General features: G+C 48.5%; 8 non-coding genes and 1 pseudogene across 8 annotated transcripts; 6 read left to right on the forward strand and 3 right to left on the reverse strand.

Moving 5' to 3' along the window:
• Positions 1 to 8,351: 8,351 nt before the first annotated feature.
• On the forward strand, positions 8,352 to 9,320 carry LOC102955749 (annotated as a pseudogene).
• Positions 9,321 to 17,388: 8,068 nt separating this feature from the next.
• On the reverse strand, positions 17,389 to 17,482 carry TRNAI-UAU. The gene is made up of 2 exons: positions 17,445 to 17,482; positions 17,389 to 17,424 (listed from the first exon to the last, which is right to left on the reverse strand). It is a non-coding gene; the product is annotated as a tRNA-Ile (tRNA).
• A 9,240-nt stretch (positions 17,483 to 26,722) lies between these two features.
• TRNAR-ACG lies at positions 26,723 to 26,795 on the forward strand. Its single transcript has one exon. It is a non-coding gene; the product is annotated as a tRNA-Arg (tRNA).
• Positions 26,796 to 31,441: 4,646 nt separating this feature from the next.
• TRNAV-CAC lies at positions 31,442 to 31,514 on the forward strand. Its single transcript has one exon. It is a non-coding gene; the product is annotated as a tRNA-Val (tRNA).
• Positions 31,515 to 31,900: 386 nt separating this feature from the next.
• Positions 31,901 to 31,973, forward strand: TRNAA-AGC. Its single transcript has one exon. It is a non-coding gene; the product is annotated as a tRNA-Ala (tRNA).
• Positions 31,974 to 34,589: 2,616 nt separating this feature from the next.
• TRNAM-CAU lies at positions 34,590 to 34,662 on the forward strand. Its single transcript has one exon. It is a non-coding gene; the product is annotated as a tRNA-Met (tRNA).
• Positions 34,663 to 38,174: 3,512 nt separating this feature from the next.
• TRNAV-AAC lies at positions 38,175 to 38,247 on the forward strand. Its single transcript has one exon. It is a non-coding gene; the product is annotated as a tRNA-Val (tRNA).
• A 4,822-nt stretch (positions 38,248 to 43,069) lies between these two features.
• Positions 43,070 to 43,143, reverse strand: TRNAI-AAU. Its single transcript has one exon. It is a non-coding gene; the product is annotated as a tRNA-Ile (tRNA).
• Positions 43,144 to 66,890: 23,747 nt separating this feature from the next.
• On the reverse strand, positions 66,891 to 66,963 carry TRNAM-CAU. Its single transcript has one exon. It is a non-coding gene; the product is annotated as a tRNA-Met (tRNA).
• Between the last annotated feature and the right edge of the window lie 3,487 nt (positions 66,964 to 70,450).

Here is a 70,450-nt window from a genome sequence, read left to right on the forward strand (position 1 = left end):
TCTCTCTCTCCTTCTCTCTCTTCCCCTCCCTCACACGCACACACACTCTCTGTCAAAATGAATAAAATTTTTTAAAATAATAAAAAATAAAAATTAGTGTTATTTGTATGCATTATAGACGCAGACAAATAAGGTTCACATCAATCAAAATTTCCTTACATACGGTATATCCTACCATTTTTCTTTTATTATCTTTTTTTATGCTGGCACAAGAAAAAAAATTCCTTTAACATAAATTTAGCACAAAATGAAGGATGAAAAGACCACATGTCCCTCTCAATTCACACAGAAAAGACATTTGACAAAATTCAATACTCTAGAATGATAAAAAAAAAAAAACACCACCTTAACAAACTAGAAATAGGAGGAAACTACTTTAGCATAATAAAGGTCATATATGAAAAACTCACAACAAACAACATACTCGATGGTGAAAGACTGAAAGCTTAACCTATGAGATTAGGAACCAGATAAACATGTCTGCTTTCATCACTTCTATTCAACACAGTACTGGAAGTACTAGTTAGGCAACAAAAAGAAATAAAAAGCATCTAAATTGCAAAGGAAGAAATAAAAGTATCCCTGTGAACAGACTATAAAGTTTTGTTTGTGAAAAACTCTAAAGACCCCACAAATAATCCTGTTAGAACTAATGGGTATAGCAAAGTTGCAAGACACAAAATCAACACACCAAAATCAGTTATTTCTATATACCAACAATGAATAATACAAAAAAAAAAAAGAATTTAAAAACACAATTCCATTTCAAAGACGATCAAAAAGAACAAAAATACTTAAGAATAATCTTAACCAAAGAGGCAAAAAGTTCATACACTGAACATACAAACAATGCTGAAAGAAATTAAGGAGACATAAATAAGTGGAAAGACATCCCATGTTCATGGATGGGAAAACTTAATATTGTTAAGATATCAATACTACCCCGAAACCAACAGATTTAATGTAAACCATATCAAACTTCCAATGATGTTTTTCACAGAAACAGCAAAGTACAACCTAAATTTCACATGGAATTTCTAAGTACTCCAAATAGCGAAAAGGCATTTTGGAAAAAGGAAAAAGACAAAGTTAGAGATGTCAGACTTCCTGATTTCAAAACTGATTACAAAGCTATGGCAATCAAACAGTATGGTACTGGAATAAAGACAGACATATAAACCAATGGAATAGAATAGAATAGAGAATGCAGAAATGTACTTTTGTTGCATCCACACGACTCCTGAAACAGAATGCTACGGGCACCAGTGACAGTTGCAACAAAGTTTATTACAATGAGAGGCAAGGCTGACCGATCGGGACCGACACTCTTGATAAGAGTGTGGCCTCGAACAGCCGGGGTACAGAGTTTTTAAAGCCGATCACATCGTTTTATCATTATCTGGGAACAGAACAGAGAAACAGTTCCCAGATGAGTTAGAAACAGTTGCCAGATGAGTCAGAAACAGTTATCGAATGAGATGATTATTTTAGACTTTCTGCCGCTAAGTTGCAACCAGTGGATCTCTTTGACCTTGTCTCTGACGCTCTTTTTTGAGGTTTTGTTTCCTTCATTGGTAAAGCCTGATTCACAAGAGTATGAAGTATGATTTACAAGAGTAAAAGCAAGGCTGTTATCTTTTGACCTTCAGTGTTAGAACAAAGTTGTTATCTTTCAAGCTAAGCGTTAGCCCTACAGTACAATTTAACCCTTACATTTCCCCCTTTTCTTGTCAGTGAATCAATCTCTTGATTCATCATTAGGAACTAAGGGGACATAGTTGGACCTAATCATGATTTTTATTTTATCAATTTACCTTTTGACAACTGTACTGATCAATTGATAATGCACGGGCCAATAGTTAACCCAAGAAATAACAATAGCAGTGGCCCAGCTAAGGTGGTGAGTAGTGATGTGAGCCAGGGGGACCAAGAGAATAAACTTTGAGCCAGTTTTTGGTCTTGATCCCTGTGTCTACATTTATAAAGTCCCCCATGAGTCCCCCACACTTATCATTATATAAACCCAGAAAATGTAAGCACCAGCCATGGCACCTTCAGTTATCCAGCCTTCCTGGTTCTTATCTAGAGCTGGAAGCCCAGCCCACTTAAGATTTCCCAGCACCGGTACATTAGACCCAGCCTCCATACTGCCACTTTTCTTGTCCACCATCTTTCTTTTTCTACTTTCAACACACCTGTCTCCTACTTCCTGGTTCCTTCTCTAAATTACACACTTCTCTTGCCAGGCTTAGCGTCTCCTTCTCTCCCGAGACAAAGTGCCCTCGGTGGCTTGGCGTAGAGGCATGGACAGCCATGGGGAGTAGGTGACGGTGCCTAGCAGAGGAGTTAGGACGCCCACCGTCAGCCAGCCACAGGCGTGCAGCTGTGAACACGCAGCCATATTGGGCTGGCCCGGGCACAACGTGGGCATTCCCTCCAGCGACCTATGCAACCCAGCCTGTATGTGAACTTGGATTCCTTCCTTCCCTCATCACCAGCGGCTGCATGTTGATGTCACAGGAGGGTGGGAATCACAAGCTTTATCTACTTTAAACAGTCACACATCTCATCAACAGTCTTAGAAGCATTACAACCTTCACAGAGATTTTCTTTCCTTGCTTCTTGGTGACAAAGGAGTGGAGGAAGGAGATGGGGCACAGACAGACAGACAGTGCCTCTGCTGCCCTGGGAACTGAGGGCAACCCATAACCCCAAACCGAACACAGGTTTAACTCTGCAGGATTGTCCATCTGAGCCACCTGTGTCCTAGAGACATGAAAAGCTCAGCAGATGGGCAGGGATGTTCCATTCACAGCATTCATCCAATTCAACAAAGAAAGCCATTGTCTTCCTCCAAGGATTTTGTGGGTTCAGGTCTGAAACGGTCCCGGATTTACAAGCTCCTGGAGCAGGAGAGCGTCTCTCTTTTCTCCAGCACTCCCGCCACCCGAGTGCCACGGAGAAGAGTATCTTACCTTCAGGATCCTGAAACCACTTTTGTCCCAGCATCTTACTTCCCCCTTTTCTTGAAATTCACTGCAAATCTTTAGGAGTGTAACTGGGCTCCAGTGGAAGCAAGGGCTCTGTCAAGATCGGTAGCTCCAAGGCACTTTTGACTTGTTTCTTCCAAGTTTTAGGGCTTTTGTTAGTGCGATGTGCTCTGTGTGCTGGGCTGAAGTTTCTGGGGGAAGGGTCTGTGGCCATAAAACTTCATGGTCTGTCATCACTGCAGCGCTGGCATCCTTTTGCCCTTGAAACACAACATTACTGCCGTCTGAAAACATGCTGATATCAGGGTCCTGTAAGGGAATGTCTGTAAGATCAGAGCAGAGGGACGAGATCATTGCCAAGGTTTCTGGGCAAGAGTGCAGAGGGGCCAGCCGCTTAGTCCCATCAAGATTCTTATTCTGAGCTCCAGATGGGCTGCCTTTGAGAACTAAAAGTACAATTTAACCCTCACACTTCCACATACTTGGTCAAAAGATTTCCAACAAGAGTGCCAAGATCATTCAATGGGGAAAGGACAGTTTTTTCAGCAAATGGTGTTGGGAACACTGGATATCCGCATGCAAAAGAAGGAAATGAGACTCTTATCTCACACCACAAACAAAAATTAACTCAAAATGGACCTAAGACCTAACTTTAAGGGCTAAAACTATAAAGCTTACCAAAAAAAAAAATAAATAAGACAAAACTCCATGACACTGGTTTTTGCAATGATTTCTTGGATGTGACTCCAAAAACATAGACAACAAAGATGGACATTGGGGCGCCTGGGTGGCTCAGTCAGTTGGGCGTCCGACTTCGGCTCAGGTCATGATCTCGCGGTCTGTGCTGACAGCTCAGAGTCTGGAGCCTGTTTCGGATTCTGTTTCTCCCTCTCTCTCTGACCCTCCCCCATTCGTGCTCTGTCTCTCTCTGTCTCAAAAATAAATAAAAGTTAAAAAAAAAAAAAGAAAAGATGGACATTTCTCCAAAGAAGACACACAAATGGCCAATAAGCACAAAAAGAGGCTCAACATCACTCAGCAACAGGGAAAAGTAAATAAAAAGCATCCTACCATACCATTTCACACCCATGAGGATGAGCATTACTAGAGAAAGAAAAATTAAAGCAAAATAATAAGTGTTACACTCAGACCCGGGTCTGGGCCATGACCGCAGGACCTGACCTTCTGGGCCACAGACACCATTTGGAAGCAAACTTGAAAAAGAAATGAACCCACTCAGAATGGAGCACCTCAGTGAGCTGTATGGACTGACCCAGAGCCCACGACCAGCCCCCAGATCAGGAAGCCAACACCCCAGGAGTCCCCCTCCTGCTCCCTTCTGGACCCCATCTATCACGAGGTGGGGGGGGGGGCAGTGGGGATTCTGACCCTGCCCCTCAGTGATCTTCTGTTATCGTGTGGCTGCAGTTTAAACTATTCACGAAGTGAGCACTTGTGATTCTCAGGTGTCTGTTCCTGAGCTGTGGCGACCAGTGGGGTATGGGTGGGGTTGGCAGGAGGCCCTAATGAAGTCCCGGGGACCCTGGGCCCCCCCAGGGCCCCAGCTGCACCAGCGCTCAGCCTGCAGTGCGTTTACTCTAATTGCGTGAGGACGGTTCCCGGCTCCGCAAATTACAGAGCATCAGGGAGAGGGGAGAAGTGGGCCCCGGGGACCCACCTGGTGCACAAGGAGCCCTTGACACTGACATCGTGACCTCAGCGCCTGAGCCAGGGGCACGGGGACCCGGGGAGGTATAACAGGGCCCGGCTGGCGCTGCGGCCAGAACACCCTCTCCCCGAGCAGGGCCCCGTGCAACTGACGAGGTGGGTACCCCTGGCGGCCACGGGTGGGCGCCGGCCTTGGCTTTGGACACAGGCCTTTGGGGGGCAGGGCGGGGCCGGGCAGGCGGGAGAGGAGAGGAGAGTCGGAGCCGCTCTGCTGGGTCGGTTGTGCGGCAGGAGCGGCCGGGACCCAGGGGGAGGACAGCTGGCCGCCTCCCAGCCCATCGGGAGACGCGGCTTCTCTGTGCTGCACAGGAGGTGAGCCCGGGGGTCCACGCTGTGCCTGAAGCTGCCCCTTCCTCACAGGGGGAGGAGGAGGGGTCGTCAGATGGACGCCCAGGGCGGCTCACCCGGATGTGCGCGCACGCACGGACTCTCTGGAGTTTTCTCTCAGCTCGTGTGCACGTCCCCTCCCGGCAGAGGGGCTCTGTGCCCGTTAGCTGTGGCGTCCTTCTGCCTTTTTGGCACTGGGCACGCTTGCCTGCTCTATTAAGATTTTATTTATTCTGATGTTTTCCTTTTCCAGCCCCCCCCCCAATGATACAGTACATTATTATAAAGAATTTTTTTTCTGAAGTGTGGGGACACATAGGAATACTAATAGTCATTTTTAGAAAATGATTCTTTAATACTTTCTGGGCACTGACATAGCACCAAATCCTGAGCTCATTTACTCCTGAACTACAGAGTACAAAGGATCATCCCTAATTTTTACGGGTGAGAGTTCTTGGGCTTGGAGAGGCCAAATTACATGCCCCAAGTCACCCAGACAGGAGCTGGGAAGGCTGTAGTCAACTCAGATCGCAAAGCTTGTTCTTGTGACCAGCGGTTGCCCTACTCGGATGGAACCGTACTTCTCCGGCATCTGGAACGTGCATAAGCGTCCCTACCATTTTCTACAAAACACAGGCACACAAACACAAAACAAACAGAGCCAACCTTGACTTAACTAAAGTCACACAGACTGCATTTTGTTCATTCGCAAATGATACAAGTAAGAAGCGGGTGAAAGCTGATTCACAGCTGTTTGTGCAGAAGCGGTGAGGAGGACATTCACGTCTTTGCCTAATCAATGTGCAGTGTGGCTGGACTTTCGTCCACTCGGTGACAATGTCCACAGTGATAAGGGACCATTAAAGTCTAATGAGCTTGGAAAGATTAGAAATCTGAGTCTCCTGTAGAATGTTAAAGCTGATCTTCTTGTGTGGGGGGAGAAAAAAAGTCTTAAGACGCTCATTCTTTTCTTAAAAAAATTTTTTTAACATTTATTTATTTTTGAGAGGCAGAGAGACAGAGTGTGAGCGGGGGAGGGGCAGAGAGCGAGGGAGACGCAGATTCTGAAGCAGGCTCCGGGCTCTGAGCTGTCAGCCCAGAGCCCGACGCGGGGCTTGACCCCATGAACCGTGAGATCGTGACCCGAGCCGAAGTCAGACCCTCAACCGACTGAGCCTCCCAGGCGCCCCTAAGTCATTCATTCTATTCATTAACAATGTGTTTTTGAATTACTAAACAAATGTTCTTGTCATCCAAAGCTCTATTATGTAATGTACCTTTCATTTATGAAGCTGCAAGCCGTGTTGACTTAACTGAGGCGGGGGAACAAATAAATTAATCTTTAAGGAAAAAAGAAGCTTGTGAGAGCTTATTAAAATATATATATATATATGTAACCTCTGTCTCCAGTACCCTCCAGATCATATATGTGTGCAGCTTTTCCGGTCTACTTGGGATGCCCTTCAGCAAAGCCAAGACAAATTCTTTCTTTCAAAATCTGTTATCGGTGTTTCAGAGAGTAGAGAGGTGTATCGAGGTGGGGGGGCGGGGGGGAATCCAGGCAGAAGTAGGTAGACACAGACATGGGGGAAGGAGAAATGTATCATAATGTACAGGTCTCCCAAAGGATGACCGAGGTCATTCACTAAATCAAGGGAGGCTCTGACATTCAACTCACTTACCCATCTGAGGACACACTGAAGTCCCTTCTGAACGTGCTATCCGACGTGGATGGACTTCTCCATCTCAACTATGTCTCCAAAGTGGCTCAGGAACCCGTCTGTGCGATTACCAGGCAGTTTTACAAGCATAACCATACGCCTCATTTCATCCTATTTTCATAAACGACTTTTTGAGCGGTTGATAGCGGATACCGAGCTGGGTCCCGTAGGTACTCAGTGCGCAGACAGCACCTCTCAAGTGCTCTGCTCCCCAGTGAAGGAAAGAAACGGGTAAACAGGCCAGGGCAGCGGGGCCCAGCGAGTTCAGGCAAAGGCACGAGACGATAAAATTCCAAGCTGCTGTGGGACGGACGGGCGGCAGTGAGCTGGGTGAAGAGGGTGGCCGAGGGCAGGAGGGCCTCGGCGTCGGAGTTTATGCACACTTGTGGGGGAGGGGCGAAGGCAGTTCAGAAGTGAATTTGGTGAGAAGGACAGGAGGCCAGATTGTGGAGGGCAGGCACGTTTAGAAGGAGGTTGACAGGTGAAGCCACGTACGGTTTGCAAGAAGTGAAGCAGAAGGAGGATTGATGTTTCGAGATCTCATCTCGACTACGATGTAGAAAGAGAATAAACAGAGAGAGTGATGAGCGGGTTCTATAAACCACAACGTGAGACAGTGGCGGAACCTAGGCCCGCAGGGTGGGGGCATTTCTGATTGAGAAAATCACCACGTTTGACAAAGGGGAAGAGGCTGAGTCCGCCTTTGGCTGGATCCCATGGGGCCAAATGTCTTCCCCTGATGAATTGCTGGGAGAATTTTCCTGATTTTTGATTTTGATTTGCTTTTTGATTTTGCCCTCAGGAGAAGTGGAGAGTGGGACCAGCACAGGCGGGGAGGGGGGCACGGGGGTATCCCGCCCATCTGGAAAATCCGGAACACCAAGGTCACCAGAGTTAGCCCCCCTTGAGGAAAGGCTTTCCCACCGCCCTTGGAGGAAATGAACAAGCCACTAGACTCCCCTGTGTAAACACTCTCATTTAGCCAAGTACAATTCTTTGGAGACACTGCCACTATTAGCCCAGTATTCACAGTATCAGAGCGGTAAGTGTGCTGGGGAAGAGCACCTGGGGGTGGCGAGGCGGGGCGGGGGGGTGGGGAGGGAGCACCAGCACAGTCCTTCACAGTGAGGTCATTTATTGGGAAGGAGTAGTGAAGGAGGAGGCATCCAAATGATACTCAGCGTTACGGCTTGGAAATTGACTGAGTGCTGTGGCCCTTCGCTGAGCTGTCGCCCCGGAAGAATATCGCCACGGCCATTTGATACACGAGGGGTACGTGTACAGGGATAGAAGGACCTCTGGGAATGGCAGGTGGACGCTCTAGCGTGGATTACACGAGAGCTGTTTAGGCTGGATGTTTAAATTATAGGTATCACCATCTTCATATCAACGGACACAGGAGAAAAAAGAAGAGAGAGCGGAGAATGAGACCGGAGACATGCGAGTGACAGAAACATATACATCTACACACTTCGGAACTGAAAGGGTTCTTTTCGCTGGAGTAGACCCAGAAAAGCCCCGGACCTAAACTATGTCATCTTTACTTCTTCGTGTCTCTCCAAAGTCCTTCCTACTTTTGTGCGTGAAGTCAGAAGATGATTTGGAGTAAGGTCATCCGGGGAATAACCTTGCTTTCTCTTACTGGACCCGGAATCGCGGGGAACCTCTTTCTATTTGTGGGACATGCGTACGCTTTTCTCACGAGACCCGAGAAAAAACCCATACACCTTATCCTCGCCCAACTGGCTTTTGCAAATACGATCATTATTTGTACCAAAGGGAGCAAAGATATCACCGTATCTTTTCATCTCAGAAATGGCCTGGGCACTGCTACTTGCAAAACCGTGTTTTATCTGGGGAGAGTGGCCCGTGGCCTCTCAATGTGCACCACCTGCCTCCTCAGCGTGGTCCAGGCCCTCACCATCAGCCCCAGGACCTCCTCGTGGAGAAAGCTCAAGCCCCGCACCGCGTGGCAAGTGCTCCCCTCTCTCCTCCTCTTCTGGATCTTGAATTCCCTGATAAGCTCCAACTTGCTCTCCTACATCACAGCCGCCCAGAGCACCAACGGGTCCGGGATCACACCGTCTGGCTCCCACCCCTATTGCCATATGCTGCCCTCCGGGCGACCGTCAGGTGGCTCTTCCTGACTCTCATGGCGCTGCGGGACATCATCTCCCAGAGCCTCACGGGCTGGAGCAGCGGGTACATGGCTTTCCGTCTGTGCAAGCATCGCCGGAGTGTGCTCCACCTGCGGAGCTCCAGATCCCGGAGAAATTCCAGCCCAGAGACGAGAGCTACGCGGAGTGCCCTCCTCCTCATGGCCTGTTTCCTTCTCTTTTATTGGGCGGACTTCATTTTCTCCTTCTGCATCGGCTCCTTCCTGACCAATGACCACACGGTGTTAAATATGAAACTATTTCTAACGCTCGGTTACGCCAGTCTCAGCCCCTTTGTGCTGATCAGCAGGGCCTCCCACCAGCCTCCCCGCCGGGGTGCCCGCGGAGATGTGGGGAAAGTACACCCTGCACCACCTCCTCCAGGAGCGGAGCGTTAGATTCGTGTTAGGGATCGCTTCTGCCTTCGTGCATCAGAGCATCAAATCACTCGAGGCTTCTACGAGCAGATTTCCTTTTTGCTTTCAAGAGAGGCCCCGTACTGGGCAATCGGAGGCTTGTTCGGTGTTGCAGGAAGTGGGAAAGAGATTCTTTCCAGCCTTCGATTCCACCAGCCCTGTCACGTGGCTCTGACGTTCTTGCCTGAGCAATTATTGCCGTTCCTTCAATATGTAGTCAGCACGCAAAGCACGGTGCGCACGCACACACGCACACACGCACACACGCACACACACCCCCTCAGGGGCTGTGTCCCCCAAAGCCCTGGCCCCCAGTGCTGCACTACGGGCACGGCGTGTGTGTGTGTGTGTGTGTGTGTGTGTGTGTGAAAGTGAATAAAGGAAACCCCAGTTTAGAATGCAGCACGCCCCTCCTCCCCACCAAGGAGGACCCCGCCGCGCCCAGAAACGACGCACTAACCACGCTTGCAGCCAAGGAGAGACCTCCGCGGCCTCAAACTCTCGTTCTTCTCCAGTGAACTTCTGTGCACATCAATCCTCCCCGGTTTGCTCCTAAAACCTGATGAAACCAGCCTGCCCCTTGTCTCTCCGGACGTGCCGCTGGTGTTTCCACAGGTTGCTGGTCCCGCGTTGTGATTCCTGGCTTTCCCCACATCAGCCCATTTTGCTAATAAAATAACCAGCCGTTTTGATTTTTGAGGTCGCCATCCCTTGGTGTCGGAGAAGTGGGATCCAGCGAAGCCCCCTCACAGCTCCAGGGCTGGCGAGCAAACAGGTGCCAACACCCACCGAGCCCAGTGAGCTCACTGCTTTCTCCCAAGCCTGGAGTGTGAGGTCAGTTCTCTCCTGCACTCCAGCTCTGCTCTCCTTGCATTTCGAGCTCTCCAGGCTTCAGGTGGAATCTACTTAAGAGCCTCGTCCTCTTGGTTTTTATAAAGGCGTCACTTTTCCCGATGAGTACTCTTTTGTTTCTGTTTTCTGGAGCTTCCTTCGACCACCCGCCCTGTTCAAAAGGGGAGAAAACACATTGACTGCTGGTGTTTTACAACGGCTATCACAAGACAGGGTCCTCATAACTACGACATCTTAGCGAATCCAGAGGTAAGATCGGTTCCGTCTACCTGGTCCCGGGGCCCGGCTCTTGTGCCTTTCTGGGGAAATGGGTGAACTTTTGAATAATGTGGAATTACAGAAACCTCTCTGAGGAATGTTCCAACTGGATAAGATCACTTAAGAAGGGCACTTACAAGCAAAGGCTTCAAAATCCAGAAAACAGCTTCATTGCCGAAAAGCTGATAAAAAACGAAAGAGACATGGGGTCCCTGGGTGGCTCAGTGGGTTAAGCGGCCGACTTCGGCTCAGGTCATGATCTCACTGTTCATGGGTTCAAGCTCTGCGTCAGGCTCTGTGCTGGCAGCTCAGAGCCTGGAGCCTCCTTCGGATTCTGTGTCTCCCTCTCTCTCTGCCCCTCCCCTGCTTGTGCTCTGTCTCTCTCCCTGAAAAATAAATAAATGTTAAAAAAATGTATTGTTTTTTTAATATTAAATTTATTGTCAAATTGGTTTCCATACAACACCCAGTGCTCATCCTAACAGGTGCCCTCCTTCATGCCCCTCACCTACCCTCCCCTCCCTCCCACCCCCATCAACCCTCAGTGTATTCTCAGTAAAAAATTTTTTTAAAAAATGAAAAAGATACAAGAGGTACCTGATTCAAAAGATTGACATAACTCTTACTGCTCCCTTCACCCTACTTAACTTGAGTTCTCACTCTACTAATCTGCTGTCTGAACTGCACTGACAGGACCATGAACCAAAGTCGGCTAAATTAATCACCTTATAGACACCTCCACATCTGCTTTCCATGGTCCCACTTGGGCCCCTCCCAGAACTGACAAAACTGAGGGATTTTCTGGTAAATACATTATTCGCTTCAACAATCAAGCTGAATCTCCGATAGATAACAGCGTCTGCAGAGGGGATCCTGGAAGCCAGTTTTTGATTGGTAAATGGTAAAAAAAAAAAAAAAAAAAAGTAAAGGAAGGTTAAAAAAATGGTTAAAAAATGGTAAATGAAGGTAAAAAAAAATGGTTAAAAAAAAGTTCTTACCAGAAACAGCTTTTCTGAATCTCTGTCTGTAGTGCCCAGTTGAAAAAGGAAAATAAAATTTCACATTGTCCCTCCTTTCCAAATCCAAACCCATTGGTTATTGCCTTCCTCATTCTTATTTTATGTTCTGAGGAGTTGTGGCTTCCTGCCTCTCTGCTTGAGACTTGTTGGCTCTTTCTCTGGCTGCCTTTGGGAGTGGGTCTGGATCTCGGGAAGGTAGTATCCTGTGCAACCTCTTTGGGGCCCCCACTTACATTCAGAGGGGGTTATTCAATACTGCCAGAAATATTTACTGTTTGTTCAAGCTGAAGACTGACAGCATATTTAAAAGAATTTTCTTTTAAGTAGATCTGTGGCCAAAACGTTGGCCAGATTGGAAGCTGATGTTCAGAGCCCGATAGGAATTCTTGAAAGTCTCCCCCACCCCACATTAAAATTAGAACTATGTACCCAGAAAGAAGCAAATGGTGGATCATGAGGCTGGAGACACGGATCTGTGATGTCATTTAAGTTACGACCCGGTTCTTTGACAAATTGAGAGCAATCGCCCTTATCTTACAACTCTTATAAAATGAGACAGTTCTAGAGGCAGTTCAAGTTCTCTACCCGTTCATGCCTACCAGCCCAAACCTTCCCTATTTATCTCAAAAGGCTTATAACTTCTTCAAGAAATCTTATCTACATCATCCCCAGTTCCTAAGACTGAAGGAAAACAGGGCCAGGCGGCAGGCCTTTTAAAAATACAAATGGCTGTGGGAGCCCCCTTGCCAAAAATCTACCCACAGCCGCCATGAGGTTACTTGTCAAGGACGAATACAAATCCTTGGTGTCCTCTCCACAAATATTAGTAGAAAAAGTGTCACCGCCATCTGAGCGGTTAACCTCAATTTATTCCATCTGCCAAAAGAGTTTGGATCCAGCCATTCGCTTATGAACTAGTGAGTTTTGCATCATTATACACGCCTCATGGCTTAAAACTTTAGAACAATAAGGTCTCCGCATCTATCTGTACATTCTTCATCAGTACGTATGTGGTATTTTCTACCTCCAGATAGTACTAGCAAAATTAATTTGTAAAGGAGGATTAAGAAAAGCACTTATCGAAATTATCAGAAATATAATAGAAACTTAACCTGGATGTTTTTTCAGTTCACATGGTCTAGGATCAATCTATAATAAATAAAAGCTGTCTGAAGTTTGTGGATTTAACTAGAAGAGACGTTTTTAGAGTTGCCAGCATTAAATAGAATACTTTTATTCTCTCTGGGTTTACTACAAATCAAATAAGCTCATGTTTTCTCCGTTACAGAATTTGTCGGCAAGAAAAAGAACTTAAAAACGATGGTTAGCTGTTTAATGTCTTGTGAAATGTTCATAACTAAACCTAAACATAATTAAGAGCAAGTGAATTAAGTAGATGTAAGGGAAAAGTACATAAGTAAGTGTTTCAGCAATATTTATGTCTATTAAAAAAATCTTTTTGGTAACTTAAAACCTTAGATTTTCGCTAAGGTAAATGAGATGATAGTCATTAAACATCTAGATCATTTCCAAATAAGATAAAATACTGAAGCATCACTTATTGAACATAGGTTCATCTACCTATGGCTTCTTACTACAGAGAAACTAAAAGATTTTTGGATATGTTGGTGCTACGTTGGAAAATTTTAAAAGGCATATGCTTCTAGAAATTATGAAACGTATTCATAAATTTCCCAATCTAAAGAATGCTGGTGTAATGGTTCACAATTGCTTACTGTTTGGTTTTCACTAGAAATGAAGATTTCTAAAAGTTAAGCATTCTAACAATATATGTAATGAAAGCTACTAGAAATAGTTCAACATTGCAAGGAAAATATGATGTGGGTGTTTGCGTTTTGTGGGGTTTGTTTGTTTGTTTGGGGTTTTTTGGTTTGCTTTCTAGTTTTTTGTTTTGGGTAAGAATAGGAAGGAGGAATGAAGGTGCATTTTTGTTGAGAGAAATGAGTGTACTTTTGTCCTAAAGTAAAGCCGGTTATTTCTGAATGGGAAAGAGAACAAGGGATGAACTAAAACGGACATAGAATGTTGTAGAAGGTTTATGAAAAAGGAACATTGGGAAAGGAATTTTGCATGTGATCAAGCTGGATAAGATTGAATGAATTTGTTAAAGGGTTGTTTTTTTTTTTTCTTAAGCTTTCATAGTAACCGTGCACTGATGTAAAACTAGAACTTAATTTTCTTTCGTCTGTTAAAAAGACAAAGTTTATTGAACTATTGGTCTGCTCTTGGTAAGAGATCATAAAAGGTTTTTTTTTTTATCATTTAAAGTTATCTGCCTAGAAAATTCTATGTTTTGCCAAAATATTTTCCTGTGTTTATCAGGTCTTTGATTACTTAGGAAAATAGAGCCTTCTCAATATTAGAAGAGCTGATTTTTGCTAACAACTGTGTAAGCCCCTGTATTTCCCTTTAAAATCTTTTGCTGACACTTGGATTAAATAGATAACAAAGTATTGCTTCACAGTGACCTATGATCCTATTTGATCAAGTGCTTTAAAACCTTTTTTGATACTTTTCTCAAACTTCCCCAAATCAAATTCTAAATGAATCTTTTGACCTGGAAGAAACTCTGAGATTATTTCCAGAGTTTTGATATTCTGACTCTTGATTTCAGCTCAGGTCACGATCTCATGGTTCGTGGGATCGAGCTCCTGGACGGGCTCTGCACCGAGAGCTCGAAGCCTGCTTGGGATTCCCTCTCCCCCTCTCTCTCAGTGCCCCTCCCCTTCCTACGATCCTGCTCTCTCTCTCTCTCTCTCTCTCTCTCTCTCTCAAAATAAATAAATAAGCTAAAGAAAAAAATGTTTTTAATGATTTTAAATGATTCTAGTGTCAGGCCACTGCCCAGATATCACACTTTGGAGGATGGCGAGCTGGCATCATAAACAGAAACCTACGGTACAGAAGTGGCCGCTAAAAATACTTGTCTTATCTGTGACAAACACCAGAGGCTCTGATGATTAACATATTAAAAATTGGTTTTCTTTAGTGAAATTTGTCCTTGTTAATTAATTAGGATATCAGAAATGTGGTCTGAGTAGGTAAATTAGTTGTGCCCAAGAACTGCGAATTAGATATTTAAGAGATAGAATCCAAAGATAATAAGAGTTAAAGCAGCTGTAGTCTGTTCTGGTTTTCCTGACTCTGATAGAAGTTTGGCTGAATTCTGCCTCTGAAAAATTATTGCATATGCCTCAGGCTAACTTTTCATGAAAAGTAGTTTTGGGGGGGGCGGGCTGGGGATCAGGTTGGTGGTTGACAGAGGTGGAAGGTGGGGGTGGGCAAAATGGGTTAAGGAAGTTCAAAGGTACAAATTTCCAGCTATAAAATAAATGAGTCATGGGGATGTAATGTGCAGAATAGCGACTATAGTTAATTCTTCATTGCATATATGGAAGTTGCTAAGAGAGGGAATCATCAAAGTACTTATCAAAGGAAAAAAACTGCACCTAAGTATGGTAACGGATGTTCACTAGACTTACTGGGGTGATCATTTTGCAATATACACAACTATTGAATCATTATGTTGTACATCTGAAATGAACTCACTGTTGTATGTCAATTATACCTCAGTTTTTTAAAGGTAGTTTTGGAGCTACACAAGCAAGAAAACAACAACAAAAACACAGGAACTTTGCTGAACTTACAGAACAGATCTGATGACTCTTTCTTGCTTGCTTCCCGATAAATGATCATATACGTGCAGAATTTCGTCGCAGGTCTTCTATCATGACAGCTTAGCGCGTTGGGGAGAGTAGCTAACCACTCTCTCCTTTCTTCTGTAGCTGCCTACCAACATCTAGCGAAACATTCCAGGTTGAGTATCACCAGAGTGGTTTCAATAGCATCACAACAGTTCTTTATGGAAATAACCGCTTACCATTGAGGACACAACTCACTTTTCAAAACATACCTATTGGGCAGATGTTCAATAAGATCTGATGAGGAAAGCAAAGGCCGGCAGAAAGTAACCAAAAATGAATTATCTGACAACACGTGGCCCACTGATGCGCACTGGAGACATGCAGAGCATGACATGCCTACAGCTTCTCATGACTCATGCTTTACTAGACAATAAAGGGTAACCCTATCTTGACAACTGCCACCCCTCCAAGATCCTGTAAATCTCACTTTCAACACACACCAAGTCCTTGGAGACTTACTTATCCCTCACCCCCACTAACTAAAAAGTATATAATCAGTCACTCCTCACAACCCCTGCGCAGCTCTTTCTGCCCACCGGTCCTGTCCCTGTGCTTTAATAAAAAGCAACTTTTTGCACCATGAGACGTCTTGACCATCATGCGGCCAACTGAATGGAGGCAGAGACCAAAGAATTGAATTAGGATGCTAGATCTGGGAAGAAAAATGATCCAAATCTTGAAAAGAAGGCGAAAAGATTACAGAATATGCTTTCAAAATTATATTAGAGCATGTTCAACATGCCCACCTAAGGGGCAACCGATTTTCTCGGATATTGCTACTCTAGGGCTTAGACGCCATAAAGTTAAATGTTATCCTGCAGAAGACTGATTAATTTCAAATGATTCTTGTCCAGCAGAAATGCAACTAGTTTCTGTCTTTTGGAAAATAACCCCAAAGATTATACTTTTTGCTGTTCTGTGGGACATTAGCTAGTTTTTCACTCAATTTTGGTATATTATTTGAGCATTCTTTTTTTTTCCCCACTGATAATGCATTTACCAGTCTCTTCTACTGTCACTTGAACTAGTTTACTGTCCATTTCCTCATTAACAACCTAAATAAATCTCTGCCATTTAATCTCCATAGATACTTGAAGATTAGACTTTGACAGTCTCCAAGGTACTCCGGTGGCTTAGCAAAAGCTATGAAGTGTGAAAGTGTCCATTTTTATTATTATCTGGTGCTTTCCTGGATGGGACTTCCCTACGCTTCCCCAGGAAGACCATTCTGTGACTGTACAATGTCCAGACGCATGCAGGACACGTTTAGGAATCCAGATTTCAAGGGAGAGTTCTCTGGGCTCCGTTTCATTCCATGTACTATTTTCTGCATCCTGTTGCGGGTGGGACATACATGCGCTCAGGTTTGGGATCATCTTTACAGCTGGGAAAAGTACTCCAAATTACCTAGTTCAATTTACCCTTTGGGGCAGAGTGAGGAGGTGTGATAAGATCCATGACCAGGTGGGCTTCTTGTTTCATGGGGGCGGCGGGGGGGGGGGGTGGGAAGCCGCATATTTCTAAGTCAAAATCACTACCTACTTCCTATCTACCTCGTGCACAGCAATCTGCTTATTCCTGCAATGTTGGTCTGCAGATTTCTGGTTTCTGGATGTCATCATCGCTCGTCCTGTTCCAGGCCCAGACAGCTGGATAATATGGGGATGCCAGGTTCTGCTTCTCAGGTGACCAGAGCTGTTCAACCTTCCATGGTTGTTGGTTCATCAGGGTAAAGTGGGGGCGGGGGGATACTAGAGGTGATGCTGTCTTCAGAAATCAGAAATCAGCATCTCATTGTTCCCCGAAGCTGGAATTTTCATCGGGCAGGAAATGTCTCACTTCTGAGTTCCCTCTAATGGAGTTCAGGGCTCGTCACAGCAGGCAAGTTGCTCAGCACTTTCTAAGTATGTGCCGGGGGCTCCCCAGGAGCCATCGTCTTTAGAGCAAAGTGAGAAGGGGGGTGCAGGAAGGGCAGGGTGGGGCTAAAGAGAGAAGCTAAGTCACCGCAGCACAACAGACTCGGTCTGCAAACGCTTCTTCACGTTATTCTGTTTCAAAAGCGCGAAGGAGAACCGGGAGGATACTTGCTATCCAACAAATTCAAACACATCGAAGACGGTGGGATGTAGTCCCCAAGGGCCTAGGGAGGCAGGAAAGGGTCTCTCCGGAGGGAGGCCGCCTCTGGGCGGAAAACGATGCTCCAGGTGAGGATCGAACTCACAACCTCGGCATCACCCGCACACATACTGCTGTATAAGTACCGCGCGCTAACCGATTGCGCCACTGGAGCACCTGCTCCCCACTTCCGGTCGCTAGCTACACGGCCTACGCGGGGGCGTCCGCCGGCGGGAAGCGAGCCCAGCCCGCGCGTCCCCCGCTGTCCCCGCGCGCCCAGGCGGAGCGGGTTCCTCTGCCACCCCGCCCGGGGCCCGAAGGCGCGGAGGGCGCTCTGCTCGCGGAAACGGCGGCGGCTGCTTCCAGGGACACACAGGTGCACGCGCTCGGGCGACCCCGACGGGCCCCCCAGGACCGCGCTCCACGCGCAGGGCTGGCCGGTGGCGGGGGGGGGGGGGGGCGCACGGAGGCCGCTCCCCGCCTCTCCTCCCCACCCCCTCCGCCCCGCGGTGTCCCAGCACCTGGTGGACACCCGAGGATGCTCGCGGCCGCCAGAGGGCGCGTGCGGGGCTGCCCGCTGCAGCCGAGTGACCCGCGACCTGTCGCCGGAGCCCGCGGCTCCTCCCACCCCCGGCGTCCCTCCCCGGGGCAGGACATGGGAACTGCCCGGGACAAACAGCCGGAACAGGTCCGAGATCGGCTCCCCCAAGTTCCCGGTGTCCCAACGCCACGTTCAACTAGGTTTTAAAAATATCTAACTACGTTAAAGACCTCAGAGCTGGGAGAGTTGTGAGATGAGTGGTTGGAGGGAGGGGCTAGCTCCAGGGTGTGTGTGTGTGTGTGTGTGTGTGTGTGTGTGTGTGCCTTTACGTTTACCCGGAGTGCGGGGTCTTTCTTGGGGGTGGGTGACGTGGGAGACAGATTATGTGGAGTTAGCTGGCCGTTTCTATCCCCGACACTTTCCTTTCTTCTTCTTTTTTTTAAATTACCACTTGTCATGTACATGCGCATATGATATGTCAAAACAAACAAAAACTGTGCTGTAAGATAGAAACATGTTGAGTCATATGTGAAAGGTACTATGTGTTTAGAGTGTAAAGGAGGCAAAAGAGCCCCTGAACTCTTCTGGAAGCTTATAAATACCATTTGCCCCTAAAGGCGTCCTCCAACTCAGATACAAGATTACCACGGAACTTAAGAGCACTAAGTAATGTCCCACTGTCTTCCACAAGATAAAGGGGATCTGGGCACCCGAGGATCTGGGCACTGAAGCTACTAACTCAAAGAATTATTTTTTAGAGCTACATAGACCCTGAGAAAATCCTAAGCTTTTCTCACGTGGGAAATGTGTAGGAGACTGAGCCTTGGTCCATCTTTTCTCAGACTAACCTAAGTCAGCCTCGTGCACTAAGGTGTCCACTGGAGGTCATGAATTAACCTCTCCTAAGGCATCTAGAATGGAACTATTTGGGTGCCACCCTTTGAGAAAATGGTGACTGGTGGTCATCTGTTTTCTATAGATTAGATCAGCTCAGCTGTAGATCTCTGGTTGGGAAAGGTTTGGAATCTGTGTGTGGACCCCACCCCATAGTACTGAGCTGCACTCAAGAATCACACTCCCTGGGGCCATTGAGCCAAGAAAATATGTTGCCCTTTCCAATGGAGCTCCCGCCAACCTTGAAACTTAAAGACCTTGCCATGTCTACTCTCCCTGAGTCTCAGGATTGGGTCTCCACGTGCACGTGGTCGTCAAAAGCGATCTTTACCTTGTCGAATTACATCTGATTTCCCGCCACAAAAATCCCTTCTTTCCCCGGCCACTGGCATGAGCAGACTATCCTCTTAATTGTACAACGGACTCATACAAAAACCTATAGTTCTGAGCTAGAAATGTACTGCACACTCGACAAAATTCCAACTGAATTTTTAAACGTTTTGGCATAGTGTATACCTAACAGGAAAGGTCAGCTGAGTGAACGTGACAAATCCCTCCACCCCGAGGAGGAGTCTTGTGTTCCTGGATCATTCATTCGTTCCAAAAATATTTATGTAGCACCTGCCTCGTGACAGTACATTAGGGCTCAGAACACTGAAATGAATAGAATGGACAAGATAGTCCTGGCCTTCCCAGAATTTGCATTTTAAAAGCTTCCAGAGAGGTTCTTAGCAGCCCTCTGCGACGTCCTCTCCTTATTCTTTATATTTACTTACTCATCAATTCCTTCCTCAACAAACTTGCCGAGTGTCCACCATTGGCCAAGCAGCGTGCTAGTCAGTGGGGGCAGGGGCCAAAGGTGTCACGTGGGCTAACAGTATTCTGACGAAGGGCGGAAGTGGGCAGTCTGACCAGTGCGCCCTTAACACAAAACTGTTTTCCACTTTTATCTCCCCGGGTATCTCCCTGATTATCCTGTAATCTCTCTCACGCCCCCTTCAGTCTTGTACAGGAACCTTCAGTCTCGTACAGGAATGCAGTGTTCCTGCCTAGTCAGTATTAGACGTTAGAACGAAGGACACAAGCCGTAACTTTTGAGGTACACGAGTGCCAAGGAAAACAAAGACATGGCCGGGTGGAGAGGTGTGGGAAATGATTTTTTTTTTACAATAACCTCTATACTCAAGATGGGGCTCGAACTCACAACCGCAAGATCAAGAGCCACATGCTCCACAACGGAGCCAACCAGGCGCCCTGGGAAATGATATAGGTTTGGTTTTTTTTTTAATGTTTTATTGATTTGGGGGAGAGAAAGCACGGGCAGGGGAGGAGCAGAGAGAGGGGGACAGAGAATCTGAAGCGGGCTCTGTGGATGCGGGGCTCAAATTCACAAACTGTGAGATCGCGACCGGAGTCAGAGTCGGATGCTTAACCGACTGAGCCAACCGGGGGCCCCTGCTATGTTTTTTGTTTTTTGTTTTTTCAAACAGAGACAGCAGAGAGGAAGGTAGAGTTCACATACTTAGGATGTCACCGAGTGTCCCTACCAAGGGACCGCCAAGGGAGAGGACCACAAGCTTCTACTCTTGAAGAGGTTAGGATGTCACAGGATTAAAGCTGAAACAGAACGATTAAAAGAAGAAATAAGAGAAAAGGTAAGCCGGGACCGTCAGCAGGAAGACAGGGGACAAGAGGCGACGACCGTGCCAGGGAAAGCTGAGCATCAGAAAAAAACTTGACTTCTCTCGACATCACCGAGGAACGGATTTCACGTCTGCTATTTTTTTTTCCCCCTTTCTGTCAACAGGTATTGGCTGAGATCTTCTTGCATGTAAAGCACTGGGCAGAGTGTGATGGGAGGTTAAGTCGGGGCTCTTGTCCTCCAGGGACTTCCAGCCCAGGGACACCCAGAAGAAGCGTAGTAACAACACAAGGCTGTGAGGGCCTGTGCAGGGTTCCAGCGAGGGGAAGGCTCTTGGCCCTGCCGGCCAGAGACAGGAGGGGACAGGGCCGGAGGGAGGAGGCAGAACTCTGCAAGCTGAGAGGAGATGGGACTTGGATGGCGGTTTAAGGATGGGGAGAAACCCCAAAGGAAGTGAGAAAATCTAACTCCTGTGCCTTCCCCTCACATTTTTCCAATCAGCACCCTTTTGTGTGAAGTGTGGGATAGGCCGTACCCGCGTCCCCATCCTGGTGGGCACCTTCGCGGGCTCGGCCCTGCTGTGGTGGGCCTTCAACCTCTCCACCTGGGTGAGGGTAGAGGTCCCGGGCACTGCCCCCGTCCCGTTCAGCGCCCTCTTGGCCATCTGCAGCGGTGACGTCACGGGCCCGATTCCTTCATCAAGATCGAGTAAGTTCTGCCCTGGAATGGGAGGGCCCCACACCGATCCCGTCCCTCCCAGGAATTGTCGGCCCCTCTTTCCACCCCATGGGGGCCCAGTGGGGCGTCAGGCCTCTGGGGGAGACACCAGCCCAGCTGGAATCACCATTCTAGAATCGCTATTCTAGATCTTTCTGCAGCTCCCTCTGCTTCCCACCAGGTGCCCTTGGCTCCCACCTTGAAGTCTGTGCCCTGCTTCTTTAGCATTCTAGGAACTCAGACCCAGGAAGGAAGGGGACCCCAGAGGGAGCTGCTGGCCCTTCTCCCCTCTCCCTTCCTAATTCAGACCATTTTACATTTGGTCGGATTTTCGTGATCGTCGCCCTTCTTCTGTCCTTCTTCCTGAGCTTTATCCTCCTGGCCTTCCCTCAACCCCTTCCTGGCACCAGAAACACTACTTTCTCTTCACAGTCACCTTTTTCCTCCTAGGTAGGGGATAGGAGGGCGAGGACCCCCTGATGCACTGGTACCGGGCCGGGGTGGTGGTCCTCTGGGCAGAGCCCCTCGGAAGCGGGTCGGGGACGACTGAGGAGAAAGCGAATCCAATGCAAATGAACTGGAGGAAACAGGGTCGGGGAGGTAGGGTGACGTAGCCCCTAAGGGACTGAGCCCTCAGGCCATAAAGCTGACCACACAGGTCGTCGTTGCCTTTCTTTCCTCACAGGGACCCGTGTGTTCCTTGGGTTATTGCTGCACAGTCTATACATCCGGAAACCAAGGAGCTCACACGAGGAAGCGAACATCACCTTTCTCTACCCCCTCCTTGATCCATTCGCTCAGCGCCACACTGTTTTTCTTATCTGGTGAACATTCTCGGGGCTCTGCAAGTCCTGGGGGTAGATCCTGAATGCAGAGCAATCACCTGTGGGGCTCAGCCCTTGCCCTCAAGTGCTGCTGGTTCTGGGCCTGGATTGGGCGCAGTGGTTGTGGGCCGGGATTGGGTGCAGTGGTTCTGGGCCTGGATTGGGCGCAGTGGTTATGGGCTGGGATTGGGTGCAGCGGTCCTGGGCCTGGATTGGGCGCAGTGGTTGTGAGCTGGGATTGGGTGCAGTGGTCCTGGGCCTGGATTGGGCGCAGTGGTTGTGGGCTGGGATTGGGTGCAGTGGTTCTGGGCCTGGATTGGGTGCCATGAGTGGTTCTGGGCCTGGATTGGGCGCAGTGGTTGTGGGCTGGGATTGGGTGCAGTGGTTCTGGGCCTGGATTGGGTGCCATGAGTGGTTCTGGGCCTGGATTGGGCACAGTGGCATGTCGCCCGCCCACCGCGGCTGCTCCTACTCCATAAAGTCAGAGTTTTGCCTTCACCGAAGCCACAGAATCCACTCTCCTGAATCTTCGGTAAGAGCCATGTCTTGGGTATGAGAGAGGATTTGGAAGACGGATTCTAGCAGGACAAGGGGCAGGTGCGGGGGAGACGGGATGGACAGAGTAGTCCGCTCCCTGCACCACGCTCCCATTGGTCAAACCTGCTTTGAAAAATGGTTCATCGTTAAACTTCCTGACATGTATCAAGTAGCATAGTGTTCCAGCTTCAAAACCGTCGTTCTTTCCTCGGGAATTCCCTGTTTCTGCAGCTTCCGTCACTTGTTGGCTCTGGTGTATTTTACGGAAGCCAATCCAAGTGGAACCCAAGCAAACACCAGTGGCCGATGAGGCCCGGCAACAGTCGTAGAGGAAACTGGGTAAACTGGGCTGGCCTGACCTCGGTGGTGGCAAGAAGGCTAACTGTAAGAGACACATCTCGCCCAACCTGTAACTCAAGGCTTCCCGGCGACACGCACTCGTGTTTCATTACCGCGTGAGACCAGAAGGAGTTGGCCTGTGACTAACCCGTGTTCAGATACGGGCTAGGATTCCAGGAGTTTACGTTTTCACAAGAGGGAAGACCCAGGTGGGGTCCCGGGAGGGATGAGTGTGCTTTGGCTCTTAGGGATTTGAAATGAGAACCTTCTCCTCACCCTGAAGATTCCTGAGGCCCAGCCACCCGCACCCCGCCGTTCCCGGTCTCCCGGAAGTAGTCTCCTAAAGGTAACAAAGCTCGTTCCCCATCTGTGAGGCCCAAGTGTTGGCAAAAACTTCTCTGCCCTCTGGAAATTTCACGAGTGGAATCTCTTCACCGTTGTATTATTCAGGACTCTTTCTGGTGCAGGGAACGAAACCAGATCTAAACTACCTTAAACAATGAAAATCATTGGAAACACGCATGAGTAGCTCCTAGACTCAAAGAAAGCTTTGGTAGAATCCAGGCTACACAAGAGATTTGGGCGGGGGTGGGGGGGAGGACAGCTAGAATCGAAGCAGGCTCCTGGATCCCACCTGTCAGCACAGAGCCCGATGCCGGGCTTGAACCCATGAACAGCAAGGTCATGACCTGAGCTGAAGTCAGACACTTAACCAACGGAGCCACCCAGGTGCCCCTAATTTTTTATTTTTATTTTTTTGATGTGTATTTATTTATTTTGAGAGAGAGAGTGCGCGCACGCACTCGTGCCGGGGAGGGGCAGAGAGAGGGAGAGAGAGAGAATCCCAAGTAGGCTCCGCACTTTCAGCCCAGAGCCCAATGCGGGGCTCGATCCCACAAACCGTGAGACCACGCCCTGAGCCCCTGAGCTGGAAACCAAGAGTCTGACATTGGACATTTAATCGGCTGAGCCTCCCGGGCGCCCCTTAATTTTTTTTTTTTTTTATCGTGTGCATGTCATACATGCAAACAACAACAAAAAGAATATTAAAACGTGTAAGAAATGAGCCAGCAAATCTGGAAAAAAAACATCGTCAGTGTATCTGCAGCCGCCAGCACCCTGCCAGCGGCCTTTCTAGCTCTTTTCCTGCTGCTTGGCTCCCGTTCTCCAGCCGACTCAAACCACAGTTCCACCTGGTGAAACTTCCCTCAGCTGTGCCAGGCACCTTCTGGAACGTCCAGGCGTGCGCGCCCGGAACCCCCTGGCCCCTTCCTTCCTTCTTCACAAGGTCAGATGTGTTTCTCCTTCAAGACGAAGTCGGCTGTGACCCGGTCAGGCAGAGCTCCCGCCGACTTCCCCTCCGGAGTTCGGTGCCTCGTTTCCATGCTGGTAACAACACATTTTCTTCTTTGTTTCTGGGATGACCGGTCTCCTGTCTTACTGTGCTGATGAGTTTCGATTTGTCTCTCTCTGGCTGGATGTTCGCTCCTCGAGAAAATGGGGATTCAGCTTCATCTGCGAATCCTTAGCGTTTCACACGTTGCTTGGTAAATACCTATGCAGTGATTGAGTTCTGAGTTACTGAGTTATTTTGAGTTTGAGTTTTTGACATGAAGCTGGGGGCCGGCAGGGGGAGGGGACCGGACGTGGCTGTCAATGGAGACCACGTCTTACAGCCGAGATCCACCAGGACCTTCCCTGCCCACGTTATTTAATCTCCCAACAAACCTGCAAAGTGACGGTCGCCCTCACACCGCATAGCTGATAAAAGGCAGGGTCCGGGTGTGAAGCTGGGTCTCTGTCCCAGCCGGCTGTCCCTTTCCCTTTCCCTAGCAGCGCCTTCTCCTGGATGGCGACGAGAAGAGAGGGTCCGCCTCACGTCGGAAAACGTTAAACTGCGGCGATGACCGAAAGGAGCCGCTCACGATGACGAAATAAATTAAAAACGCCGACAGCCGTTGAAGATGCCACAAAACTACGTGTGGGAACCAGTGAGGGGTGTGTGTTTTGCAAACTTAGTAGCATAAATTACTGAGAGAGTTTTAAGAGTTGAAGGCCCCCGCTCCGTCCCGGGGGAGCAGACGGCTGAGTCCCAGCGCCGTGCTCTGTGCGGCACACGTTGGCCGCGGACACTCCAGACCTAGACACTGCGGTATCGTCTCACTCCGGGGTCGTGAAGATCTGTGACGCGCGGCATCATTAACAGCCCAAAGTACATGCTTCCGATCCCTAGGTCAACACGTTGTCAGGTGCAATGAATGTCCGGCTACCGTACCTGCATCGAATACAAACTGCAGGTCACGTTACTTCTCTGAGGGTTAGATCCGGAAATGGCCCATGATCTGATGTAGGTGAACGTAAGGAATAGAGCTCTCAGCTCTCAAAAATGCCTTAAAGGCTATTGATTTCATTTTATGTCAAACCCAGGGACGGAGCTGACTCCCGCGTGGGGACCCCACCGCCAGTCGCACGGCCCCCACGCCTCCTTTCCAACAGAAACATGTTTTCCTTCGCATGACGAAATCCCCTCCACCTCCTCGGCTTTGGAGGAGATAGACCCCCACTCCCGGCTCCAGAAGAAGAATTAGGATTGACCTAATCAACCACAGTGGGCCTGCTCCGGAAAATAATTCCCGCCAGTTATGCATATCTAGCCGGAAATCTACCGGGAGCAGACAGGAGACCTTGTCCTCCACAAGAGACAGAGGAAAGAGGCCTGTCTGGGTTTTCGTCTTGTTTTGTTTTGTTTTCCTTCTGGACTTTAAAGCTCGTGAGAGTTTGAGGAACTGCAGGGAAACCGGCTGGAGCGTGAGATCCATCTGTTGAGACAGGACAGGGTGCAACGATTTTTTAAAAGTCTGGGTCCCGAGGACATCGTGGAGCCGCTGAATTAACCACGCGCTGGGCTTCCTCACCCTCTGGGCTTGTTGCGTGTGGCAAAGAATCCACTTCGTTTGGGCCGTTGAATGTTGTGGTTTCACTGGTTGTGGATCCATTGCCGAAGGTTTCCTGTTACTGGGGCGGCATCTTTAGAGGCCGATGTCACGGACGCTGTGTGTCAGCATTCAGTTCTAAACCCTCCTGGTCGCCGGCATCGGGACAAACTCCAAAGCAACCACACAGGTGCCACGAAGACTGCCAGGCCCGTGTGCCTTTGGTTCGCTCAGCTTTCTCTTCCGTCCCATCAGGCTAGACACTCTCTTCGCTTAGGAAGCTTCTCGGCCACTGGCTCCAGCCCAGCCCTACTGTGCGTCACTAGCTTTAGACCTGCTGGGCCTGCCCAGCCCCGGCAGCCTCACAGCCGAACTCAGGAAACCAGAGCCGCAGCGCTGTGCCCAGAACTCCTCGGGGCTTCCACCGAAACCTCCGGGTTAGCAGAGCGTGGATTCACACGCCTGCACGCAGGCCTTGCTCTCCCTCAATTCTTCGGGCACAGACGTTCACCGGGAACTCAGTTATTGCTGACCCTGAGGGTGCTGCCCTCAAGGGACACGCAATTCAGTGAGCGACACCCCCCGGGGAAACGGCCCGTGGGCAACACAGCGCCATCTAGGGGAGCCCCGGGCGCTCTGCGCCGACGACAGCGGGAAGGCACAAAGCCCAAACTGGGTAAGAAGGAGTCTGACCCGGTTGGCGGTGTTTCTCACCGCCTGCGGTCACGCTGGTCCCCGACCCCCGGCTTCCGGCAGCTCTCCAACAGCTAGGCCGCAACACCTCCATCGTTTGGGGTTGGCAGGGGCTCGGCCACGAGGTCAGTGCCCTGAGCCGACCGGACACGGAACTAATGAGTCCTCGAGGTAGACCGCGAATCCGGAAAGGGGCCGAGTGCACGCGAGCGACACCCAGAAACCGAGGGACAGAGGAATTCGAGCACCTGGGGAAGACTAATTACTGATGCTTGAACGGCCACCTCCGCCGGCGGGGCCAGTGGCGCAATGGATAACGCGTCTGACTACGGATCAGAAGATTCCAGGTTCGACTCCTGGCTGGCTCGGCGTCTCCGTCCTTTTGGGGGCAGAGGGGGCGGTGGGGCTTACCACCTGCAGGGGCTGTTTTATTATGAGGAGTTGCATTAATTAGAACTCTGGTTCCGTCCCCACACCCCTGAGGACGGAGGGAAGACGTTCGAAGCAGGCCAGAGTCTGGCACAAATGGACTAATGACATCTTCGACACCAGCCCATTTTTCATGAAACCGTCTCCGGTTTGGGAACGCTCGCCCCTTTGTTACCGCTCCGAATCCTCTGACAATCCTGCTCCGTTTCCTCCGATGCGGGGCCGTCGGAATCCACACCGCAACAATCCACAGCGACTTCATCCCGGACGGAGGAGAGAAGCTGGAGGGCGAGGACAGAACGCACGGGAATCATCCACAACGCCCCCCCCCTCCCCGAGAGAAAAGCAGCTGGGAGGCCCTGAGCCCTTCTCACGGTGACAGGGACGACCTGGACCTTGTGGCTACCCAGTGGCAGGGTACGGGGCTAGGCTCAGCTGGGCGGCACGGGGGCCCAGACGCAGCGGAGCTCCCCCCGTCCCCGCAGGTGCAGCGCAGCCGCCCCCAGTGGCGCAGTGCGCGCCCTGCGCATCGCGCCCCTCCAGCCCCAGGCCTCCAAAGTGACAGGTCCCTGTGGCCGCTGCTGCTTCAGGGCTCGTCCCCACTGCGGGGGCGGGGGGGGGGGGTCACCGACGCACACGCGAGCGGGCCAGCCGACAGAATGGCAGAGAGAGGATCCCGGCCAGTAAAGGGACGGACTTTCTATCCTACTTCGAGACCAACGCTGGACGAGCGCAGGGGGCAGCGGAGAGAATTCGGGCGACAGAAAAGAGAACAGAAGGGCCTGGGCTGAGCGGCTCCTTCCATCCTGGCGGCCCAAACTTTGTCTTTAAACTTTTGGAAGCGGAGATACGTTCCTGGAGTCCAAACTCAGATGCCACCAGCACTGGTCGCCGCTCCAGTGACAACCACTATTAACAGCGCCGATGTATCTCCCACGGGCAAGTGTGTAGGGATTTGCACCCGCAGTGGCTTCCTACTCGCAAACCCCGCGGTCCCAGACCTCCCTCTGTACGTCCGCTTCGCTCTGCGCTGGAAATCCCTCACAAGGTCATCGTTCTCCAGATGACCCAGATCACCAGCGAGGAACCGACGTGAGCGGCTCGTGTGACTCGAAGAAAATAGGACTTGAAGGACTTGAAGAAAACGAACCTGAATCAGACCTCTCCAGGTAGGGGACCCTGCAGTGGGAAAGTTCCCATGCCCTCTGCCTCCCGCGATGACCCCACTTACAACCCAACCCACCCTGTCCGCCCCGTAGCCTGGCCTGTGTCTAGACCCACTTCCTGCTGTGACGCGGTACTCGGGTGACCCTCCCAGACCCGCCGAAAACAAAACTTCTTCCTCTCCCAGACCATCAGGTTGACCAGTGGCAAACAGGTACTTCCGGCCCCTTTGCTGCTGGATTCCTGCCCCGTTCCCGGGGTGCACCCCACCTTTGTGTCCAAAATGGAAGCATTTTCATTCTCCTGAAATTGGCTTCAGCCTCTGATTGCAGTCCCAAACCTGCTCTTTGCGAAGGGGACCGTGGGGGTAACACGTCTTCCTAACGTCTCTGTTGCCTGGATTCATTTTGTTCTTAAAACAGCGATGTCGATTGACATCTTGCACACGGGAAAATAAAGTCACGTTGAACCCCCACATTGGGGTCTTCCGACGGGGAGAGGAAAGTCCCACCGATCACCCTGCTGGACCAATTCCTTCATCGGACCTCAAAACCGAGGCCCAATTCCTCCTCCGATGTCTGCATTACGGAATGCCTTTTCTCCACGCACAGGGCAGTGGTTCCTTGGGACCTCTCCATAGAATTCCATATGAGATCAGATTCGAAAGAGTTTCACACCCAAGGGCTTTGGGGTCAATGCCATCTAGCATCTAGGGACGCACTCTGACCCCCGCCCCGCCCCGCCCGACAGCATGCAGTAGGCCCTCAAATGAATATTTGCCGGATGAGTAAAGGTGTCCAACCCCAACAGAGTTACTGGAGAGTACCTCTGGCCAGACCCTCACGATAATGCCCTGACCTCCCGGCCTCCCGGCCTTCGCGCTCAGCTTAGTGCTGCCCCCTGTTAGCATGTTACTGAAATGCAAACTCAGATACAGCCCAGACTAAATTCATTTACCAGCAAACTTAGCTACAGAGACTGTCCAAATGCTTTATCCTGACATCCAAAGCCATTCGTGAGGAGGGCTGGCCCGTCGAACACCTTCACTCCTGGAATTTTTTCCCGTGCACGCTCGAGCAAAAGCAAGTCCTTCCTAATTTGCCTTCAAACCCTGTTGTTTCATTCTTCAGGGACTTGGCAGATTCTCTTGGGTTAAAGCAGATGAACGGCTTCTCATCCTCAAAACAGTTGTGAGCACCGCCTTGAGTGGAGGTGCACAGAGAAAGAGAACAACGAATTGAGAAAGCTCAGATTTTTCTTCCCCTTCTGGCCTGATTTGACAGGCAGTGCCCGGAAAGAAGCACAGATTTTCTTCTGAATGGAAGAAAACCCAGCTTCCGATCAAAGCCTTAGATTCAGTTTCGGGGGTGGAGGCAATGAACCGATTCCAGACTGCCACACTCAGATTCCCACTGAGGGCGCCACAGTCACCACCTGAGTATTAACCGCTACATGATCACAGCCGGCCACTAGCAAAACCCGATCACTTCCATTTCTTACAAATTAATCGTGGCAACTGCCTCTTCCTTAAGCCACTAAGAGCTCCAAAAGGGGTGCTGTGTGATTGCCAAGCAGAAACGAGTATTCAAAAACGCCACGGGTGACGTGTTCTTGCCTCCTTTCGGCTGTGCGCAATTATCTCGTCCGTTCCAGGACACCAGAGGGCCCCCTAGCGAGCATGTGGCCTCAGTTTAAGAATGGTTCCTCCTTGAATTGACCCTATGAAAGAGTACAAGACAGAGGGAAACTGTCCCCTCCATGTCACCAATGTCTGAACAGGCGATAGCTGGGACCAGCATCGTCTTAGACAGGATCTAGACCGTCAACCTTTCAAGAAGCCTTTACTCTAGAGGAAGTATGGAAAATGTAACAGCAATTTCACATACTTTCCGGTACAGAATTAAAAAAAAAAAAAAAAAGATGAAGAGAGAGACAGGTGGGGCATTGATGTAGCTGGAGAGGTCGGGGAAGGGCTCTCTAAGGCCGTGACATTTGAGTAATGGCCTCCGTGATGCAAGAGAGTCAAGTCTGGACACAGAAGAATTGAGAGGCTGACAGCTGAGGTGGGGACCTCTCTGGCCCTTGTTGCCAGAACCTCATGCTGGGCTCTTGGTGTGTCTAAGGCTTCGGCTCAAGGTGAAGAAGAGGAAAGGCTGTCAGCGTGGGATGAGATGCAGGGACGTCCCACGGGCCAGCCCGCTAGGAGTCATGACCTTCCCGAACTCGCCCTTGCTGGAACTCTCACTAGATCTGACACCTGCTGGGGAAGGAATTACCCTACAGCATTTTCTGCTGGGCATTTACTGTGTGACTGGGTCAACCTGCCGCTGACTGGGTCCCTTGACAAATAGCTGTCTTGGGGCACAGAGGTGGCCTTGGAAAAGGTTCTCATTGGTTCTGTTTGTGACCTAGCAGGCGATCCCCAGGAATTCGCCCTGGGTGTCATTAAAACGTGGAAGCACGATGGTAGGGGTGAGGCCCAGGCACCTTTAACGGCCTGCCGCCACGCACCGCCTGTTCCCGACGTGCCTGCGGGCGTTTTCTCCGACAACTCTGGGTCACAGCCTTCGTTTCCGTCACTCTGATCTCAGGGCCGCCCCGTGCAGAGGCCTCCGATCCACACTTGCCTCCATCTGACATCGGGCGTCATCCTTCTCCCTTTCCTTCCCGGGCTAAATAAACCTTCACGCAAATCTCAATCGCGGGGAGCAGGGGGCCCTTTCCGCCACCCCCGAAATCCGCTTCTTCGGGCCCGGAGAACCGGGAGTGGCCGTCGGCGCATCCCCGGGCTCGGACGCCCCTCGCGGCCTGCCTGCGACCGCCTTCCGTCCCGCGGATCGCGGCCTGTCGGGCTTCTTCCCCTCCCCGTCCCGTCTGCGCCGAGAAAGAAGAAACAAAAAATCCAAAGTCCGTTATTACCTCCGTTTGAACTTGCCGTGCAGGTCAGAAGCCCCGCGGTTGCCCCGGGGCGTGGAGGTCGCCGCCGCCGGCAGGGGGAGGACGGCGCGGGAGGGGGGAGAGGGCGGGCTCGCGTCCCCCCAACCCCGTCTCGGGCGCAGTGCGGCTGCGGGGACCCCGCTGTCCCCGCCCGGCCGCCCCGAGGCACTTCGTCGTTCACTCCAGTAATTAAACAGGCCTCGCCCTCCTCCCAGGGCGTTCCTACGGCCGCGCCTGCGCTCCCCTCCCCCATTCCCCCCACCTCCCCCACCTCCCCCACCTCCCCCGGGTACCCTCCGCGTCCGCATCCCCCCAGGAGCAGTTTGGTGCCTACGCTCCGCGGCGGTCGTGCTTCTCCGCCCTTCCGTGGGGCACATTCGGGGTCCGGCTGTTCGTCTGCAGTACGGACCGGGACCGCCAGGCGGCGCACGTTTACCCGGGCGAAGGCTCATCCCGGAACAGAGGAGAGGCGCCCCCACGCGGGGTTTCCGTGGTGTAGCGGTCATCACGCTCGCCTCACACGCGAGAGGTCCCCGGTTCGAGACCGGGCGGGAACAGCGTGCGTCTTTTTGCCTCCGCGACCCGGGGCCGTCCCGCCGCCCCCTCCGGAGGCCGCCTCGGCGCGGGGATGTGGGGGTCCCGTCCCGGGGGACTCCTTCCCGACCCGAAAGGGCGCGCTTCTGTCCCGGAGAGCGCGCGACGGGAGGTTCTGGCGGCACCAGATCTTTTGGCGACTCTGTCCCCCTCCGCCCCCCGCGGAGGGACCGGTGACCGCTCCTCCCCCGGCCTGGCGAGTCTCGAGAAGATGCGCGCTCAGCTGAATCCACGTTCCGCGTCCATGAACTTGACCCGCCCGGTACTCTGGATCCCCAAGGATGGGGAATAATGGAGACCACGCATCTCCTTATTAAAGAAAACTTGGAAGGACCCACAGTGTATGTCCGGGGAATTAGCTCAGGTGGTAGAGTGCTCGCTTAGCATGCGAGAGGTGGTGGGATCGATGCCCACATTCTCCACTTTTGGCCTCGGCCCCACAAACCCCTAGCACGTAGACTGTTAGGTTGTAAAATCTATGACCCCGAAGGACGAGTCACTGCCAGTTGCTGTTTTTCTCCGTTGTCCCTTGCAGCCCGGCCCTAAGTGCAACACGGCTCAGGCACGTGCAACGCGCCTAAACCAGATTCAGAGAGTCCAGTAAACCCAAGAGGGATAAATCCAAAGAAAATCACACCCGAGCACATCACAGTCAAACCGCTGAAGATGAAAGAAAAGCACGTGAAAGCTGCCAGGGGAGAACGAAACCACAATCTGCATGTTTGTGGAATTCTTATCAGAAACCATGGAAGCTAGAAAGACAGGGAAGGATGTTTTTCTAAATGCTAAAAGAAAATAATTGTTAAGCTGAAATTTTATCTATAACAAAAATATCCTTCAGACATGAAGGTGAGATAAATACATTTCTCACTTGAAAGAGGACCGAGAAAATCCACTGATATCAGAACACCTTTAAAAAAAAAAAAAAACTGGACTGAAGAGAATTGACAGGGAATTTGGAGCATCGGCAGTGAAGGAAGGGGTGCCGGAGTGGCTCAGTCGGTAGAGCATCTGGCCCTTGATCTCAGGATCGTGAGTTCAAGCTTCATATTAGACACAGGACCCACTAAAAAATAGGTGAAGGAATAATTTCTCAGCAGAAAGGCGAGTATGATAGACTGATATTCTCTGGAGCTCTTCAAAGTCCTTTTTATAATTTTTTAAGTAAGGTCCTGATAACCGAAAGCAAAAATTATAACACTGATTAATTTTCATTTCATCTAAATATACTATATTCACAACACAAATGGGTTAGAGTTAAGGAATCTAAAAGGTGATAAGGTTTCTAGGTTCGACTTGAATGGTATGACATTGATTCTAAAATAGACTGCAAAATGTTAAGTATGTATAGGGTAATACATGTGCCAACTGCTATTATTAATAACCTAGATAATGGCTACATACCTATACAAATAGGTATAGTAAAAAAACACACACACACAAACACAAAAGACAAATTAATAGTGTGTTTCTAAAAGTCAAAAGGAAGTAAGAAGACAGAAAAAGGAGAATGAAGCACAGAATGAACAAAGTAAAAATCATAGACCTAATACACAAACATATCCTTAATAACATTAAACGTAACTGGTCTAAACACAGCAGTTACATACTAGAGATGGCCAGAATGTATGAAAAATAAACCATGGCCCAAACATGTGCTGATTATAAGAAACTCACCTCAAATATAATGGCTTCGGTAGAGTAAAAGTAAAAGAATGGGGAAAATTAAGCCACTAAGGAAAAAAAAAAAAGTGAACTGGGTATGTTTATATCCGACAAAGTAGATTTCAAAGCAGAGAAACTCTCCACATATAAAGAGAGAGGTGGTGTAATTATTTGGTGTCTGTTCACCCAAGAGATGGAACTTCTAAAGGTGTAAAATTGATACTTCGGGAGTTTACAGAGTTATCTATCTGTAAATGCCCGGGGGGCGGGGAGAAAGTGGTGAAACTGGGAATTGCATCATTTCCTTCCCATCTCTTGTGGGCTGGGGTCGCCAGATTCCTTCTGGAGCTCCTGAGCTGAGCACCAGGCCCAGCCAAGAGCATCTCCCCAGCAAATAAGTCCTGAATTAACGGAAGACAAGTGATAGATGCAAAAGAATTGCACAAGAACAAAGTTCGGTAATTATGAAGTCCCCGGATGTGGGAGTTGCAGGAGGAGAATGAGTGAAAACTGACTTGGAAGTCTAAGGCCAAAGGCCGGCACGCAGAGGGCTAGACGGGCTACTGCGGACAACAGCGACGTCTTGAGTTGGAGCAGAGAAAGAGCTCCCACGGTGCAGTCTAACAAATCTGCTTCTCCATTCGGGTTTTGCCACTGAGCAGCTCTGGGAAATTAGGAGCAATACTGAATTTATCTGAACCTCCATTATATCTGGGAAGTGCAGATTTTGATAAATAGTTGTGTTGCCCGAATCCTACTGGACTCTGTGAGATAAGCTCCACAGATCTCTCTATAATTACTGGTGCGTCACAAAGCAAAGCAAAGAGCAAGGCTTTTACTACGTTTGGTTTGTGCTTTTCGCAGGGAGGATGCCTCCAGTCAGGTAGATGTCAGGGGAGGTAAAACAGAGGAAGACAGAGAAGTACGGGCTGTGGACAAATGTGAGGATTATTTACTCACTTATATTCATTCATTAGTTCATTCATTCATTCATTAGTCCTCCAGGCTGTGAACTCCTCTTAAATAAGCACCTCGTATGTTTATTTCCAACAAAGGAGACCTTGGAAGGCGTAAGATCGCCTGAGATCTCCGAGGGCAGGAACAACCACATCACTGGAACCCCGGAGCAGCAAAAGCCAGGAATTACTATCCCCCGTCCTGCAGCCCCGATGGACCTAGGCTTGGGCAGATTCCCGGAAAAGCCTGGACTTCACGGATCTTGGGCGTAAATTCCTTCGGGTGCAGCATTGGCTTATATGGAGTGATTTTCAAGTAGCATCGATTGTATTTCTTGAAAGCTGGAAACCAATAAAGCAGCGGTGCTTGGAAAATATTTGATATTTTACTTTAAATGGGAGCACCCCCTACAAGCTGCCCTCTTAGCGCAGCCGGCAGCGCGTCAGTCTCATAATCTGAAGGTCCTGAGTTCGAGCCTCAGAGAGGGCAAGCTGAGTCTTTTTCTTCACGGTTGGCCAGAACCTAAAATTACTTTGATTTAAAAAAAAAAAAAGAAGAAAGAAAGAAAGAACACAAAGTAAAATTATCAAGTGGCTCCTGATACGGATTTTTTTTTTCAAGACTGATTCAGTACTTGCTGAGGACAGTGAAATCAGTTTTGTAGTTCGTTGGGCTTCCCAGTGGTTTCAGGAAAATGAACGCTGGAGAAACTCAGATTGTGCCAGAAACTACAAGCTACACTGTGTTGTTGGTCTTCTTCTCTGTCTTATGCAAGAAGCAGGGGAAATTTCTCTTCCAACTCCCCGCTCTGAAGGTCGCCCAAGGGCAATTAAGGGGTAAGAGAAGTGTAAAATCCTTTTTGTCTCTTTTAATCCTTCAATAAATATTTCTAGAGCACATCTAGCTGATTAATGGGCAGTTCTGGGGGCAGTAATTAAAGAGTGTAGCAATGCAAAAACTCCCTCCCTCCCGGAGCTGCATCCCTGTGCAGGGGGGGTGTGAGAGGAACAGACAAGAAGCAAACAGGAAAAATGAAGAATGACCCAGTGACAACGTTTACTGTGGGGGGATCGGTCGACAGTAAAGGGGGGCGGGAGCGTGGAGGTGGTTCGTTCAGCTTTCCGGGAAAGAGTCAGAAGAGTTAGCACCTTGAAGATACTTCTCAGTCTCTCCTTCCTTCTTGCTTGTTGAGATCCTTGTGCCTTAGTTCTTCTAACACTGTCACTAGCGTAATTTTTAGCCATCAAGGCGACTGGGGCGGGGGGGAGGGGGGTAGGAGAGCTATTTGCAGGTTGAGGTTAGAATTCACCACCAGGGTTCTCGTCTTGGACAGAACAGCCTTTCTTCTACGTGGAAAACGGAGCTCCTGGGGAAGGGAAGAGCCCATGAGGGCTTGAGAAATGGATTGTTCTCTGGGCAAAGCAGGAAGCCGGGCTGCGGGACGTAACGTGCGCAGGTAGCAGGGTCCCGGTCCCCGGATGAGTTCGGGACGTCGGGATGGTGAAGCAGCGGGCCTGACTCAAATGTCCGTGGTGGAGAGAAACATTCTCGATTTCATTCCGCGCTTTGTCGGGCACGTGCATCGGAGTTGTTACCTACTGAGTTCAGGCGAGGAAGGGAGAAAAGAAACAGGTGGTTTCTTTCACGATGGAGAAAAGCCTTTTCCCATGATTTCTGACTCCACGTCTCGAACATCCCTGACAGATAATTAGGATGAAAAGAGATTCTGACGCCTGGAGCATCGGTGTTGATCTTTCCTGACCATTTCTTGACTTCTCTAAAATTAAATGCTGAGTAAAAGCCAGTTTCGATGTCCTCTCACGAATTCTTCCTCCTCCCCCTCCCCCTCCCTTATCCTTGTCCCAGAATCCTAGCGTCCCCTTATGCCAATTCTATCTTTCTCTGGAAGTTAGGGAGAGGGATCAAGCCTGACCCAGTGACCGGGGCCACGCTGGGAGGGGCTGGAGGTGCAGATGTGAGGCCCAGGGTCCCCCACGTTCTCCTCCTAGGTGGCCATATCTCCAAATCGGGTGCCAATCGCAGCCCTGCTTTTACAGGGAGATACACAACTTCTGGGACAGCCCTGTCATTTCAACGGGGCACCCCACCCGGCAGGGACCTTTCATTTGCCTTCTGGCTGCCGTTCAAGATAGTGAAAGCGTTTCGGAGCTAGATTATTGTCATGGGACAAACGGTAGGTCTCCCTTTCCCCCACACTCCCTGACAGAAACAGCAGTTTCTGTGCTTTTGCTGAAGTCATATTTGAGATGCTCTGCCCTCAGTCGGGTCGTCTTCAATGGTAGTGACCTAACCCCACGGACCCGGTGAGATCCACACAATGGGCTGGGGCACGTGCCCAGAAGGACCACAGGTCAAAAAGAGGCTCAGAGCATGAGAATTGGGTCAGATGTTAGAATGCCCTTCTTTGCAGTGAGTCGCGGGAAAGACCCCTGTTTTCTCCAGCAACGATTCTTCCTTCTTTCTTAATAGGCTCCTGCAGTCCCTAGGGTTTCTCTCCTGAACTCAATCCCAGGAAACGTCGGGCCTTTTGTAAAAAAATGGCAATGTATGCATTTCTGGTGCTTTTCTGATTTCACGCCCAAGGCAGCTCAGGCTTAGCCTTTGACCCACACTCTCTGTCACCGGGCTGTAGACAGAGAAGAAAAACCTGAGAAAGAGCTGGGGAGAGGGCGACCGTCATCTGCACCGGGCTGTGCTGGGCATTTCTGACTCAAGATTCCCAGCTTTAGGCTAGTGAGAAGGTGGGCCTCCTGCCCTATTTTCTGGACAGAGAGGTCCTGGTGAGAAGAAGGCCTCCCCGCTTAGCCTCGGGAAGCAAAGAAGGCCGGCGAGGGGCACCTAGAGACACAGGGTGAAAAGGGAACCTGTGGGTCTGCGGTGTCTGTGCCCCATGTGTCTGGAGGGGAACACAAAGGCCCAGGCTGTCAGGGGCAAGAAGATGGGGAAACTAAGGGGATTCTCAGAGAAAGACCATGAAAGGAGAGTAGAAGTACGATCTTCCTTAGGGAGATTCATGACCCGTCTGCCAGGACCCATTCATGCTCTTATTCACATGACAGATGTGTGGATCTGTCCACTATGGACATGAGTGGATCTGGGCTTCCATCCACGAGACATTAATTAAAAATCTCTTCCGTATCCGCCGCTTGGGCTCAAGACTTCTCCGTGCCCGTGATTCCTTCTTCTCCCTCCGATGTCTACACCCGGTGTCTCGACGACTGCTGTACATCCGTCCTCCCCAACCTCTGCAGAATCCTTCTCTCTCTTCCCACTCGTGAATCCCTTCACCCATTCTACGATGTTTACGGAGCATGTGTTTATTCTATGCGGGCAGCGCCCTGGGCCCTGAGGATACAGACTCATGGTACTCGGAGGCGCGAGAGTTAACAGGACAAACCCCAACCCTTTGACATCTATCTCCCCAGTGTCTTTCCGTTCTCGTCAGTTTCGGTGTCCCCACTGCCAACCTCGCTGGCATTCCACATTAAAAACCGTTCCTACAATGTTACTTTGGTTATGTAAACCATCTGCCTGGAGTTTTCTGAAAGGTTCTGGAGCTCCACACTATCTCCCCAACATACAGCCTCCCTATGCAGGTTTCCTAACCACTGCCTCCCTCCGTGTCTGTTTCACACACACACACACACACACACCACCCTAACTGAACAGGTATATTTCTTAACACAGGAATTCCTACGTACGTGCCTGTTCTTTCTGCCCTGTTGACGCCTCCTCGAGACTCCTCAACGTCCATTTTTTATGTCTTCACGCTGATACGATCTCTCCTCTTAGTTCCTATAGCTCTGCCTGTTTGGGATTTTCTGTTTTGTATTACTTTGTGTTTTTTTTGTTTTTGTTTTTGTTTTTGTTTTTGTTTTTGTTTTTTTCCGGCTCTTCTGGTGGTGGAGCTGTAACTGCCACACGACTTGCTTTACGTAGTAAGACTCGAACACCAATCTCGGAATGCCCTCAGGGCGTGGGTTTCCGTAGTGTAGTGGTTATCACGCTCGCCTAACACGCGAGAGGTCCCCGGTTCGAAACCGGGCGGAAACAGTCGGTTTCTTTTGCCTTCCTGGAGAAATCACCGGCTCCTATTCTAGGCAGCCCCACCTGAGAGGAACGAGTGATCATCTCCCTTTCGTTGTTGGGTTTTTGTTTTTGTCTTTAAGACACAAATAACCATCCTGAGATAGCTGGGCCATTTTAGCCGATGTATTCTGGATGAGCCCTTTCCCTGAGATGTGTCTTCTTCTAGTCCCGGAGAATCTGAAACGTGCAAGTTTGGGGACTCCGGAGTTTTCCCGTGGCTGCTTTCTCCTCCTTCCCCTGGCAGAGGAAAAGGTACCCGTCGCTCTCTGGCCCTGGGTCATCTCGGAGAAGACACGCCCTTAGTGGCTCCTGATTTCATACTAAAGGCTCTGACATTTTCTGTGCTGGGGGCCGCCCAGGACAGTGAGCACTGACTGAGGGGAGGACCGGTAAGGTCAAAGACTGGAGGCGAAAGTGGGTGAGGTGGGGAATTAGCTCAGGCGGTAGAGCGCTCGCTTAGCATGTGAGAGGTAGTGCGATCGACGCCCACATTCTCCAGACTCCACTGTTTTGACCCAATGCTACAGCTCACAACTCCACACCTTCCAACCCATTGAATTCACGGAGAAAATATTAGACACTTTGAAACTACTAATTTGGATGCTTTTTCGTGCCTTGCCTCAGCAAGTTCAAGACCAGCCTTCTTTGGCTCTACCTGTGCGGGGTAAGGAGATCTACAATCAATTTATGACTTGTTTTGTTTCTGCAGAGGAGCTGTGATCCCAAGGGACACATTCAGTTGCTCTTTTTCTCCATTTCTCCTGCAGCTTGACCCTCCTGACAAGCGCAGGGCAGAGCAGAGTGAGGAAGGATCCAACTTCCTTCTCAGTGGATTGAGATGGTGAACCCCAAGTAACCAGAAAATACTGGGGAAGACACGTGGAAAGCAAACACGTCAAGTTGTTTATGAACCCTTGAACGCACCAAGCGAGCTGTGGACAAGGGGCTCTGACCCTAAACAACACGGTATAGACTTTGAGAACCGCACTGAGCGGTAGCCCGCTGCCCCGGTCCACACTGGCCACTGGGGTGCACACACTCCAGAGATCTCCAAAGAGTATTATAAAGGCTTTGAAAACGGAAGGGACCTTGAAACCATAGCACATTGAGGGCTGGTTGGTACTTGGAACTTGAACACAAGGCAAAATACCCACCAAAACAAAGCTTCTCTGTAAGATTTGAGTGAGACACAAAGCCTTATAACATAATATTTAAGTGGCCAGGTTCTCATCCAAAATGATTCAGCATATAAAGAACCAAGAAAGTCTTCAATCACTTGGAGGAGAGAATCAACAGATACCAATATTGAGGTGACACACGTTTTGGAATCACCTGACAAGTACTTTACAGCAGTAATGATTAAATGCTCCAAGAACCAGGGCAAAGAGTTCTTTGAAATGAACGGAATGTTGGAAAATCTTAGCAAATAATCTGAAGATGTAAATCCAAGTTGAAACTTCAGAACTGAAAAGGGTATGAACCAAAATTATGAATGAAAACACTGGATTGTCTCAATAGCAGAAGGAGATGGCTGAGAAACTTTCGGGCAGTATGAAGGCAGAACAATATTAAGTACCCAATCTAAATGGCAGAGAGAAAAGTGCTTTTAAAAGCCGGACAGAGCCTCAGGGGCAAATAGGAAAATCACAAAGAAATTATATTTACATCATTGCAGAAGAAGAGGAGAAAGAGGTCATTGAAAAAAGGAAAATAATTGAACTATTAATGGCTGAAGATTCCCCCAAACTTGGCAAAAGACATAAATCAGATTCAAGAAGTTCAGCAAACCTCAAGCAGGATAATGTGGGTAAATCCACACACAGACATGTCACAATCAGCCTGCTGGAAACAAAAGGGAAAAAAATCCTGACAGCATCAAGACAAAAACCAAAAGGAAACTACAATCTGGATGATGAGATGTATTTCTCATCAGAAACCACAAGGACCGGAAGGAAATGACATAACATCTATTAAATGCTGAAAGAAAGACCTGTTAACCCCAGAAGGCTCAGGAGAGCAAAAATTATCCTTTGGACATAAAGGTGAAAGAAATACATGCTCACTTAAAGGTAACACTAAGAGAACCCACTGCTAGCAGATGTGCTAGAGAAGAATTCGTAAAATTGGGAGACAAGAAAAGGGATACCGGAAGGAAACTTAGATACAAAGAATGAATGAACGATAGCAGAGAGAGGCAATATCCAGGCAAATGTGACACACAGTTATTCCCTCTTGAGTTCTTTAAAGTAGGGTTGACGATCGAAAGTGAAAATGACAACATTGTCTGATGGCGTTTTCACTGTATCTCTGTGTACCATACAGATAACATAAGGAGGTTCCGGTAAAGAGATTACAGGGTCGTGAGGTTTCTTTATTTAACTTGAATGGCAAGTTAATGATTCGAAGTATCCTGTGAAAAGTTCTGTATGCGTCTGGTAATTGCTGGACCGCTTACTGACAACATTTAAATAAGCCAAAAGTATCTAGCCAGAGAAACAAAAAGAAGAATGAAAAACAAAGGGAATAGGCCATTAATCAATTAAGTAGTAAACTGATAGGCAAACCCATCGAAATATCAGAAAACTAAAGGTAAATAATCTAAACATATCAATCAAGAGTCAGATGGTCAGGATGTATTAAAATAGATTTCTCGCGGTAGGAAACTCACTTCAAATATCCTTATATCTGCGATTAAAAGGTATATGCAATAACTAGGATTTAAATAAAATTTTGAAAAAGAAAAAAAAGAAGTTACGTGCAAGATTGAGAGTCATACACAAGACTGAAAGTAAAGAAAGGGGAAAGGTACACCATACAAGCATCAAGCCAAAAAAAAGCTGAAGCGGATATATCAGTATCGATAGATTTCAAAGCAAAGCAACGCTTCCAGGTATAAAGAGAAGTGTTACAGAGTTATAAGGTGTCAACTCACCAAAGGAATAACCGTGTATTCCCTAAATGTGTATGCCCCTGGCCACAGAGCTTCAAAACTCATAAACAAAAGCCAATAAATCTGAAAAGAAAAATAGAAAACCCCACAATTATAGTGGCAGACGTCAACACTCCTCTCTCATGCATTGATGGGCTGAGTAGGTAACGAATCAACAGACATAGTGAAGAATTGAACGCCATCCACGATCTAATTGGCCTTATAGAGCAAAATCACGATACAGACATGTTCCCCGGCGAACTGGGAGACCCTGGGCCCTGGGGCCTTGACCCATAGGAGTCAGACCCATAGGAGTGGCCGAAGGTTTCTGGTCTCGTCTTGAGAAGGAATTCGAGGACAGACACGCAGCACGCGGGTCAAGCCACACAAGCAAGAAAGTTTCTTAAAGTGAAAATCACACTCTGGAGATAGGAGAGGGGGTGAGGGACAGAGAGAGAGCTGCACGCCCTGGGGTTGGGCTTCCATCTTTTACTGACGGTCGTGAGCCAAGGGACGGAATGTTCATTACTTGGGGCTGGGTTCCCACTTTTCCTCCTCTCTTGCTCAGGGGCTTGCTGTCATGACCCGGCCCTCTTGGGCCCATCTGGTGTGCTGGGGCTTCTGGGGGAGTGAGGCCCCGACAGGCCTCTGACCCTCCCTGAGGCTGGGCACGGCCTCCTCCGTGCTGGCCTCCAGGCTTCCTCTTACAGCTAACTGCCTGTTCTGACAGACAGAAGGGCAAAGAGTTGAGAGGAAAGCAAGATCCTATCAAAACTAAGAAATCAAGAGTGGAAGCGTGATATTAACGAGACTGATATTTTAGAGTCGGTTATTGTAAATGTCAGGAAGACTGCTCTGGGGAGACTGGAAGGGGCCACTTCTTGTCCATATTTATCCTTCCCTCTCTTGGGGTCTGAGGCGGTCAGAGTCCTCTCCCTCATCTCCCGGCCTCAGCCCGGTCCAACCTTCTAGACTTTCCCTGACTTTGGATCTACTGGACACGCTCTATCCTGATCCTGGTACCTCCACCTTGATCCGGGGACACATAGAACCATTCTGAATGAGCCTCAGGGATACGCTCAGAGAAATGGGACCAGTTGCCATGTGCTGTAGGCCACCCCCTCACTCGCCCCCCAGGCACTGTGTTGAGACAGCACGGATCTCACAGGCCTGTAAGGTCCATTTGAAGCCCCGGTCACACTCTTTCCTGCTGCCTGCACACATTTCGTTCGTTCTTCAATCATTAATGCAGACTTTTAAAAGTACTTAGCACAAGGCAATAAGCACCCTGCCCCCGATGCATCCTTCCCCTTACAGTCTAATGGGGAAGATGGCTGAACAACAGACATTCCCAACTTGGTAAACGTCACAAAACAGATGTTTTCCTGGATCTCTGCGAGAGGCAACAGGGGCCAGGTGCCCCCCAGAAGATGGCTCTGGGTCTAACAAGTAGCTGGACGAGCAAAGAGCAGTGAACGTTTGGGCGGTCTGTCGGAGGCACGTCCTCAAGTCCAGTACCCCTGGAGTCAAGTGCCAGAAAAAGAGGAAATAGGAATAAAGAAGGGGGCAGAGGCCAGGGCCTGAGTTGCTCTGAAAGCTTTACTTACCTGCTCAGGCCAAGGACAGCCCGGCCCAAGTAAGCAGAGCATAAGGAGAGAAATTCACCTGAGGAATCCGGTCACGGTTGGGGAATCTTTGGACATCCGTCCGCCCTACACCCTGTTCAACACTGATGAGCGGGAATCTTTGGACACCCGTCCGCCCTACACCCTGTTCAACACTGATGAGCAGAGGAGGCTGAGCTTCACCTTCTTATCCGTTCACGGATTTTTAGGGAGTGGGGACAAAAACCACACGTGGCCCGTACGGGGATCGAACCCGCGACCTTGGCGTTATTAGCACCACGCTCTAACCAACTGAGCTAACCGGCCAGCTGCGGGGAGACGTTTCCTACACTCAAATAGATAGTCAAGATGAAGATCCAATCGCTTTCAAAGGAAGTTTCCTTTTCGGATTCACCTTGGAGTTTGGAAGACGTTGCGATCCTCGGTTTATTCAAGGCCCGAAATTTCAATTACAATACAGGGCTGCACGAGGCAAGTTCAAAAGTCACCTGCTCGGCTGTCTCGCCACCACCCTATGTGAAAGGCAACCTCAGCCCCCTTCCTGCGTCCTCGGGGGATGAAGGGCCTCGTGTTTGCTCGCGGAGCTCCCGCGAGGTGGCAATCACCCCCGCTCTCCGCCTGCGCCTCGTGGCTTCGAACGCAGTGCCCACTGTGCCCTCCACCCATTTTCTTCTAGAGGCAGAACTTGAGCTCGTCCCCCCTTTTTACCTAATTCGGGAAAGCACTCCCACGTTTCTCTTTGCAAAGGTCACTTTGGATAAACACGTCCCATGGCAGTGCTTCGTGACCACATTTCTTGAAACACGTGACGCTCATTGACACCTGTGCCCAGAAAGACTCAGCTTTGAGGTTCCTTCCGACCGAGGGAGCTCCGCGGACCTCAGCGTGGGACGCGGTTGACCCGAAGACGATCCTGACGTGCTCCCCCGCCCGGCTGGCCGCTCCTGGCGCAGGAATTCACTGGGATTCCGTTCCGGAAGCTTCTGGGAGGCCGGGTAACGGGGTGGGCCGAGCAGCCCAGGGCCCGGACCGCGGCGCAGGACGCGCGGACGGGCACGGTGGCCCTGCCGCGAATCACCGAATAAATAACGGCGTCTCCACCGGCCGCCTCGCTTTCACGGCAGGTGCGGGGCTTCGGGCCTGGACCTTTCTGCCAGGAGCCCGAGTCTTCGTCAGGCTGTTGGACTTGGCCCTCACGCCTCCCCAGTTCACTTCCCACAGGCTGGCCTGTCTTTCCGCGCCGCTTCCTTAAGCCCGTCCACCGGCCCCGCGTTCGCGCCCGCGCCCCGCGTTCGCGCCCTGCGCACCTGTTGCTGCCCGCGTCCGCGCTCTGCACGGCCGACTGTTCCCCGTTGGACAGTGGGGCCCGCCCTTCCTCACCCTCTCCCTGCCCTCCCCCCTCCTCCCCCCTTCCTCCTCTCCCTCCTCTTACCCCTCTCCCTCCTCTCCCTCCTCTCGCCCCTCTCCCTCCTCTCCCTCCTCTCCCTCCTCTCGCTCCTCTCCCCCTCTTCCTCCACTTCCTGGATAGACTGTGGGCCTAGCCTCGGGTAGAGGAGGAAAGAAAACAGGGAGGAAAGCTTGGAGGAAATGGGTTGAGGACACGCATTCCCTCTTTGTTGCTTTTGTCCGGTCCAAAGGCCAAATCCCAAACCGGGGAAGGGAAAGAGGGCAAAGGTAAACACTGCGGAAACGGGCGAGGGCGATGCCCGGTAAGTGTGTTCTCCCGTGCGACGGAATCCCACGACTGTTCCAGAATCTCCAGAGAACCCAGCATTTTGCTGCATGTCCTTATCACCACGTTTCCCTGAGAATTTGGCCCGTGAAAGAACAGGACGCAGAGAAGAGCCCTTCCTTCTCCCGGCCTCCAAGCTTTGAACTTGGTCACCAGCCCCAGGGGTCACCCCGCCCCTCCCCCATCCCCCCTCGCGCGCGGGTCAAACCCCTTGGACCCTGAAAAAAAAAATTGAAACAAATATTTTTGAGTTGTCAGAAAAGCAAACCCAAGACACGCTGGCCTGGCCGGGATGTGAGGAAAGGGAACCTTGGTGTGCTGTGGACGAGAGTGCCGACTGGTGCAGCCACTGTGGAAAGCAGTATGGAGCTTCTTTTAAAAAGTAAAAGTAGAAATACCATATGCTCCAGGAATTCCACTACTGGGTTATTACCCACAGAAAATGAGGACACCAATTTGAAAAGTTATGCGCACCCCTATGTTTTCCGCAGCATTATCTACAATAGCCCGGCTGTGGAAGCCCCCCCGCCCCCCCGTGTCTATCCATAGCTGAGTGGATAGAGAAGGCGTGGTGTATATGTACCCAAGGGAATACTCCTCAGCCATGAAATAAAAGAATGAGACCTTGCCATTTGTGTCCACGTGTACGGACGTTGAGGGCATTATGTCAAGAGAGGGAGTCATACCATATGAATTCACTTCTACGTGGAATCTAAAAAAACCAAATGAACAAACAAACAATAGAAGCAGACTCATAAAGCCAGAGAATAAACAAGCGGTTGGCAGAGGGATGGGGTGGGTGGTGACGAAATTCATAAAGGGGGATGACGAGGTACGAACTTCCAGTTATAAAATAAATAGGTCAGGGAGATGAAAAGTACAGCACGGGGAATATAGTGATTGATCTTGTGACGACGTCGTATGGTGACCACACCCATCGTGCGGAGCACTGAGTGATGCACAGAGTTGTTGAATCACCGTGTTGTGCACCTGAAGCTAATAGAAACTTGTGAGTCAGCCACGCTTCAGTAGTAACAGTAATGAGAGTTCTGAAAAAGAAGGGAGGGAGGGAGAAGGAAGGAGGGAAGGAAGGAAGGAAAAGGAAGGGGAGGGAGGGAAAGAAGGAGGGGAAGGGGGGAAGGGAAGAAGGACAGGAAGGAATGAAGGGAGGGAGGGAAGGAGGATAGGAGAGAGTTAAAGAGGGAAGAAAGGAGGGAGGGAAGGAGGAAGGAAGGAAAGAAGGAAAGAGAAAAAGACACCTCCAGCCTGGGGCGCCCGCGGAAACTCCTGGACAGAGGACGCCCCACTCTCAGGTCGGTAGGGAGGCGGTGAGAGAGACTCTGTACCCCCCACCCCCACCCCAGCCCCGCAGCCCTAGGCCCGCGGAGGGAGACGGGAGAGAGTCTGGGGCGCCGGGCACGGCCAAGAGACAGCGACAGCAGTTTTGGGCTCCACCGGAGCGGGGCCCGCGGCTCCGCGCCCCGACGCCCCGCTCTCCCCGCCTCCCTGTTTGTGCCGGAGACCCTTTGGGAGATTCGCTGCGGATTTTCACCGTGACCGCGCGGCCCTCCTGCTGAGGGGGGAGGACACTCAGAATCCTCACAAGCCGAGGACTCACTGCGCAGGAAAAGTCTCCACCCCAAGCCCAGGGACACAGACTACGTTCCAACGGTCTTCACTCTGATTTGTTCAGGCCCACCACTCAAGGACCAGACCAAAGGTGAACCTGGGTAAGTACGCGAGCGCCTCGTGATCCTCCCACGACCCAGTCCTGCTGATTGAACCAGTGATTCACCTGCTTCACAAAGTCGCACTCTTAAATACAGAGAACAGTCTGAGGGTTGATGGGGGGCGGGGGAGGGGAGAGGGGGAAGTGGGGGGATGGGCACTGAGGAGGGCACTTGTTGGGATGAGCACTCGGTGATGTATGGAAGCGATGAACCACGGGAATCTACCCCCAAAACCGAGAGCACACTTTACGCACTGTATGTCAGCCAATTTGGCAATAAATTATATTTTTTAAAAAATCCACCCCATCCCGGCCTAGAAGGATCTTATCAACTTTCGCCCTAAAACTGTCTTAGGATTAATAACTCCATCCCCCAAACCCTTCACATCTCTTCTGACCCTGAGTTGACGCACTCCTGCGACTGCCTGGGGCTCTTTGTCCTTGAGCTGATCCCACAATCTGGGTTTCCTGGGATCAACTTGGTTTTTTTTGGGGGGGGGGAGGGAGGGGTTTCTAGACAATGTTGATTCTGATCGCTGCCTCGCACATTTATAAATGAACAGGCATTCTCGCTCCACCATTATGTGATTAATTAACATAAATGAACACCCCTGTCTGATTACCTCTAAACGATTATGACATTCAACTCTCTAAATATCTCTAGAACAGCTCCTACATTCAAGCCCCTCTCCGCTTGGTCTCGGTCTGATGTCCTCAGAGTGTACATGACAAGCCCCAGAGAGAAAAGAAACAAAAATGAGGAAGAGCTGGACTCCATCAAAGTCAAAACCTCTGTGCCTCAAAGGGCACAGAATGGGAGGCAGCACTTGCAAAGCACACGTCTAATAAGGGTCTCATACCCAGCGTAGATCAGAATCAACAGCAAATGATGCCACGCATGCAGATCAGAACGAGGGTACGAATTCCTGCCCTCTACGAACGTGGCAACCTAATAAGGAAGAAACTGAGGCAAACCACAATTCTGAGACAGTGGAGCTACTGACAGAGTGCACAGACTGCTGAGGAAAACCTCCCCCCCCCCACCCCGCTCCCCCGGCACTGAATGCACTGAATGCATCGAGGGGTGAAGGAGAGGGTGCAGGGACTGGTGGGGATGGTGGGACTGGTTCAGGCACGTAGAAATAATGCCAAGTCCTGGAGTCGATTCAGCAACTGGTTTTCCCTTGTTTTGAAGAGCTAGGAGGAGTTATGTGTGAATTCTAGTAGGAAAATGATGCTGGAGATATATTCAATGCTGAGATAATAAAGGCAAAAGAATACTAACGTTATGGTGGTAACCGGAAGGCGGTCATTCAACACTTCTAAGGAGTGAGTTTTAAAACTAGCTTTGCAGTTGAGAGAGCACCTTGGAGTTGGGTCCTATGAAGAAAACATGGAAGGGGGAAATCTTGCAGAGACTTAGGTGGGTTAAGAAGCTGTTACTGTATTGGCAATAATGTAGTCAGGTGATCTCAACTAAGATGGGGAAGGGAAACAAGAAAATTAGATAGATAGATAGATAGATAGATAGATAGATAGATAGATAGATAATACATAACATGCTGTCTTTATGGTGTAAAACGAATGATATTCTAGAGAGCACAGTCTCAACAAAAGTAAATTAGAATAACAAATAGGTATCTGGAAAGTCCCCATATGTCTGAAATTACACAACATACATCTAAATAATATTGGTCAAAGAAGCAATGTCAAGGCAAGTTAAAAAAAAAAAAACATTTGAAATGGAATGTTAGTAAAAATGCAACTTTAGGAAAAATTTTGGAGTGCAGTAAAAGTAATGACAAAAGAAAATTTAGAGTTGGAAGTTCTTATATTAAAAAAGAAAAAAGGTTTGAAACCAATAATAAAAGATTTCACCTTGAGAAGCTAGACAAAGAAGAGTACATTAAATCCAAAGAAAGAAAGCATAAAAAGCAGAAATTGATAAAATATAAAATAAGCAATACAGAAAACTTTTTTAATTTTATTTATCTCTTTGTTTTAATTTAAATTTCAGTTAATTAACATGCAGTGCAATATTGGTTTCAGGAGCAGGATTCAGTGATTCATCACTTACATACAACACCCAGTGCTCATCACAACAGGTGCCCTCCTTAGTACCCATCACCCATCCAGCCCATCCCCCACCCCATCTCCCTCCGTGAACCCTCAGATGGTTCTCTCTATTCCTAAGAGTCTCTTGGGGTTTGTTTCCCTCTCTTCTCCCCCGCCCCCAGCGTGTTCATCTGTTTTCTTAAATTCCACATATGAGTGCGATCATATGATGTTTTTCTCTGATTGACTTATTTCACTTAGCATAATACATTCTAGCTCCAACCACGTCATTGCAAATGGCAAGATTTCATTCTTTTTGATGGATGGCTGAGATATATTCCATCGTGTGTGTGTGTGTGTGTGTGTGTGTGTGTGTACATATAAATGCATATGCATATATATATCACATCTTCTTTATCTGTTTGTCAGTCGATGGATATTTGGGCTCTCTCCATAGTTTGGCTATCATTGAAAATAATGATAAAGAAAATTAATGAAACAAAATCTGGTTCTCTGAAAATGTCAATAAATAAATAGGCCAATAAAAAAAGAGAAGATGAAATTTTTCATTAACAAAAGAGGACATCACTTGGAGCGACTGGGTGGCTCAGTCGGTTAAGCAACCCACTTTGGCTCAGGTCATGATCTCACAGTTTGTGAGTTCGAGCCCCACATTGAACTCTGTGCTGACAGCTCAGAGCCTGGAGCCTGCTTCAGATTCTGTGTCTCCCTGTCTCTCTCTGCCCCTCCCCGACTCACACACACTCTCTCTTTCTCAAAAATAAATAAATATTTTTTAAAAAGGAGGACATCACTGGAGACACTGCTGAGATTAGAAAGAATGATGAAAGGATCTATGCATAATATTAAGGTAACTGGGAATATTATGAAAAACTTTTTGCCAGAAACTATAGGGTTAGGCAAAATGGGAAAATTCCTTTAAAACACAATTTATGCATGCTAACTAGACTTATTGTGCTGATCATTTCACAACATATACAAATGTCAAACCACTATGTTGAACACCTGAAACTAATACAATATGTCAGCTAAACCTCAACAAAAACAAGCAAACAAAAAATAAATAAAAATACAGTTTACTTAAAACACAGTTCACTTAAACATACACAAGAGGAAATAGAAATATTGAAAAGCCCTGTAACTATTAAAGATATTCAACTCATACATTTAAAACTTTCCACAAAGCCACTGAGTATTTTTAAAAATATTAAGCTATTTAATATTTTTGGTATGTTTTCATTCACTGGTATATTTAATTAAGTACTTTTAGAAAAAAAAAAAGAATATCCAGTCAATCCAATCTGAACATATTCCAGATAGAAAAGCAGGGAATGCTTTCTGTTTTGTTTTATAAGCACAGCATAACCTGAGCATCAAAAGCAGAGAAAATCCTTACGAGAAACCTATAGGCCAATATCCCTCATTAACATAGAGGCAAAAATTGTTTTTAAAATATTAATGAATTTAATCCAGCAATCTATAAAAAGGATAATACACCATGAATTAGGAGACATTGTCTCACAAATGAAAGTTTACTTCAGTATTGGAAAGTCAATCAAATGTAACATATTAACAGGGCAAAAATAATATAGATAATAATCTCATTTGATACAGAAAAAATATTTGACCAAATATACCATCCATATGACTTTTTAACTCAGTAAACAAGAAATAGGTGCAAAAATGTCTGTTCGTACCATGTCCATTCTACATTTTACTGGAAGCCCCAACCAGTGCAAACAAAACCAAACAAAACAAAACAAAACTGGAATGAATGAATGAATGAGTGAGTGAATAACACATATTTTAAAAGAAGACATAAAACCATATTGATTTGCACACAACATAACAGCTACACAGAAAATCCTCATAAATCTACAAAAATAAGCATTATATCTATAAGTAAATTTAGGTCACAGATTACAACAATATACAAACATTAATTGTATTTATATATATATACTGGCAGCAAAGAATTGAAACATTAAGTGAGCATTTTCAATTACAATCAATAAAATACTTAGGGATACATTTAACAAGATGCACAAGACCTGACCATAGAAATTTACAAAAGATTACTGAAAGAAACTAAAAAATATAAATAATTGGTTACATATACCATGGTCACAAATTGGAAAATTCAGTATTACTAAGATGTCAGTTTTTTCTGAGTTGATCTAGAAATTCAATAAAATACTAACCAGTAGGGGCGCCTGGGTGGCTCAGTTGGCTGAGCGTCTGACTTCAGCTCAGGTCATGATCTCTCAGTTTGTGAGATCGAGCCCTGTGTCGGGCTCTGGTGCTGACAGCTCAGAGCCTGAAGCCTGCTTCAGATTCTGTGTCCCCCTTTCTCTCCACCCCCACCCCTGCTTGTGCTCTGTCTCTCTCTGTCTTTCAAAAATGAATAAACATTAAAAAAATTAAATACTAATCAGTAACTCAGTAGCAGGAGTTTTTGTAGAAACTGACAAGCTGATTCTGAAGAACATAGAATAGCCAAAATAATTAGGAAAAGAAAAACAAATGTAGAGGAATTATACCACATGATTTCAAGATTTTATATTATAAAGCTATAGTAATCAAAATATTGGAGTACTGCCATACTTACATAGATTAATGGGAAAGGACAGAATGTCCAGAAACAGACCTACGCATCTTGATTTATGACAGACGTAAAATGTCATTTAATGGGAGAAAGGAAAGGTTTTTCAAACATGGTCCTTAGCAACTGGATAAACGTATGGAAAATATGAATCTCCATTCTTATCTTGCACTTAATACAAAAAACAAAATCAAAATCATTCATATACAGTACATGAAATTTAACACTAAAACTATCAAATGTGTAGAAGTAAACAAGAAAAAAACTCTGCATGTAATTAATGTAGAAAGAGCATTCTAATCAGGGACCCAAAGAGCATGAGCCGTTAAAAAAAAAAAAAATTGGATTTCATAAAATTGTTAAATGTTTGCTTTCTTTTTTTAAAGATTTTTTTTTTAAAGAAATCTCTATGCCCAACATGGGGCTCAAACTCACAACCCTGAGAACAAGAGTCACATACTTCCCTGACTGAGCCAGCCAGGCACCTCTTAGATGTTTGCTTTCTAAAACACAATATTAAGAAAATGCAAAGTCAAGACAAAGACTTGAGAAAAATATTTAAGATACTTTTTTATGTGAACTTATTTATTATATACACAAACTATAACATAGGACTTGTATTGAAAATATAAAACATACTCTTCCCACTCAGTGATATAAGGACAGACACCCAGTAAGCATAAGGGCACAAAAACTCAAGCACGAATTTCATAAAATAAGACGCATACATGAGCAACAGTCACACTGAACGGTGTTCAGCAACATTGATCTTCAGGGAAATGCAAAGTAAATCCGAATGAAAATTAAAACCCCTACATATAAAGTAAGACGACTGACAACATCAAACATTGCCCGGATGTGGGGAAATTGAAACTCTCACACACTGGTGGTTACAGTGTAAATCTGAGCTCCCAATTTGGAAAAGTATTTGACAGTTGACGATGAAGTGAAACATTAAGATATAACCAGGCAATTCTCCTCCTAAATATTTAAGTGAAATAAAACCATATGCCTGCCAAAACATTTTATATGAATTTTCATTCATACTAGTCCATCAAATGTCTGTCACGGGTAAGTGAATAATAATGTTTCAGGCATATTCACACAACGGAAGAGTAGTCAGCGGTAAAGAATGTACATCCGATACGTGCAATAATACGGGTGAACCCTCCAAAACACGCGGGGTGAAAAAAATGTATGAAATTCAGGAACAAAATTCATTCACATTGACAGAAATCAGTCCAGTGGTCTCATGTAGCTATAGTGGAGGCGTGTGTGGGAGGTTAATGGCAAAGGGTCCTGAGGGAACTCTGAGGTGATGGATATTTGGAGCTGAATTGTAGTTCCCCCAAAACACATGGGTTGAAGTCCTACCCCTCAGTGTGTGGAAATGTGACCTGACTCGGAAATAGGGTTGTTCCAGGAGTAATCGAGTTAAAATGAGGTCTTGAGGTGAGCCCTAATCTGATCTGACTCGTGTCCCTACCAAAGGGGGAGATTTGGACATGGAGAGACACATGCCAGGAGGGAGGCCATGTGAGGGCACATCAGCAGAAGACGGTCAGGTGGCTGGAGTGGGGCGTCTACTGGGGAGACAACTCCTAGGATTGCTGGCAAATACCAGAAGCTTGGAGAGGCAAGGAAGGATTCTGCCGAGAGCCATGAGAGAGAGCACCGCCTGGCGGAGACCTTGACTTCAGACTTCTAGACTCTAGAGCTAAGACCATAAATGTTTGTTTTAAGCCATCCAGTTTTTGGCATTTTGTTACGGCGGCCCTAGAAAACCCATACAATGAAACTGCTCTATATCTTTTTGTTTTCCTCCTTTCTTTTTATTTTTTATTTTTCTTCCTTCCTTCCTTCCTTCCTTCCTTCTTTCTTTCTCTTTCATTCCTTCGTTCTTTCCAAGTTAGTTAACATATAGTGTCATAATAATTTCAGGAACAGAATTTAGTGATTCATCACTTACGTATAACGCCCAGTGCTCATCCCACAGGTGCCTTCCTTAATGCCCCTCACCCATTTAGCCCATCCCTCCACCCAACAGCCCACCAGCAACCCTCAGTTTGTTCTCTGTATTTAAGTCTCTTACGGTTTGTCTCCTTCTCTGCTTTTATATCATTTTTGCTTATCTTCCCTTATGTTCATCTGTTTTGTTTCTGAAATTCCACATATGAGTGAAAAAATATATTTGTCTTTCTCTGACTAATTTCACTTAGCATAATACCCTCCCGTTCCATCCACGTAGTTGCAAATGGCAAGATTTTATTCTTTTCGATTTCCAAGTAATACTCCATTGTATATATATACTACATCTTTATCCATTCATCCATCGATGGACATTGGGCTCTTTCCATACTTTGGCTATTGTCAGTAGCACTGCTACAAACATTGGGGTGCACGTGCCCCTTTGAAACAGCACACCTGTATCCCTTGGGTAAATACCTAGTAATGCAATTGCTGGGCTGTAGGGTAGTTCTTTTTTTTTTTTTTTTTTTTTTTTGAGGAACCTCCATACTGTTTTCCAGAGTGGCTGCACCAGCTTGCATTCCCACCAACAATGCAAAAGGGTTCCCCTTCCTCTGTATCCTTGCCAACATCTGTTGATGCCTGAGTTGTTAACATTAGCCATTCTGACAGGTGTGAGGTGGTATTTTATTGTGGTTTTGATTTGTATTTCCCTGATGATAAGTGATGTGGAGCATTTTGCCATGTGTTGGTTGGCCACCCGGATGTCTTCTTTGGAAAAGTGTCTATTCATGTCATCTGCTCATTTCTTCACTGGGTTATTTGGGTTTGGGGTATTGAGTTGGTAAGTTCTTTATAGATTTTGGATACTAACCCTTTACCAGATATGTCATATGCAAATATCTTCTTCTATTCCGTTGGTTGCCTTTTAGTTTTGCTGATTGTTTCCTTTGCTGTGCAGAAGCTTTTCATTTTGATGAGGTCCCAGTAGTTCATTTTTGCTTTTGTTTCCCTTGCCTCCGGAGACGTGTTGAGAAAGAAGTTGCTGCGGCCAAGGTCAAGGAGGTTTTTGCCTGCTTCCTCCCTGAGGATTTTGATGGCTTCCTGTCTTACATTGAAGTCTTTCATCCACTTTGAGTTTATTTTTGTGTATGGTGTAAGGAAGTGATCCAGGTTCATCCTTCTGCATGTCACCGTCCAGTTTTCCCAGCACCACTTGCTGAGGAGACTGTATTCCATTGGATATTCTTTCCTGCTTTGTCAGAGATTAGTTGGCCATACGTTTGTGGGTCCATTTCTGGGTTCTCTGTTCTGTTCCGTTGATCTCAGTGTCTGTTTTTGTGCCAGTGTCATACTGTCTTGATGATTACAGCTTTGTAGTATAGCTTGAAATCTGGGATTGTGATGCCTCCAGGTTTGGTTTTCTTTTTCAGGATTACTTTGGCTATTCAGGGGTCTCTTCTGGTTGCACACAAATTTTAGGATTGTTTGTTCTAGCTCTGTGAAGAATGCTGGGGTTATTTTGATAGGGATTGCGAAACTGTTCTATATTTTAATTGTGGTGATGGTTACATGCTCGTATACCTTGTCAAAATTCATTGAACTACACACTTAAGATGTCTGCATTTTACTGCATATAAATTATGCTTCAATCGTGTTGATATTTTGTAAACCGGCACCACGATATGGACCACCGTAAAATAAATCACCATAAATGAGTCCCCCAGGCCAGCTACTTCTTTAAAAAACAGAGTTCTAGACTCAATGGTCTAAAAGTCAGTAGAAAAGTAAGCGCTCCAGACTCCAGGAGAAACAGGTAACAGCCGGTCTCACCCCCTAATGGAGAAGCCATGAATAGCTCAGGTAACAGATGAAAGATGAATTATTTGAAGGAACAGTAAGTGGAAAGATGCTAGGGTTTGTCGCCCGGGTGTGGGGTGGGGTGCAGGAGCGCTTCCAAGCGCTCGGAGCAGGCACGCTAGAGAGGGACCCCCGTGCTCCCCGCTCCAACCGCAGGGAGCAGGGAAAGGGGGTTGGGGGTTGGGGGGGTGCTTCCCGCGGGCCTTTGTTCCTGTCCCTCCCCCCCCCCCCCCCCCCCGCGCAGGGCAGGTCGGCGCCTCCCGGGCCCCAGGCTGTGTTCCAGAAGCCCCCTTCCGGCTCCGCCCCGGCGGTGCAGCTTCCCGAGGGTCCGAACCGCCTGGAAACTAGAAAGTGGGACTGGAATGGAATTCGCCTCAAGGTCATAAAACAGGCTGAACGGTGCAGGCGCCAGGGGGAATTAGCTCAAGTGGTAGAGCGCTCGCTTAGCATGCGAGAGGTAGCGGGATCGACGCCTGCATTCTCCACTTTTGCTCGCGGGACGTCCCCCCCACTCCCGGGCCGCACTGGGCTCCCTGCACCTGCAGCCCGAGGGACCCGCCCCGCGTGTCCCTCCCTTAGCTCCTCGCCCCCCTCTGCCTGCCTCTGTGCTAGCCCAGAAAGAAAACAGACACCCCTAAATGTTACAAAAAAGCACCCTTACACGTGACACACAAGAACAAAAAAGAAGCAGATGAGGGGCCCAAGCGGCTTTTACAAATGTCTGTGGGGCCTCAATTCAAAGTTAATAAAACACTCTGTGTCTGGGAAAAGCAAACTTTCTCTTTTGCGGGTACCAAGTGTGAGGAACAGCCTGAGAAATGTGTCGGGAGGCACACGCAGGCGAGTCTGGGTTTTCTTATTGTTTAGTGTTTATTATTCTTTCTAAAAATACGTTTTCTGTTTTATGAATATTATACTTTATTTTATTATAACAGCGTTTTATTATTTTATTCACAGTGACAACGCATGGTCAGGTGGCAGGTGTAAATTTGTCTCCTCTCGGATTCTCTGAGGGTTGGCTCAGGATCAAGAGAAGAAAGACAGGGAAGGAAAGAGAGGTTTGGAAGGACCATGGGGAAAGGTGTGGGCCGGCGTATTAACCTTGCTGTGAGACGCGCCCTCACTAAGCAATGCGGGAGATGCTTTATCGTCTCCCTGAATTTGCTGATGTGCTCAAAATACACTGAGAACCAGATTTTCTCAGCCAAGAGGAACCACATTGTAAAAATGCATTTTTGAAATTGCAACGTTATCCCGTTTTACTAAGAAACTGCGTGAGGTTCCACATTAACCACAAGTCCCAGCCTTAGCAGAGTCCTGCCGCCGGGGCATAAGGTCTTGGCTCAGGGCTGGGGGAGACCCTGTGGGGCCTCAGGGCTGTGCCGGGATCTGTCCCTGTCTTCATCCGTGTTTCCTCTTTCCCGTGTCCCAGATCTCTCTCTTTGACGCCACTCGATTCCTCTCAGCATTGCCCTATATTGATCGTAGTAGGAAAACATTTTTATTGGTTAAGTGTGCTTTTCTATTTCCTTATTTGTGAATGAACTCCGCGAGTGTTGTAAATAATGCTGCATGTTGTTGAATGTGTACTCACTCGAGAATACCATCCTTGGGATGCGCCCTCCTGGTCATCTGGGCCCGTGAAGGAGGACCCCGAGGCAGCCCCCAACCACCTACAGTCCCAGGAAGTCCAGTGGCTAACGCCTTCACCCCTCTCACCCCCTCCCCTGCAGCTCAAGCCCTCCTACTCTCCCCCAACCACACTTCCTTCCCACACACAGGGATTCCGGTGGGTTTGTGCAGCCCAGGCTCAAGCTTCTCCTTCACTGTCCAGTCTTTACTCGTCTCAAATTACTCTCCCCTTCGGGGCTTCTAACTACCCGTATGGCATTTCTCCCTTCACCAAATACCAATGAGACAAAATCCCTACTTGATGCGTGTTATACTTGGAGGAAATAATGATGTTCCTGTCTTAACTAAGAGCCCTACTTGGGTGGGAAGCAAACCAGGAATCCTCCAGAACTCAGGGGCGATTGAGCTCCCTGAGCCGTCAGCGAGATGGCAAGGGAAAGAGCCCTCGGCTGCCGGCCTGCGGGACCCAAGGTCCAGGCAGCCACGGGAAAGGTGGTTGCCCAGGGGGCCGAGAGGAAGTGGGCCGGGGACGGGGAAAGAAGGGTCCAAAGAGCAATGTATAGCCTCCATCTGGTTTCCCTTTTCACTATGAGGGCCTTGAGGTTGGTGGCAAGGGACTTCCGTAAGCTTTCTCATATGGAAAATGGAGACCGTAGGCTACGTCTAGGTAGGTTGCCTGCATGAACACACGGACGGCCTCAAGAACAGGGCCTAGACCAGTAAGTGTTAATTACTGTTGCTGTAGTTTCTGTACAAGTCACAGGCTTCATCCTCTGGGCCTGGGTGCTTAAATCAGTGCTTCGGGCATGAACCTACAAATTAAGGTTACAATTCTGAAGCCACAATACTGGCTCCGCCCCAAGGTTCTTGATCACCGGCCGAACCCTACGGGAGAAAAGTGCAGGACGCAGCCTGGGGAACCTCGGAGAAGTGTAAGAAGTCTCCATGACAGACGGGCATCGTGCGGGACCACACCGAGGCTCAGATCAGAGAGCAGTGATGACCACAACTCTGCAGCGGGCTGCAGACGTGGTAATTCCACATCCGGAGCGTGTCCTCTTGACTTGAGATCAAGAACGTGACTTTGAGAAGCGGGGACAAGGCTTTCCCAGGAAGTCTCCCTTCCTGGACTCGGGCTTCACAGAGATTTGGCCGTGGAGGTGTCTCAGCATCTGGCTGGTCCTGGCTGGGACCTGCACCCTGTTACTGCTTCTCAGGGAGACCCTTGGTCCACCTTCCAGGACCCCTCCCTTCCCGCTCCTGCCCCAGGCTTGGCATTTTTCTAAGTGCTTAGGTCTCAACTCAAATTTCCCTTCTTCAGACCAGCATAGCTAGGATGTTGCCCACACTGTCTCCTACTCCCTGTTCTAGCTTCTTCGCAAACGCCTCCAGGAAATCTGCTTTTAAGTTACTGGTCTGAGGGCGCCTGGATGGCTCGGTCGGTTAAGCACCTGACTCTTGATTTTGTCTCAAGTCGTGATCTCACGGTTGGTGGGATTGAGCCCCCCTCGGTTCCAGGCTGACGGCGCTGAGCCCACTTGGGATTCTCTCTCTCTCTCTCTCTCTCTCTCTCAAAATAACTAGCTAAATAAACTTTCATTTAAAAAATAAAGTTCTTGGTTTGTTTTTCTCTTTCCTAGAATGGGAGCTTCCTTTTCAGCACAGCACGCCAAATCGTCCTGCATCCTGGGGGTCCAGGGTGAAGGTTCTGTAACATATGGTTCCTGAAGGTTCTGTAACATATGGCTCCTGCCTTGAACGGATGGGGCGGGCAGCACGGGAAAATCCGATGCAAATTAACCCTTCAAAAAATTAGCCCACCACATCTCCAAAATCTTGACAGTAACATCCACTAATCCATTTGCCTTCTTTGTGTTTTCTTTGCCTTCCATCTTCCGTTGTTTGTTTTTTTTTATGTTGGCAATTAGTTTTTTTTTCAAATGCCAAACTAGATTTCCTACATTCCAGCTAATCCCTGTTTCCTTTTACCATTCTTTTCTCTTGCTTGCTTTAGAGCTTCCCTTGCTTTGTCTTACTCCTTATGTTAAATGCACAGATTGTTTATTTTAACGCTGTATAACTAAAGAGTTGTTAAGGGTAGACTTTTCAAACTAAAGAGCAGTTTCTGCAGAACCCAAGGAATAAGTCATTCAAAATTTTCATTTTTGTTAGCTTCTAAGGAGTCTGAAAGTATGCTTTCGATTTTTCTCTAAGATGCACATTTGAGAATTAATACTGTGTTTGTGCTTATGTTTACTTGTTTAATGATATTGTCTAAAATTATTTTGTTTATCAGTTTTATGTGTCAACATTTGATTATATATATGAGATGTGCATATGACAGTATAGGACATTTGAGCTCATATATCAGAGTTAATATTGATGGCTAAAAATGGGAAATTTGGACATTATGTACCTCAAGGTGAGGCACACGACACCTACCAAATTTTACTGTTAAGGTATTTGAACCTGAAGTTAAGGGAACCTCTACCTCTAACTACCAGTTGGCAGGAAATAGAGCAAGTCAAGAAACATGTCAAGGGACACCACAAAGAGGCAATTGCATAAATCCACAAGGTGGGAAATTACGTAGGATAAAAGACCCAGCTCCTTTACCAAGTCCATTGGCAGGAACCACTACTCTGTATGACTCTGGCGTAGTGGATACATGTTGTTATACATTTGTCAAGACCCATAGAACGTATAACCCGAATGTTAACTATGAACTTCAGTCACTAATCGTAATATTGATTCACCCATTGTAACACATGTGCCAGACTAATGGCAAATGTTGCTAACAGGGGATGGGGCGCCTGGGTGGCTGGGTCAGGTAAGCATCAGACTTTGGCTCAGGTCATGATCCCACAGTTCTTGGGTTCAAGCCTCGCATGGGGCTCTATGCTGACAGCTCGGAGCCTGGAGCCTGCTTTAGATTCAGTGTGTGTCTCTCTCTCAAACACTGAATAAACATTGTAAAAAATTAAAATATATATATAGGGGAAACTATGGAGGAGCAAGGGTAATGTTGTCTATCGGAAACAATATACCTTCCACTCAAAAATTGTTTTTTAATCTAAAAGTGCTCTAAAAAATAAAGTATATTAGCTAATTAATAATAATTTAAAAAGAAAAGCAAGGGACCTTCTATAGCTGAAAAGAGACTTAAAATATTAAAGAAAGTGTGGATTTTACTTGGTTTCTTAGTGACCTGTGAAGGGAGACGGTATTTGCGACGGAAGTCTGAAAAAAATGTACACGCAGGCGTAAAGTTCTCCTTGGCGTAAAATTCCCCGATTCCACTCTCAAGAAATTGGCACATTTTCATCCTGATCTCTACTGCCAAATTCCGGAAGGAGAAATGTCCGTGGATCCCAACCTTCCTTCAGCCCACAGCCGACGACAGGCTACCCGCGTGTGGCATCTCATGTACACTGCTTTTATTCAAGGCCGCTGCGATCTCCTTAAAGTTGTAAAATCCAATAGGAATTTCTACATTTTTTCTTGCTGAGGGCTACAGTTTTTGAAATTCTCTCCACCCCGCCCCATCTCTTCCTGGGATTTGGATAGCGCCAGCTAGTTCTCCTGGAACTCTCCAGTGGTCTTTGCGTCCTCACCTTTTCTCTCTCTTTCTCTGTAAATATTCTTTGAGGTTCTGTCCTTGGGAAGCTTCTGATCTCGAGCTAATTTGCCTGGGTGGGGGACGGTTGGATCTGTGACCGTTCTTACCTTATATGTAAATATTTCTACAAATGTGATCCCCTTCTCACCAGGAGGTTCAGAACCTTATACCTGTGCTATCCGACAGAAATAAGCATCGTACATATAATTTTAAATGTTCCAGTAGTCACATTCAAAAGCAAACAGAAACAGGGGCGCCTGGGTAGCTCAGTGGGTTAAACGTCCAACTCTTAATTTGGCTCAGGTCGTGATCTCATGGTGAGTTCGAGCCCAGTGCAGAGCCTGCCTGAGAATCTCTCTCTCTCTCTGCTCCTCCCCTGCTCACTCACTTTCTCTCTCAAAAAATAAACTTAAATTAAAAACACACACAAACAGAAACAAGTGAAAATCCCAAATATTATCAGTTCAACAACTAATCAATATAAAAATTATTTTTTTTAATTTTTTTCAATGTTTTATATTTATCTTTGAGACAGAGACAGAGCATGAGCAGGGGAGGGGCAGAGAGAGAGGGAGACACAGAATCGGAAACAGGCTCCAGGCTCTGAGCTGTCAGCCCAGAGCCCGACGCGGGGCTCGAACCTGTCAACCCCAAGATCATGACCTGAGCGGAAGTCGACGATCAACCGACTGAGCCACCCAGGCACCCCAGTATAAAAATTATTAATGAGACATTTTGCACTCTTTGCCTCATACTAAGTTTTTGAAACCTGATGTAGATGTTACACTTCTGGTGCATCTCATTTCATAGCACATTTCAAATACTTGATAACCACACGTCACTGGTGGCTCCAGTATTGAGTTGTACAGCCCCATGTGGTTTATTTCTCTTTGCTTCAATTACAAGCACTTTCTCTATTCTGGAGGGCCATCTCTCCTGAGTTCCAATTCTCGTCCATAATCCCTTACTGGTATCTCTACTCGCACGTCCCATGAGTATTTCAGAACTCACAGGACCTGGCAAGAACCTAATCATTTCTCTCCCCAAATCTGCTTTAGTGAAGAATATCCAGTCTTGGGAGAAAGCACGACCATCCGCACAATTGCCCAAGCCAGAGAGCTAAGGACCTCTCCTTCCTTATCATCATCTACATTCAGTTTTCCACCAAATTTTGTCAATTCTACCTCTCCGTCTAAATTAGAAACATTAGCTCCTCTTAATCTTCCCTTTGAGTAACCCAGGGAATGTTGCCTTGGGGTCATTGGCATTACTCTTCCTTCTGCTTGAAGACTTGGGAGTCTTGGCCTTCTTGACTCTTCACATTATTTAGGCTCACCTCAAGATCATCCCTCAGAACACTTTCCCCTGAACCATCAGTGCTTACTTCCATCGTCTCTGAAACTACCTAGTTTATAATTTTGTGTTTTTGTCTCCCCATACAAGGATATATGACTTAGGTCTGTCTTGGCTGTGACTGAATCCCCAAGACGCATAGCTAATGTGGAACCCCAGAGGCTGACAGCTGAGGTAAGCCCTCATGAAAAGTCTGCTCAAGGGAGAAATGAGTCTCATTGGCTGCCAGTGCCCTGCCGGGTCCACCAAGGTGATGCCCTAATGCGCCTTCTGACCTTCGAGCTTAACTTTCACTTCTTTCCAAGCCATCTTTTGCAGGAGCACCACAGCTGTCTTTTGAAAAACGCAGATTTGGTCATGTCACAGTTACTTCCGCCTATAAGAAAGTGTCCAGAGCCCCTCATCCTCTGAATGGTTAGCCCACTCTCCCCTCTATGCAAGTTAACTGCTTGTTAGTCCCCCTTCATTCCAGGTGATTTCGTTCCCCCGGGACCTTGCCTGTGCCTAAAACGCCCATTTCTAAGTTAGCCGTTTGGCTCCTTATCCAATAAAATGTAATTACAGGAGTGATCTTGAGAAGAAGAGGAAAGGAAGGGGAAGAACAGGAACAGATGGTTTCTTTTTTACATTTTCTGATTAGGACAAAGTGCAAGTTCAAGTTATTACTGCCCAAAGTTCAGCTTCTCAGGGGAAAGGGACAGAAAAGGAAGCCAGAGGCCTCTGATCACACGGCGCCGGCTCAGAGGACTTGATGTCAAGGCCACGGGGCAGAGTGTGTTCGTGGCCACGAAGAACACAGCAAGTCAGTTTTACTTTATTCTTTATTCATGTGTATTCAATTCTATGTTTCCTTCCCTTTCATTTTGAGGTGCAAGTGTTTGGAACTATTTCGCTCTGTCAGTAGCCAGGGCTCTGTCTACTCTTGGCTGAGAACCTCCTCTCCCCCACACAGCCCCGGCCCCATGGCCCCCACCCTCTGCAGGCAGATCTGGGCTCACCTCAGACAGAGCTGTGCAGGGCCCCCGGGGCCACTCTTCCCCCAGGACTAGACCGTGGGTCGGGCCTGAGATGTTGTCTGGGACTGGATGGCCCACGGGTTGGAGGAGGCGTGCTGAGTTCCTGGCCTTACCGGGCTTCTGTGCGTGGGAAGGCTCAGGGAAGGCTGTGAAAGGGAAAAGGGGGATGTTTCCTGGAAAGAAGACAGAAAGGCCAGGGCTCTTCCAGGCACAGGAGCAGTGGGAGGGGAGGGTCTCCAGGGGCAGGGGGAGCAGGGGTGGGGGCAGAATATCTTTTACCTTTCTTGCCGTAACCCGGACACCTACATGTTTCTCAAACTTGGCTTTCTTCTACCCACCAGCAAGGAGCTCTACCTTTTCCCTGCTCCAAAATGTGCCTGTAAACACGGTGGGCCATTTGAACAGGTGACACCTTCCCGGAGAATGGTCTTTCCTGTAAGTGAACGTCAGTGTCTAGGAAACCTGGTATATTTTTCCTCACTGGCCGCGAAGGGTCAGTCGCTTCCCTCTTGATTCCCTCCCGATCTCGTACCGCACTCATGGAAGGCAATGTGGCCAAGTCTATCAAAATTAACTCAGCGGCTGCACGTCTAGGATTTCATGCTACAGACACTCTTACCTGTGCCAGGAAATGCGCATAAGAAAACAACTGCAGCTTTGTTTGTAACGTCAAGGGACTGGAAACACCCTACAGACTCATCAACAGGAGACCAGTTAAATAAAATACAGTAACTGCTTACAACCGAATTTCTGGTGGACTTGAAAAGGGGGGGAAAAGAGCACAAGAGGAAAAATAAAGAGATCCAAGGTCCACTGATAAAAGCAGCTTTTCACAGCATGAACAGCAAGAACCAGATACGTAAAAATACACTTAGGTTCACAGATACTTTCTTGTACATTCCTTAGGTAACTTAGGAAATACACATGAGCATTTGCTAACTTTAATTGCATTTGGGGCAGGGACTTGAACACTGGGAACGCCAGCGCCCTTTGGAAAACCTCTTGAATATTGAACTGTGTTCATTTGTTACCGATTCAAAAACTACATAAAATTTAAGAGTAAGGGGCGCCTGGGGGGCTCAGTCGGTGAAGTGTCAGACTCTTTTTTTTTTTATTTTTTTAATATTTATTTATTTTTGAGAGAAAGACAGAGTGCGAGTGGGGGAGGAGCAGAGAGAGAGGGAGACACAGAATCCTAAGTGTTGGACTCTTGATCTCGGCCCAGGGCATGATCTCGCGGTTCGTGGGACTGGGCTCCACATCAGGCTCGGTGCTAGCACCGAGATTCTCTCTCTCCCTCTCTCTTTGCCCCTCCCCTGCTTGCTTGCTCTCTCTCAAATAAATACATTTAAAATTCTTAAAAATAAAAGAATAAAAGTAAGGTAACTGCCCCAATCGTCTCTACGCTTTTCTGTTTTTCAAGAGCAAAAACAAAAGGCAGACGTGAATTCGTTGTATTCTTTAGCCCCAGTCTCGCTGATGCCACGTCTTTGCTCTTGCTGTGCCCAAGGCTGAGAGCCGGGGTCACAGGGGGGAAACTAAAGCAGAAAGCCTCACTCCTTCCCACGGGGCTCCGATGGCCTGAGGGCCGGGCGGGGATCCTCGGCCAGCCCACCAGATGCCCACGGGAGTGAACGAGTGTAGGCGGCAGAAACCTCAAAGCTAGCGTGTATCTCCCTACTGCTCAAGCCCTCTGTGTGGGACGATCAAACAGTGCCAGCTGGGGGTAGGGATTGAAGGGAGGTAACGGAATGCGGCCACTGTGACACCTGCTCCCCCACACCCCACCCCCGCAGACCTGGAACCAGATGGACCTTCAGCCCTGCGTGTACCCCCGGCTGCTAATCCCACACCTGCCATTCCCTCTGGAGATAATGCCCTCGCGTCCCCCAGTCTCAACCCTTGGACGGGGGGGGGGGGGGGTCCCTCCTGCATATCTTCCCGGCCCTGGATCAAGTCTCTGTCAGCCTGTCCCCAAAGCTCAATGGATCACTCTTTTAATTGAGTCATCTAAATAGCATATTCAGGGGCGCCTGGGGGGCTCAGTCGGTTAAGCCACCGACTTCAGCTTAGGTCATGATCTCACAGCTCTTGGTTCAAGCCCAGCGTCAGGCTCTGTGCTGACAGCTCAGAGCCTGGAGCCTGCTTCGGATTCTGTCTCCCTCTCTCTCTGTCCTTCCCCCGCTCACACTGTCTGTCTCTGTGTCTCAAAAAAGGAATAAATATTTAAAAAATGAAAGATGAACCTTGATTTCTTTCGACCGATTATTTTGTTCAGCAGCTTAAAAAAAAACAACCAACAACAGCAACAAAACCCACCACATTCCTCTCTATGTCTAAAGGACCGCATGTTTGATTGGCGTTTTAAACTTAAAAAAAAAAAGTGCTTATCTTGAATTACATATGAATGACCATTTTTCCTATGTACAGGGTTTTCCCACTTACCCCTGGACTAGGCACCCCCGGGGCCAGAGGTGCCAACACAGCGCCGGGAGTGGCTTCCCCCCAGGCCACCTCCCAGTCAGCCACAGCAGTTGATGATCCTGAGTTTTGACAAAACAGAAGGCGATTCTGGAACACCCGGATGAACTAACAGGGCGGTGCCTGAGGCGGTCTTCCCCACTCGGGACAGGTTCAGGTCCCCATGAACCTGGGAGCTGCGCCCTGTGATGGAGACAAGAGAGCCATTGGTTGTCCTCACGCCCTTGCCCCGGGCACTCTCCGGGATGTTAGGCAGTTACTCGGTCCTCACTTCACCTTGGTGGCCTGAAAAGTCAAGGGGTCCGAGAGACGTGATAATTTCTTACGCTCCAGGGGCGAAGCCTTTCCCAGGACCTCCTCATGGCCTCAGCATTACCCTCAGCAGTCTCGGGGTTTGGGCTCCTATTGGAAACCAGAAAACGTCGTGAGAAAGCACCCAAAAGCAGGGACTGTCCCACTGCTGTGTACCTCTGAGTGTGTCCCCTCCCCAGGCAGGCTAGGCCCCAGTAAGTTCTGAGAACGGGTGGGGTGGAATTGCTTTCTCGCTGGCAAGTTTTTGCACGTTTGTTTCCATCTCCAGGAGCCTCTAGAGCAAAAGGGAGAACAAGTAGGTGGGTTCTGTGTGTGGCACAGAGAATGGCCTCTTTCCTGAAGCTAGGGCCCCCGACTGGCATTGCACTTGAAACAGGGAGGCCGGGCGGGTGGTGATGGGATCCCAGGCAGGTGGGTAAACGCTTCATGAAGGACACACTTCCCAACACTGTGTTTCCTCCTTTCTTCCTGCGTGAATTCAGTTTCTATAAAGTCCACTGGGCGTCACAACCTCCCGTGGCCTTGACCCTCCAGCACCCTGCAGCCCGCGGCGTGAGCCAGGGCCTGTTCTGAGACTTGCTGGCCCCTCTTCCTTCCTTCCTTCCTTCCTTCCTTCCTTCCTTCCTTCCTTCCTTCTTTCCTTACTCCCTCCCTTCCTTCCTTCCTCCTTCCCTTCTTTCCTTCTTTCCTTCCTTCCTTCCTTCCTCCCTTCTTTCCTTCTTTCCTTCCTTCCTCCCTCCCTTCTTTCCTTCCTCCCTTCCTTCCTTCCTCCCTCCCTTCTTTCCTTCTTTCCTTCCTTCCTTCCTCCCTTCTTTCCTTCTTTCCTCCCTCCCTCCCTCCCTTCCTCCCTTCTTTCCTTCCTCCCTTCCTTCTTTCCTTCCTTCCTCCCTCCCTCCCTCCCTCCCTTCCTTCCTCCCTTCCTTCCTTCCCAGGTCAGCCCCTCGTAAAGCCGGGTCCGGTTGGCCGAGGGGTGCTGGCCGCCCTACCGTCAGGTGCTCCCGCCGCGGGAACAGGAGCCGCCTGGCGCGCGCCCGGCCGACACCCAGCGCCCCCGCGCGGCCGGACCTCCGCGCTCCCCGCGCACGCCCCTCGCCGCGCGCTCCCCCGCGGTCCACGCGCAGTCGGTGGGAGTGCCCGGCAAGCCCTCGCCAGCTCCGCCGCAACTGACTACGCTTCAAAGACGTCCGGGATCGCCCGGTCTTCTGCGCCCGTGACCCTGAGAACGGGAAAAGCAGCCGAGCGCCGTGCACCTGTGCGCCGGGACGCAGCCCTGCGGGCGGCCGATCGCGAGGCCGCGGGTCCCCACCGCGAGGGCGCCACAGGCCCGCGCGGCGATGTCGGGGGAGGGCAGCGCCCGCGGGTCCCCGCCCGTCCCGGCACGTGCCGCGGGCCGTCCCCGCCCGGTTTCGCGGGACACGCGGGCGCCCGAGCCTCACCCGTCCCCGGGCCCGCACCTCCGGGACGCAGCCGTGGGGTGCGGGTCGGATGGGGACCCGGGCGCTCGCTGTGCGAAAGCGCCGCATCTCAAGCGGCGCCCCCCTCTGGATTCAGGACGGGAGACGCTACGTCCCAGCTCTCCCAGGATGCTCCAACACCTCACCCCTAAAAGGGGGTTAAGGTTGCCACCTGCGGTGAAAACGAGGGGGGGGCGCACGCTTCCGCGCAAAAACACCTGCCCTCTCTGAGGCTCGAACTCAGGACCTTCAGATTATGAGACTGACGCGCTGCCCACTGCGCTAAGAAGGCGACGGGGACAAGGCTCCAGTTAGACCTTAAAAGAATCATCTGATTCCTGGAAACCATGATGTGCCCACCGAACACTTGTGTTTGACCTTTGGCGGGTGCTTTCCGTCTCCCTTTCTGTTGATCTGGATTGTCTTTCCCTCGGAGACGTGAATGAATTTTTGACCGTCCACAGTCTCCTCTGTTGGGAGTAGTAGGCTCACTAAGTAGTTGAATGAATACCTCCCGAATATGTCCATAGTCTACACTTTTCTGTCCGTTGAAATCTGCATTTCCACGTATGTCACCCGAGATACTCCCCTCGAAGCATCACAAACTGATTTTGTGAGTCTCCATGTCTTCTCCAGGCAACCAAAAATTCTATTAAAGATCCTACTCACAGGAGGATGCCTGGCTGGCTCAGTGGGTAGAGCAGGGGACCCTTAATCTTGAGGGTCGTCCATTCAACCAACCTTAGTTCACAGCCTGCCATGGTCTTGGCACCTGGGTTCAAAATTTCCAAGGCAACCTTGGCCCTTTGTCCCTCCGATCCCCTCCAATCCACTTCAGATCATCCGTTCTCAAAGAGTGGTGGATAGATCCAGGGGATTCCTGAGACACTTTCAAGGTATGTGAGGCCAATAATGTCTTCATAACACCAAGGCTTTATTTGTTATGCAAAAAGCTGATGGTCCAAAAACAGTCAGTAAAACTGGTTCTGTCTATGGATTAAGCATCTAATATCAAGAGGTACCACTGACCCCTCGCTGTGTCCACAGCTGCCACATTCTCTGGGGACAAGTGTTTTCCTTAAGAATATCCTTGATGAAGCAGTAAAAAAAAGTATATACTTTGATGGAGCAGCATTTTCATTTGAAAGAATAAATAAGAAACAAAACTGTGACATAGTCAGACATTTTCGCAAAAATCAAAGAAATCAGCCCGTACCAAAAAGAAACTCAAAGGCAATAACCGAGAGGCTTTGTCTGCAATGACGAGTTATTAGCTTTCAGGTGAAAATCAGCTTTTAGGAGACATCATGAACTTGCAGCTTCCCAACACCTACAGGCATTTCTGATGAGATTGGTGACAGTGTTAACGAATGTTCTTTTCTGTTGGATACTCTACACTGAAATGTTCCAACATTTGGAAAAGCGAGATATCTCAGTGGACCAATACGACCAAGTTGTTACCAAATCACGCATCCAAAGATAGCGAGAAGTCTTCAGATTCCGCATCACAGCCAACCCTACGGAAAGTACAACCTGTCGCGTTTTGGTATAAGGTCATCAGAGAAGAATGTCCAGGATTACCTGAAAAGGCTATTAAAATACTCTTTCCCTTTCTAACAACGTATCTGTATGATGCCAAACTTTCTTCATATGCTTATAGCATTTTGAATGTAGAAGCAGATATGAAAATCTGTCTTCCACTAAGCCAGTCATTAAGGAGAGTTAAAGAAAAACATATATGGTTATTTTTTCATGAAGTGTGACTCATGATAACACCTAATAGGTTGATTACGCTCATTTTAGAAAAAAACCTAACAGATAAATACTTTTAAATTTGCCGTCTGAACTCTTAACATAGTAAATACTGATGGATATAATCCACAAAGAACGTTTGGTTTCACAATAATTTTTAAGAGCGTAAAGAGTCCTGGGGAACCTGGCTGGCTTAGTTCACACAGCACGTGACCTTGATCTCTGGGTTGTAAGTTCGAGCCCCACACTGGGTGTAGATATTACTTAAACATAAAATTCTCTAAAAAAAAAAAAAAAAAAAAAAAGAGTAAAGAGTCCGGACACCAGAAAGCTTGAGGACCACTATGGTAGATTATTTCTATAAGACCTCCCTTAAACCTCCCTTCCTTGTCATCGCATCATTCATTCTACTCATTGAGAACCTGTTGTGTGCTGAGCACTGTCCTGGGGTTGGGGGTTTAGAGGGAACTGAGCAATCCTTGACCTCAGGAGCTGACAGGACAAAGGCCCAAATGTCATCATTCCAAAGATTAAATATATCTTCCCAAATACTCCATTTTGTTAACATAACCCTTCCGCTCTGTATTAGTCAGCTAGGGCTGCTGTAACAAAACACCACAGACCGCGGGGCTTAAACTGTGAGAAATTTTTCTCCCAGTCCTGGAGGCTAGATTGAGATCCAAGATTAAATCAGGGCGTCGGTGGGTTTGCCTTGTCCTCAGGTCCCCCTCCTTGACTTGTTGATGGCAGCCTTCTGTCTCCCGGGGTCTTTGAGCGTGGACGCGTCTGGTTTCTCTCCGTGTCCTAACCTCCTCTACTTAGAAGTCCTTCTAAGAGGCAGATTGGATCAGGGTCTACTCTAATGACCTCTCTAAAGGCCCTGTCTCCAAACACAGCCACCTTCTGAGGTGACAAGGACTAGGGTATGGACTCACTCTTGGCGTGGCCTAGGGAAATGACTGGCTCTGAGTCCTGGTTCTGAAGGTGGGTGTAAACCCCGGCCACTTGTTATCTACTTATTCACGCGGGTCCGTGCCAAGTTTATGGGATCCAGTGCCGATCCCGGGAAAAGGAGGGAGGGAGGTAACTCTACACGTGTTCTTATTTCTACCTGCCTGGTTCCTTCCACGGGAACCTCTATAGCATCCATGCCGCGTGGGTTCTGAGATTTTCTCTCTCCATATTTGGGTGAATCTCTCTCTCTCTCTCTCTTTTTTTTTTTTTTTTTTTTTTACTTAATTTAGGGAAGTCCCTTAATTCCTTTTTCAAAGTCTAGTCCAATATGCCTCTCTTACAAAACATCTCCTCCTCTACCCTACATCCTCTTCAGACTCTTTTCAGTTCTTGGCTTAGATGCTCGGGGGTGAGGAGGGCAAGGTGAAAGGAAGCAGGGAACTCTGGCCACAGCCACTTTCTACATTTCTGCACACAGCTCGATCAAAACTTGTATGGAAACCTAAAAGGAGAAAAGCAGCCCCACATGTTGGGATCTCAAAATACATAGCGCAAACACAAACAGGGAACTGCGGGTAACAGGCCAGGAATTACCTGCTCTCCGCTCTGGTTTAAAACAGTTTTTACACTGTGGCATGTGAGAGACGGATAAGTGGCAGCGACCGGCCAGAACAAGATATCGTTCCAAAGCTACAAGAGCCGCGCAATTCGCGGCTCATACACAGAATGCTTTTGTTGTCGCGGGGGAAGGAGGCAGGCTTCGTCCATGTGCAGCAGAGGTCGTTCTAACAGGTGGCAGGCCACCTTCCTGAGCTCTGAATGTCTGCAAAGACCCACAGAAAGTGGCCGTTGGCCTTGCTTTCCGATGGTGACCCCTGGCAGCCTCCCAGGAGGGCCCGTTTTCTGCTGACGGTACGGCGGCCAGCCCGCAGCCTGGTCCTTTGGCCCTTTGGCCCTTCCAACTACTGTATCAGTGTGCTTGTCCGCATGTTTAAACCATTTCTTAAAACTGGTTTCACTGACGGACAGCGGAACCCTGCCTGTGGCGATCCCCGGATCCAGGGGAAGCCTCG

The sequence above is a fragment of the Panthera tigris genome, chromosome B2, assembly GCF_018350195.1.
Source record: "Panthera tigris isolate Pti1 chromosome B2, P.tigris_Pti1_mat1.1, whole genome shotgun sequence".
In the NCBI taxonomy this organism is placed as follows: domain Eukaryota; kingdom Metazoa; phylum Chordata; class Mammalia; order Carnivora; family Felidae; genus Panthera; species Panthera tigris.